Source organism: Aythya ferina (genome assembly GCF_964211825.1).
Source record: "Aythya ferina genome assembly, chromosome: 1".
In the NCBI taxonomy this organism is placed as follows: domain Eukaryota; kingdom Metazoa; phylum Chordata; class Aves; order Anseriformes; family Anatidae; genus Aythya; species Aythya ferina.
Genome location: NC_140296.1, coordinates 18,910,546 through 18,977,422, shown reverse-complemented (window position 1 = coordinate 18,977,422; position 66,877 = coordinate 18,910,546). Strand labels below are relative to the sequence as shown.

General features: G+C 45.5%; 2 protein-coding genes and 1 long non-coding RNA gene across 5 annotated transcripts; 2 read left to right on the top strand and 1 right to left on the bottom strand.

Annotated features, from left to right (window-relative positions):
• Nucleotides 1-23,297: 23,297 nt before the first annotated feature.
• LOC311426866 (gap junction beta-6 protein) lies at nucleotides 23,298-33,532 on the top strand. 3 transcript variants are annotated; one of them, XM_084503632.1, is made up of 3 exons: nucleotides 23,298-23,378; nucleotides 23,661-23,742; nucleotides 31,692-33,532. In XM_084503632.1, the coding sequence occupies exon 3, from the start codon at nucleotides 31,714-31,716 to the stop codon at nucleotides 32,503-32,505; it is 792 nt and encodes a 263-aa protein (XP_084359758.1). In that variant the 5' UTR covers nucleotides 23,298-23,378; nucleotides 23,661-23,742; nucleotides 31,692-31,713; the 3' UTR covers nucleotides 32,506-33,532. The 3 variants fall into 3 exon arrangements, with proteins under 3 accessions (XP_084359758.1, XP_084359757.1, XP_084359759.1); XM_084503631.1 differs by having other exon boundaries at nucleotides 23,307-23,429; XM_084503633.1 differs by lacking the exons at nucleotides 23,298-23,378; nucleotides 23,661-23,742 and adding an exon at nucleotides 23,826-24,048.
• Nucleotides 23,787-29,381, bottom strand: LOC311426886. Its single transcript, XR_014687093.1, has 2 exons — nucleotides 27,497-29,381; nucleotides 23,787-27,464 (listed from the first exon to the last, which is right to left on the bottom strand). It is a non-coding gene; the product is annotated as an uncharacterized lncRNA (long non-coding RNA).
• Nucleotides 33,533-50,273: 16,741 nt separating the features above from the next.
• GJB2 (gap junction protein beta 2) lies at nucleotides 50,274-53,831 on the top strand. The gene is made up of 2 exons (XM_084503664.1): nucleotides 50,274-50,386; nucleotides 52,297-53,831. Exon 2 carries the CDS (start codon nucleotides 52,319-52,321, stop codon nucleotides 52,994-52,996), a length of 678 nt encoding a protein of 225 aa, XP_084359790.1. The 5' UTR covers nucleotides 50,274-50,386; nucleotides 52,297-52,318; the 3' UTR covers nucleotides 52,997-53,831.
• Nucleotides 53,832-66,877: the final 13,046 nt, after the last annotated feature.

Here is a 66,877-nt window from a genome sequence, read left to right as displayed (position 1 = left end):
TCAGGATCCTCCATCCTTGGTCAAAATCCCCTGTTCACATTCCTGGGAAAACCACAGTAGCTGGGTGGAGAAATTATCGTCTCCACAACTAAATTGCAAACTTAATTAAGACAGATTTATTGGGGAGGATTTTATGACAGCACGTTTTCACCTCTGGCAGCAAGCTCACAGGAAGCCCAGCAGATAGTGCAGGGCTGCACACCAGCCAGGAGCATGGCCATGAAATCAGGAGGCTACTCATGGTCATCCTCAGATGTGTGCCAGCATCTCCCTTTACTGGCCAGGAACGGGCAATGGTCCTGGGCCACTCTCGTTGCTTCTGCCATTTATTCTTATTCATCGTGCTTTCTCATAGCTATTTTATCTGTAGCCTTATACAGTTCCTGCCTTTCTACACCATTTTCTTATATATTTTTTTGCTCCAAATCTGTGCCTATTTGGGGGTCCTTTAGAGTTTCCTCTTCCTTTCTGCTGCCCACTCACTGCTCAGCTGCATTTTTTTGCTTTTCCATTCTCCCCACCCAGGTGGAGGCAGGTGGACACCCGGGGCCTCTGCACTTCCCAGGGGCTCTGGGCTAGGTACAGAGGCTGATCCAAGCCCGATACCTTGTCAAAGGTTGTTTTCTCAAGCCACAGTCTCAGCCCTAAGCCTGGCAAGTTAGAAAAGCCTGACGGGGGGCAAACCCCCATCACCCTAAGACAGCGGTAAACCAAGCAGGTTTCTCACCTGCTGCACATAGTTCCTCATATCCCCCTTCTGATGCCCGTAATTTTGGCTGCTCATCCATTTCCCACTAATTTATAACTGCTCTTGTGGTCATGAATGTTGCTCCTACACTCTTGGACTCACTGCTTATAAAATAAGTTAAGGAACATTATTGCAGGTTTTACAAGATTGTACCAAGTTTATCTTAGGTCAAAACAAAAGCATTAAGAGGGTTTGATTCACAGCTTACAATTAAGAAAGAAAAAAAATCTTCCTAAGAGTAAGTTAAGCAACCAAACAAGCTGCTTAGAGCAGTTGCAAAGGTCTTTGAGGTCTTTTAGGGAAGATTAGATACACATCTTTTAGAGATGAAGAAGATATAGTTAGCACAAATCAGAAACCTTTCATCCCTATAAACATACAAATTAAAACCAATTAAAATTTACAACATTGCCTAATGCTTAATATAAGCATACACCCAATGCTCATGCAGCTGGCAATTAGTTCGTCTAACAAAGAGACAAGAGGAAGACCAAGAAAAAGGTGGGGTGACACCTGATCACACAATAACTGAGGGCTGGATCACAGCAAGTAAGTGTTCACTCGAAGAAGGTGGTTTCCAAAGAGCAACTCTGGGAGCACTTCGGGTGGTTCTAAGGAGAAAGGCTTGCTGTAAACCAGAGGAGAAATATTTGAGGAAACCACCCAAGATAGAGTGGGTGTCACAGAAAGGTGTAAGCAAACGTAGTGAATCTGCACAAGCCATAAAATAAAATCGTTACAGAAAAGGTATGAATAAGTCATGGCTGCTGAGACATCACCATTGCACAAAGCAATGAAGAAATCACCAAGAGCGGATACTCATACCTGTTAGAAAGGGGAAGCCATGAAGGAAATGGGAAATAAGGTCAAGATACACGAATGTAGGCCAGTGACAGTAGTCATAAAGGAACACAGATGGTGGACGTGAAGGGAGTGTGAAGAGAACTCAGGTGAAGGACCAGACTGTGCCATCCATCATGATGTGAGCACTGGTGAGTTGAATTAATTGGGAAGCCAGTCGGGAGGGATCAGTGCTAATACTGAGCAGTGACAGAAGTGGGAACAAAAGGGAAGCAGCTCTAGAGGGAGGTGCTGGTCTCTGCTCCCTGGGAACCGATGATGGGACATGCAGGAATGGCACAAAGCTGCACCATGGAGGGTCACCCTAGACATGAGGGGAAATTTCTGTACCGTGAGGGTGGTCAGACACTGGTACAGGCTTCTGAGTGAGGTGGTTGATGCCCCATGTCCATCCATGTTCAAGAAGCGTTTGGATAATGTCCTTAATAACATGCTTTAACTTTTGGTTAGCCTTGAAGCAGTCAGGTAGTTGGACTTGATGATCTTTGTAGATCCTTTCCAACTGAACTGTTCTAATCCAGCTACAAAAGAGCTGCCGTGTGCCATGTGAGAAGGCAGTGAAACAGACCTCCCTGGTTTTTCAGTATGTAGCTGGCTCTAGGGGCAGGTAACTGCTATGAAAGTTGCATCTGGTATCCAGTCACCTCAGCTCTTCATCATGCACAGTCCAGCCCCACGCCAACAGGGTGATGGAGTTGTTTGCCTCACCTCTCAATGGGGCCCACACCACAGTATCCATCTGCCCTTGGCTCTTAGAGGTCTATGGCACATATCAGCAACTCTAGGATGTATGAAATAAATGGGGAGGTTGAGGGTTTTGCCATTTCTGGCATGATGATTGACAGGAGAATCAAATAGAGCAGGGCACGGCTGTACAACTATCAGGAAAAGCCACTGAAACATCAGAAAAGATCTCCAGAGGCAGACAGAGTGAGGGTGATCTCAAGACTTCTTTAGAGACACAATGGGAGTTGGTACTGAAAGCCATGGTGAAAGTAGCTGTCAGTGGGTTCACATCAGTTCAAAGTGACCAAAGACAAGCTGGTCACCTGCAACTGCCGGGGTGGAAGCTGGAGGACAACACGAGCTGGTCATGCTCATTCCTTGCTGGAGGCGTTTGCTCCAGGATGCACTTTGCAGGGCAAGCAGTAAATCATACAGGCACTCAAGTGACAACATTGTCATAAAAAAAAATGCACAGAGGTGATTGCAGCTCTCTAGGAATTGGCAAAACCCAATTAGGCCACTGATTGAAGTCAAGCTAAAGACAGCCAAGGAGGTGTGAAGCTCCCATGATTTTAATAATTTTTCTGAACAAAGCTTTTGCAGGCTGGGAGAGGTATTCCATGGAAGATCTGAATGCTCAGCAATGGGCATTGATTGCTGTAGGTAACCATTGTGTTCAAATTAGTGACAACACTTTCCATCACCCTGAAAACATCAGTTTTGCCATCTTGGTTTTGCATCTGCCTCATCAACTAGGTCTTCATCACAGGAAGAGGGAAAAATGTTGCTGTGCAGCAGCAGGAATTTGCAGAGACCAGGTAAATGCCCTGCATGCAGGAGCTGCTCCATGGGTGATGGCAAATGGAGACATGGCTCAGCTGCAGGTGTTGAATGAGTCCTGGTACTGAAACCATTCTTTGGAACCTTTATGTGGTGTCAAAGTGCAAATGTGTCCGAATCTGTGCACAACAGGTCCCTGGGCATTATTCTGCTGACAGAGGATGGCTGCAGCATGCAGAAGTCTGGGTGCATTAGATTTGTAAGTTTGGAGAAAAAAAAAAACCTGCAGATTAAAAGAATTGGTGGTAAGGCAAATAGAGTAAGTTGTGAGATAAAGGTACATAATGGGCTACGGCTGAGAAGATTATAGAGGTGATATGTAAAGAATGTCCTGAATTAATCACTTCCTTTGTGTAAGTATTTGGGCTTTGCAAATGGTTATCACTTAGCAACATACATTGTGCTTTTTTTTTTTTTTTTTTTTTTTTTTCCTCAAACTTGGACTGCTTCCTAGGGATATTATCTCTGTCTGGCTCAGCAAAATGAAGGCAGTATCTCATTTAACATTGCCCATAAGTAGATGAAAAATAGTTGGCGCCAGATGTGTTATGAATGACGTTTACAAAATTAAAGTGCTTTAGATGACAGAAAGTGGGGCATACTTGGTGTTCAACACTTTCTTATAGAGTAGCGATCCTTGTTTAGCTTCACGGATCTTATCAAGTGCTTGTTCAAGCCAAGTTACAGCTCCTGCCAAGAATACTTAGTGCTGTGTTTCTGGCCACAACGCATGCACCTGGCAGGGACCTGGAAGACCTGTGGCCGCAGGCTCTGCACTGTGGTGTCCCACCAGCAGCAAGCAGTGGAGGGACCGTGGACCCGAGGGTGGAGGGAGACATCATGGTGATGTTGTGTGAGGAGTTGGGAAGATGGAAAAGGAGTCTCCAGCCTCTCCCCATGCTCCACACCTTGTGCATTTTGGAGACGTTCCCTAGTAGCCAGTCAAAACACTCCTTGTTGCAGAAGGACAACTGATTTCTTCATGTCTATGTCTCAGCAGATAATATAAAATGGTCACCTCCTTACGAAAGTTTTATGTGATAGAGGGCTGTTACCATCTTTGTTCCCAGAATTCATCTCTAAATGAGCCAAGTTCTCCCACTTGTTCCTTTTGCTTCCATGAGTTTCCTCTGATTCCTGTGCTCTCTGAATGCTCCTTGCTTTGTCAAGCCATATCCAGACCAGGATCCCCCCACTCCCATTAATTCATTCAGAGATCTCAGTGTGTGTTAAAGTGCATCAAGTCATTGCTCACTCCTGCATTAGAAGAATGATGACAACATTTGTCCTCTCCCAGTCCTTCCCAGATGATTCCCCTGGTGTCCATGATGATCCGGGCTGGACATGGGGGTGTCCCCAGCCAGACCCCAAAAGGCCTGCCTGCACCTTTTGCCCTTGCTCGTGACTGCCATTTCCAGCCCTGTCTAGATGAGCAGAGAGGGAATGGGTGGAGGGCAGGGAGTGGATGATGAGTGGCTTGATCCTTCTCCTCCTCCCTGAAATCTCCTGCCCTGCTCTTGTGGCCAGCACGGAGGGAAGCCTGGGCTGGGCCCTGAGTCACCCCTGCTCCTGCCTCCTCCTCAGCCACACACTTTGCAGGAAAAAGCCCTTCCCTCTCCGCTCACGGCCACCTCCAGTGCACAAACACAGCCCCGCTTGGAGCCACCACCTCTCCCAATTCTTCTGGTCGATGAGACCAGAGATCCTCCGCGGTGCCCCACTGCATGGCCAAAGCATTTGCCTCACTATGAGGGATTTATTGCAACACTAAAACTTGGGCCAAGAGTCTGAAGAAACACAGCAACCATTTCATGACGTTGTAATGGCTGGTGGAGAGCTGAGATAGCACAGGTCTGCTGTGTGGGCATCTGCAAACCTGCAGAAAGCCGCTTTATTTGTCCTGCCTTGATTAATAACGAGGAAAGCTTAAACACGCCGTGTCACTTTACTAACAGCTGCCCTAATGCCAGAGGTAGAGGTGAACAGAGGCATTAAACGCTGGATAATTGTTAAGTGTTAAAAGCGACACGTCTGTGGCCATAGCACTCCTCTGGGAGTTCCCTTTAAGGCCTGAGCCTCCTAAAGCACCACCTAAAAACCCTCTGGTGCACGCAACCCAGCACCACCCCGGGCCTGGCGCTCAGGGCCTTCATAAAACCAGGATTCTGGCATGGAGATCGCACAAGTTCTTAGTGTAGAGTACACTTCTTATTAGCTATTTATATTAGAGCACTTGGTACTTTAAGACAATTTTTCTTTCTTTTTTTTTCCACAACCTGCAGGGCTGTGCGAAGCTGGTTTTGGTTTGGCATCCACCGTTTGGCTGTGTTGTGTGCCAAGGTTTTCGCCTAGCCCAGGTAACCAACAAGGCTGGGTTTTCACAAAGGAAATCCATCACCAGCCATCCTTCACCACCATTTCCAAAATCCCCCAAACTGCCCTCTGATATTCTAAAACAGGAGGCAAATCTCCCATTCACAGGCTCCTGAGCTGGAGAAGAGACCCTGCTTGGCCTCCAGGAGAGCGAGGAGGCTTTTTTCGCCCTGCCCTCGGCTCTGTCAAGAAGTGTCCCCTCTCACCCGTGCACCAGCGAGTCACGAAGCCGCCCTGGTGCTGCCCAGGCCAGTCTGGGGCCATTACTCATCTTCTCGTCCTGATCAGACGTGTTCGACCGCTTTCTGCAACCCCCCCGAAGGGCTGGCGGGTGCCTGCCACCGCACGCTGCCGTGAGCGCGCCGTGATCAGTTTTGAAGGCAAGAAAAGGCAGAGGCAACCTCGATTTGGGTGCCCGAGGAGCCCCAGCATCACTGCTCCCTCCTGGTGAAAAACCCCACTGATGGCTCATAGGGCCAACCTTCTCCTCCCGTTAAACAGGCTGGGGCCTCACCATCAGGGTGGAGGTTGACCAGAAGTTTGTGTGTTGGGGAAGGTGTTGGTGGGCTCAGCACCCTCAGCCCCATCTCAAGCCAACTCTCCTCACTTTTTTTTTTAGCCACCACGAGGGATTTGGGTTTGGTCTAACCCCCTGTGCAGCCAGCAAGCAGGTTCCTATCTTGACTTAACCTACAGGTAGAGCGACTCTGGTCACACAGCCGGCATAGTTCAGGGTTTATGTCCACACCCCTGTGGTGTGTGAGTCCACTGTCCCTCGGGTCGTCTTTCATCATCGGTTATGCTTCAAGCCTCTGCAATCAGATACGGTTATCACAGCAACAGGGAGGAATATTTACCAACATGAAATTCAGGGAAGTAAAAATGGGGAAGAAAGGAAGGTGTAATGAGAAAAGAAATAGAAATGGAAAGTCAACTTTATTGGAAATATGCATTAGTCTTTTTCAGAAAATGATTTAGTTGTGTTTTTAGACATGGGTAGTTCTATATATGAAGACTTATCTCATGAAGCATGTTCTTTGCCTTCTGGTCTGCTTGTAATTTGGTTGATAAGGTACTTGTTTCTTTCTTCTGACATGCGTTTATCTTGAGGAAGACCCCAAGACCTGGGATGCTAGAAGATCAGATCTGGACAATATTTATACATTTTTATTGTTTTTCAGTAAACATCCACTAATTCTTTCCCAGAGTTTCCTCTTATGGGATGTTGTTTTGGCTCTGATCCACAGCAGGTGGCTGAGATCTCGGTACGGATTGCTGAGCAGAGGTTTTACCACACACTGAGGTTCCCCTGTGTGCAGGTGACCAACCCCAAATGCCATTCACCTACAGAAGTCAAAGAACTCCCTTTCCTCAGGACCCTTTAGCCCTTGTATGAGAAAATAAGACCTTGGCAACTCCTGCAGCCATGACTTTTGGCAGAGCATCTCAGTGGCCTTGTTGCCTTCCACCAAACTCTTTGGGGACAGCTGTCCTGTGCTGATAAATGTTTGATGTTATGGCACTCTGGTTACCTTCTCCCTGCTTAAGTGTTCCTCAGCTCTAAAATGGAAATTGCTGCTTCCCCTAGGGTGAACTTGGATGGTTAATCCCCATGGGCTTCTCTGAGCCCTGGAAATGGAAAGTTTCACCAAAACCCAGTGCTGTCCACAGATCTGTGGGATTCAAATGGGATTTCTGGTCTCATTTCTCTGCAAAAGTTGCTCATCTGGCTCTTCTGGACACACCCTGGTTTGTGACTGACATCTCAGTGCTTAATGAAGGGGTTAATGGGCATCTTCTCCTCCTCAGTGAGGTTGCAATTGTAGCCTGGACCCTTCAGTGTGGGAGAGCAAGGACGGGTCTCACCAGGGAAGCAAGGATAGGTCTCATCAGGGATCTCCTTCACAACACTAAAACGTATTCCTGAAATCATGACTTGTGAAGATCTGATGTGGCCTGGGTTACACAGACAGCTTTGTGGATGCAGAAAGTGTTAAAAAGTACCTACTTATTGCATTGCAAAGGGCATGCATTGCAAACTTGGGAAAGTATGCTAGGCAGCATGAATTCTGCCCTTAAGCAATACGTAATACGTGAATTACTTCTTAAAATTAGTATCCCGTGCTTGTTAGGATTTGTGGTTGTTTTGTTTTTCTTTCCATTAAGTCCCTTTGCTACCTCCTCAGAACCAGCCTGTGCACTTCTGCCATTCTTTCAACTACTGCACACTTTCTACCGGGCCCTCAGGGATCTGGGTCCCCAGGTTTTACCCTGGGACGCTGCGATCTGCAGGACCTGAGCTGTCAATGAGCACTGCACGTGCTCTGCAGCAGCCTGAAAGCAGGTAAGTACATGCTCAGCAGTGCCAGCAGCCCCCAGCCAGCTACTGAAAGCATTTCCCTGGCTTTGCAAAGAAGGAAGAGGTTAACTCAAGGTGAGCCGTGGGTAGCTCATGTAATGCTTTCCTTCTTAAGACACCAGCCACATGCCACAGGGCCCCTGGAATGAAAAGCCTTGGGGAACTCTTGTTCTCTGGGGTTAGGCTAGGAAACTGGGTGGGAAAGCAAGTGGATGTCTGATTTCCCAAGAGGGTCTGGGAGACCTTGTACACGTTCATTACAAGGTCAATAGGTAAGAGGACATAAGCGTCATGACAAAACCATGGAAGCATGAAAAATGCAAGGGTCTGATTCCCTCTCCTCCATCAGCATTACTCTATCCTGATGAGATGGCCTTGAAGGCACAGAAAGGGCCTGAGAGCCCTCAGTGATGGGGAAATGGATTGTATCCCCTTCCGAAAGGTGGTTTTCACAGCAAACATTTACAAAAATTAGAAGAAAATAAAAATAAAATAGGCTCCTTTAGGAGCCAGCAGAAATGGGAAGGGAGGTTTTGTTCACTGCTTGGAAAAGTGAGACTCCAGGTAGCAAACCAGCAAGATGAGAAAACTTTTTCTACCCCTACTCAGCTGGTGGCATGGTCCGCAGACCACACAGGCTTTGGAGACCTCAGTTTTGGTCCAGAATAAAACCCTCTGGACATCCTTGCAACTCTTCTTCCTGCTTACATTTGGGATGGGGGTTTAACGAATCAGACTCATTTCTCATAAAGGCAGGGGAAGAGAGTTACTTACCTCTGGTTTATTATCTGCTTTTGTTAATTTACCGTATAATTTAGTTTTACAAGTAGGCACTGACTTTTATTTTCTTGTTGGTGTGGTTATTTTATGGTTGAAGAAAGGGCAGAGATGTGTATGATGTACCAGAAAAGGAAGGAGTCCCCGATTCTGACGGTCCTGGTAAAGGACAACATGCTGGAATAGAGAGTACTCCTCTGCTCTCATAAAACACAGGATGCGGATGCTTCAATTAAAAAAAAAGACTCAGGTTTTCCCTTGAAATTTGGAGTTTACTAGAGTCTCTTAAACATAGAAAAATGCATCCATGGGAAAGGAGTGCCATTAATAACAGGTTTACACTCACATTGGGTGGTAGAAGAGAAAGAAGCAGCAATTTCCCCCAAGGGAAGTGGGATTCTGAAAGTTAAACAGAAACATTTATAATTGAGAAGAGTTAAAAGGCTTCCTAGCCACCCTGGCTTCCCTTTCATATCCTGAACATGCTGGGGTAATGCATTAGCCCTGTGGCACAGTGGGAGCAGCCCATCAAAGGGCTTGCTTTCTGTGGTTTCATCTTCTGCAGGGAAACTGAGGAAACACAGGAATAGGGAGGTGGGTAAGCATGGACAGATCCTGCCCACAGAAACTCCCCATGGGGATTATTCCCTTTTTTTTTTTTTTTTTTTTTTTTTTTTTTTTTTTTTTCCCTCTGTGCAGGAGACCTCTGTTTTTTCAAGATCTGAATCCACCTTCCCTCACTGAAAACAACTGCTGTTATGGGATTTGCTTTGTTAAATTTAAGGCAACACATACAAAAAGGAAGCAGTTTGAGTGAGGTTTGGGTCAACCTTTACACACTGGCTAAATTTCCCTTTCTATTTGGACTGTTCTGTCAAACTTGCATTTTAGACCTTTGTGCAATGTGAATTTTGGCTTGGCACCAAACATAAACAATTATCCTGCTCTAACGCCACCTGTGTTCTCCTACCATTCCTCCCACCAATGTGCCATGCAATCTATGCAGGCATTGATCCCAAATTAAAAGACAGCATCAAAATCTGAGTCACTTCCAAACATTATTAAGTGCCCATTTTGGTTAAGCTGACGATGGTTGCCAATCCCATTTCATACCTGCCCTTCCCTTTTTTCTAGTCTTTCTCTCCTCCTGGCAGAGGACTGTATACATGACCAGAACACAGTCTAATATGTCTTTGGGTCTGCTTTTCACTTGGCTTTCATATGGATTTCATACGGATTTTGGATTATGGATTTCATATGGATTTTGGATTATGGATTTCATATGGATTTTGCTATGTTAATGATTTGACTCAATGATCTTAGAGGTATTTTCCAACTTAAATGATTCTATGGTTCTATTTTACACCATATCTTATGTCAGGGATGTTCCTTTAGCTATATTCAGTCAATCATCTCCCCTCTTGCCCATCTCACCAGCCCTGGCTGAGATGAGTGGCTGACAATCTTGTATGGAGCTGAACTCAGTAGTCCAAAACAAATGTCAGCTCCTTGCTGTTTTTACTGGGTGGAGAAAAATCTACAACCAAAGCAAATCTGGTTTCATGGCTACAAGGCAAATTTTTCCTCCTCCACAGCCATGGGAGATCCTGAAAATGTTGGACAAAAAAGATTTGCTGCATGGGATGCGGGAAGGCAGAGAAGGAAGCAGTTTGCAAAGGGTCAATCTGGTGGCTTTACTCAGCTGGACAGCTAAGCTCTACCACAACTGCTCTCTCATTCCCTCTTCTCAAAGGGAAAGGGGAGAAAATATGATGGAAAGAGTTCAAGGGTTGAGATAAGGACAGGAAGATCACTCAACAATTACCGTCGTGGGCAGAACAGGCTCAGTGTAGGGAGATAAGAGAAATTTATTACCTATTACTAACAAGCTAGAGCAGTGAGAAACTAAAAACAAAACTAACACCACCTTCCTCCTATCCACTCTCTTCCACCTCCTCCCCCTGAGTGGCACAGGGCAATGGGGGCTGCGGTCAGCCCCTGGTGCTTCGTCTCCGCCACTCCCTCAGGGTCCCTCTCTGCCCCTGCTCCCCGTGGGGTCCCTCCCATGGATGCCGTCCTTCCCGAACTGAGCCTGCGGGGGCTGCCCACAGGCTGCAGCTCTTCAGGAACTGCTCCCACACGGCTCCGTCCCACGGGGTCCATCCCCCAGTCCCAAACTGCTCCAGCACGGGTCCCCCACGGGTGGGCGGCAGCTCCCCCCAGACCCCCTGCTCCTGCGTGGGCTCCTCTCCACGGGCTGCAGCTCCGGCCCGGGGCCTGCTCCTGCGGGGGCTCTCCATGGGCCGCAGCCTCCTCCAGGCCACATCCACCTGCTCCCCCAGGGGCTCCTCCACCCATGGGGGGGCTGCAGCGTGGAGATCTGCTCCATGTGGGACCCATGGGCTGCAGGGGGACAGCCTGCTCCACCAGGGGCCTCTCCAGGGGCCGCAGGGGATCTTGTGCTGCCTGCCTGGAGCACCTCCTGCCCTCCTTCTGGTTTTCACTCCTCATTGTCCTGTAGTCCTACAGACAACACTCCCAGCTGCTATTGTGCAGCAGTATTTTTTTTCCCTTTCCTCAATCTGATTTCACAGAGGCACAAACAACATCATTTATTGGCTCAGCTCTGGCCAGCAGCAGGTCACTTTGGAGCCATCTGAAACTGACCCTTATCTAACATGGGGGAGCTGATGGGCTCTGCATGCCCCCACTACCAAAACCTTGCCACATAAACCCAATGCATGAGGTTATATATGCAGTGACACAGGAAGACCTCATGCTGTGAGGACACCCAGGAGGCTGGAGGTTTGCAGCCACAGGAGTTGGTGGCCAGGGCCTGTTATCCCCAGCCATACAAACCGCTGAGTGCTAGAGTCCCAGCGAGGTTAGCTGGCGTGTACTGCCGAGGGGATGAGGTCCCATAGGTGTGATGGGCAGGACAAAATATGCAGGATCCCATCCATCACTGGGCTGGATGGGATAAGTGGGAAGAGTCCTTCCTGGGGAGCCAAACTGGTTGCAGCATGACAAGGAAAGAGGTTCCCCTGTGACCTAAACATGTCTAGCATGGATTCAATGGGGGCCTTTAAGTGCCAGGAGACAACAAGTCTTCCCACAGCCTGAGTCAGCTCTGTAATCCCCACACTGCAGATTACCACACAGACATGCACACAAAGCAGCAGAAAAAAAAAAAAAAAAGGAGATTGCATCCCTCAGGAGCCACAGGTGCTCCACAGGCCTTTCTGCTGCTTTAGAAAATAACATCATTATGCCAGATCGCGAAAAGCAGAGGGTGTGACTGCCCTGCATTGCCCAACCCCTGCCCACTCAGCTTGGCAGGGCTGGTGGAGGAGAGAGACAAGAAGTCTGAGCACCGGGGCAGGGGGACTGTGTCTGTATGTTAGCCCAAGGTTCACTAAGAGCAGCTGTGGCCCAGGGTGGTTTTTGTTGGTGTGGGCTGACCCAGGTAGAAAGGGAGTCCATCCCTTTCTGCTGAGCAGGTATTAGATAAATGGCACTCACTGGCCACTGAAAACCAATAGTGCTGGTTGAATGAAAACTCCTTGATCACAGAGTCACATAATCCTCTAGGTTGGAAGAGACCTCCAAAATCACCTACTCTAACCTCTGACCTAACACTAACCAGTCCTCCACTAAACCATATCACTAAGCTCTACATCTAAACATCTTTTAAAGACCTCCAGGGATGGTGACTCAACCACTTCCCTGGGCAGCCTATTCCAATGCCTAAAATAGTATTAACAGGCCTGACAGAAATGCCAGAAAGATGCTAGTAGTCACTGGCTGATTGCAGCACCCTCTCTCCAAGGCCCACATGCAGTAGGGGACGGAAGACATCCCACAGGATTTCTGTGACGACATCCTGCGGGGTGGGGGTTATGTTCCTTACCTCTTCAGGTAGGACCTCATACAGCTCATGAAGCATGAGGTGTACCTGACCAAGTCAAAGCCAAGCTATGATTTTAACCAGGACGACTCTGATGAGACTGGCTTGACTACCCTGGGTCATCCCGCTTGGGGATCCTTGTGAAGGAGATATTACCTCCGTGGCTTTGATTCACGCAGACTGAGGATCATTGTGGAGGGATGAAAGCTGGGAAGTCCCCTTCCTTCTTTCTCTTCCTGCAGAGCCTGGCAGCCCAGTTTAGTCATTCTCAGATGAGAGGTAGAGGGGACAAGACTTTCAATTAGTCACTGCATCTGCACACCTTAGGTCTTTTTAAAGTTAGGCAAGTGTCGTAGCTGGGGACAATAGTGCTTGAGCTGGAAGTTGATGCTGGCTTTCTGCTCAGCCCGTAGATGTGTTTCAGAGTTCAGGTTACTCAACTTGCATAAGGAGTGTTTCCTTAGAGTGTTTTGCTTTTGAGATGCATCTGTGAGCACACGTTGGGAATGGCTCCTCTTCAAATCCAGTGGCTGATATCACACAATCTTGCACTTGACATAAATTTTTTGCAAATCATGCCTTTGAAGTCAAGATCTGTTTGGAATACCTCACGGAAATCCATTATTATTTGCCACTGTTTTTAAGCTGTTTAGGCAATCAAAATGCTTGCGAGAACAGGCCTTTACTAAGATTGTAAAAGTCATCAAATGCAGTGACATGTCCCAGGTGACAAGCAGCAGGATGTGTGGGAGGAAAGAGGACGTGGGAGGATAAGAGTCATAAGAACCCTGGAACCTCCGTCACACAGACCTCATCGTGGTTCACGGTGACAGATCAGCCTGGTCCAGCTGTGCAGGGAGAGCTGGGAAGCGCCAGGAGAGCCTGTTCCTTCTGATTCTTGGAAGTCTGGAAACAGGCAATAAATTGACGGGTAAAGTTCACTTTAAGTCATGAAGAAAAATGCGAATTACTGGTGGAGTTTCAGCTCTGTGCCAGTAGGGAGCCTTGCTTTTACTCCTTGGCCAAAGATGTTAAGGAACATTTGGCATTTGAGGACAGTGGCAACTTTCTGCATTTCTGTCACATGGGGTTGGGACAGATGCCATTACCTGTTTAGAGCTTGATTATGCAAACATACACATAGGTGAATACCTGTTTATGCAAACCATCCCTTTGATTTTGTGGATGGATAAAAATATCCTTGTCAGATGCTCAGATCTCCAGAGACAGCAGAAAAAACACCCAACTGAAGCTCTAAAGATTGACATCAGCTGTTAAGAACCTCAGTAGTGATATTTCTCAGATATGATCATTTACAAAGTGAAAACGGCAATGTAATAGATGGCATTTGAAGTTATTTTCTTATATTACTATCCATTTAGTGAATATGCAGCTGCAGTTACCAACTGATGGGGCAAAGTCAAAGGCCCATAAATATACTTACATAATAATTCTTTTTGCCAAAGCAAAGCATTGTCTTTCATGGCTGAAACATACATAGAAGCACAAAACATGCATGAAAACAGTGAGACTGTTACTGTGCAGTTTCTGTAAGTAGCCATGGAAGCAGACATGGAAGAAGAGAGAAAAATTCTTGAGGGAGCTTAGTCACTCGGGAACTTTGTGGCTAATTTATTATGGCTTTCTTCGTACTTCATAAGCTCCTGCACTTCATACAGACCCTGCATTGGGTCACTAAGGCTAAATTCTGCAGGCCTGTATCAGCTCACATTTAAGGTTTAATACATGGAGCCTCTGTCCTGCAGAATACTTTGCCGAGCTGCATAAAACAGTTGTAAACATAATAGCAAATAATAATAGAGCAGGAAAAAAGGCAAATCTTCAGAGAGAGACCATTTTTTTTGCAGTACACCTGGATGCTGTGAAACAGAAGCAGCCAAACGAGAGGGGTGTATCTACATATTTACTCTTCCTGACTGAACCAGTAAGGAAGATGGACAGTTTGCGTATTTATATGGCTCTGTATTATTTCCTAAATCTGTGTCTCTTACTGACTGTCAAATAGGAGCAGACACAAGTGGCTAAACTCCTTTGGCCATCTTCTGCTGTTATCTACATCCAGCGTGTGGCTTCTTGGCTTCTGGGCTTTTGAAATCTCACGTGCATGTGTGTGTAAGGAATGTGAGATCAAACTAATTTATCTTTCTGTGACCTACACAGAAACCTGGCCTACCCCCAGAAATGTTGCCTCTAAGAGACCTTCCCAGAGAGTCCCCTCTCGTCCCTTGAAAGCTGGCCCTATTTCAGGTCAGGCCTAACAATACTTTCCAAATCAGGGGTATTACACCACCCCAATCAGTCAAAAAAGATAATTACCAGCATGATTTAACTGGAAAATTTTCAGCTCTTGAATATACTGTGGTGACCTTTGCAGGTGGTATTGTTCATATGCGTTGGGGGAATGGGGCTTTTTGTTAATACGCATACCTAAGGTAAAGGGTATAGGATTTGGCCCTTTTAAGTGGCTGTACTGATGTTAACTAAGGGTTGTCATGTTAGTAGCTGTCCTGTGTTCATTAAGATCTTCTACCATGGACAAGGAAAGATGTAATGATGCTGTGGTGGAAAGGGAAGTTGTGGAAACTGCTGCTGCTGCTGCTAAGGTGCTCCACAGCCCTGGAGACCTGAAGGTGCTGTGCCTGCATGTTTTGGAACATGGCACAAACTTTTCGGGTAACAGGGTGACCTCTTTGAGCTACATAAAACCCAAAGGGAAGAACCATGTCACAAAATGATAGAATCACAGAATATCCTGAGTTGGAGGGGATCCACAAAGATCATCAAGTCCAACTCCTGGACCATCCAAAAATCCAGATATCTGAGAGCGTTGTCCAAATGCCTCTTGAACTCCAGCAGGCTCGGTGCTGTGACCACATCCCTGGGCAGCCTGTCCCAGTGCCCGAGCACCCTCTGGGTGCAGACCCTTTCCCTAACCCCCAGCCTCACCCTCCCCTGTCCCAGCTCCATGCCGTTCCCTCGGGTCCTGTCGCTGTCCCCAGAGAGCAGAGCTCAGCGCCTGCCCCTCCGCTCCCCTCGTGAGGGAGCTGCAGGCCGCCATGAGGCCTCCCCTCAGCCTGCTCTGCCCTGGGCTGAGCAAACCCAGGGACCTCAGCTGCTCCTCATATATCTTCCCCTCTGGACCCTTCACCATCTTTGTAGCCCTATGAATGTCACCAAGCAGCAGGTAACAATTCTTGGATGCAAGTCCTTTGAAATGGTTACATCTGAAATTTATTTTTTTTTTCAGTTTGAGTTAAAACCACTTATACAAATAATCTTGTAGAAGTGTTGTTTTTTGTTGTTGTTGCTGTTGTTTTTTCTCTCTCTCCCCTTCTCTTTATTTAAGCGTATTAACAACAGGGTAATTACATCAATACAGTGATACCAGTGAAAGCCTATAACACTGCAGTGAAACGGCTTGCATGGATTAACTTCATTTGCAATTTCTGAAGAAAGTGTGTAGTGCTTCATATCAGTGTTTTCCCAAACTGCAGATGTCTTTGAAGGGCAGGGTGGGGCTGAAAAAGAGAACAATTTTAGGCTGTCATTAACATTTTGGAGGACAAAATACCTCACACCAAATAAAGGTAAAAGGCCGTAAATACTTTCTTTATGTTACTATCTATGCAGCTGTTGTTCTTGCCACAGGGGTGCTTTGCAAATACAGGTGGAAAAGCTGGCTGTACATTAAAGGGTAGTTGTCCCTGTTTCTGTCTTTCTTAATCTGTGTGCCACTTGAGCAACCATATTTTTAATGTATCAGCTCAGTGATGCGACTACTTTTTAATGGAACCACTATCAGAAAGATGCCTTACCAAATTGCAAGATGTCAAGAAGAGTCTCACATCTACTAATTTTAAAAAGTCTAACTTTAGATCTAATTTTAATGTTATTTTAATTACCATAATGGAGAATGAAATTAAGTGTCTGTGGACCAATCCTATTCTCATAACATTTTTGAGAGGTTTGGCAGCAGCTTTCATGAGAACAGGGCTGGGTGTCATACCTATGTATACTTGTAATGGGAGAGGGATTGCCAGTATCTGCATCTTCTGGAAAGTCATGCAACCTTTGTAAATCTTGCAAACTGTCTGAAGCTCATAACAGGAGGACATGTAAAGATGATTTCAAAGGGGGTCACTTATATAGGGGAGAGAATGGGTGACAGAGCAGCAGGGATATGACCGGGTTACATTAACCAGAATATACAGAAGTTGTGCATCCTGCCCTGCCTACCTTGCTGAGGTCTTCCCTAGAGAGTTGTTATTGTGTGTGTGAACCTGCAAGAAAAAGAGACAAACTGAAGTGAATTTGTAGCTGAAGGAAACAAAGAGATGAACATTTCTGGTGAAAATAACACTTGTGTGGCTGTTTTTCAAAAAGCCAAAGACCCAGCTCTCCCAAGCAGTCATCCAAGGTTCTTGGGTATTCAACATCAGTGTAATCTGGTATCTAATAACCAGAGGCAGAACAAAAATATGATAGGAATACAATGGCTTTGGCATCCAGCAAAGCAATGCAGAGACAGGCTAATTTACTGCAAGTGAAATTGAAGAGCATTAGCCACACAGTGTAGGGTGAGTAAAGATCTCCTGAAGGCCAGAGGGAAGCTTTAGAAGAATGGGCTGGAGAGATGTTTTGGTAGTTTCACCCTGCGGGGCAGCTGAACCTCCAACATTGCTGTTCTCTCACTCTCCCTCCTCAAATCAAAAAAAAAAAAAAAAAAAGGGGGGGGAGGGGGAGAAAATATGATGGAAAGGATTCAAGGATTGAGATAAGGACAGGGAGATCATTCAACAGTTATCATGACAGGCAGAACAGACTCACCATATGGAGATTAATAAAATTTATTACCTATCACTAGCAGACTACAGCAGTGAGAACTGAAAGCAAACCAAAACCACCTACCTCCTCCCCCCAAGCAGCACAGGGGAATGGGAAATGGGGGCTGATTAGATCAGAGAAATTTATTACCTATTACTAACAAGCTAGAGTAGTGAGAAACTAAAAACAAAACTAACACCACCTTCCTCCTATCCACCCTCTTCCACCTCCTCCACCTGAGCGGCGCAGGGCAATGGGGGCTGCGGTCAGCCCCTGGTGCTTCGTCTCCGCCACTCCTTCACAGTCCCTCTCTGCCCCTGCTCCCCGTGGGGTCCCTCCCAGACACTGAGATTCTCTCTGGAAGAAAAAAATGGCACGTTAGTGAAAAAGAGAAAGCCAGAGGAAGGCTGAACAACATACCTCAAATCTGTTCCTGTTGATACAGAAGCCACATCTCTGTTTTGCCACTGAGTGATGGGGATTACTCTGTACAGACAAGGAAGCCTTCCTGGACTCTCTTCCAAGACACTTAACAGAGGAAAAAAGAGAAAACAGGTAAATACAAAGAGTAGGCATGGGCCAGAAAGAGTGATGTGGCCAACAGGGCCTGGGCAATGCAAAGCCAGGAGGGCTGTATGATCATACAAGATGTTGTGCGTACTAGACTGACAGTTCAGGCAGAGCTGACTTTACCTGTATGCATTGAACTGAGGTGGCCAAGGGAAGCCTGGGCTCACCCCAATCATTAACATAAATACAGACTTACAACCGGACACACCTGCCTTGAAAAACGTAACTCTGCTTGCAAATTGCATGTCTACTCCTAGCATCAGATGGGGAGTAGAGCAGGACAGAAGACAAGAAATGCCTACACCTCATTCTTCTGCTGAATGAAGACAGAAGGACATTGCAGAGGAATAAGCCAAGGAGATCTGGGGAGACTGGGGAGATGAACTGGGGCCCAAGAGTGGAGGGTCAGTCAGAACCCTGTGTCATCATCAGAAAAGCATTTTAGGTGAAAATTTTAGAGGTAAGGAGCAACTACAGTGGAAATGGAAATCTCAAAGGAATTGAATGGATCTAAAGCAGAGAAGGAAGAAAGAAGAGCAAAGAGCCTGTGTGGTGCTAGGTAATGGGCACCAAGGGAGAGCCTTCTGGATAATACCTCAACAGAAGAGAAAGCTGGGTACCAGCAACAAGTGGAAGTGAAGGAAAAAGGAAAGCACCAGGCAAGTGCTGCTGCCTGTGTAGGACTGTTAGGCAGAAGAGGATAAAAAATAAACCTACTATAGGAAGTGCAATCTAGGACGCATGAAGCAAGTGAAATGCAAAACCTTTGGGGAAGCTCAGGAGCAGCTTTAGAGGAACCGCAGCGGGGATGGTTACTTTGGGACACAGTGGGAAGAGCTCTGGGAGGAAGCCTGGAGGCAGGCCCAGGGCAGAAGCCAGGGAAAAGCAGAGGAAAAGGATGGGAAGGATTAGAGGATGAGGGAGAAAAGCTCCTTGGGTTGAGGAAGAGCTACAGGAACAAAAAGGAGAAGCAGAAAGGAGCCAAAGGCTACAGCTAGAGATCAGAGAGCAGGTCCCAGGAGAGGACAGGGTTGTTGGAGGGGAGGGGGCTGAGGATGGCAGCCCAGGCTAGGAGCTGTGAGCCGTGCTGGCAGCCAGCAGCAGGAGCTTGCATATTCAGCAAGTCAGGCAGCAATTAATTAAATCTAGCCAGGCAGAAATCGGTCAGTTAAATCGGGTAACAATGACTCAATTAAGTTGAACTGGGGAACAATGAACTTATTACATCAAACCAGAGAACAACGAACTGATTAAATCAGCTGGAAGCCTCCGTGGTACATCTGGAGCCCGGGCTAGCAGCCACAGGAGCAGGGGGATTCTCGCTGCAGCTGCCTGCTTCAGGAGAAACATCACAGCAGCGACCGTGCATCGCTGCTGACAGCCCTCCTAGTCCCCCTTCGCCCAGAGCAGGTAAAGAAAGACACAGCAGACTACAGCTGGTCTGATGAAATATCTGTAATAAACCGAAGGGGTGGGGAGGTGGAAACTGCCAGCTTCCAAATTAGCAATAGCATTGTGAAAATTACGGGGCTGCCTGAGGATGGGGAAGGCCCTCCCTTCCAAATCTGGGTGATGCTGGATATCCGGAGCTGTCAGCTTAAGAAATCACCTGAGAGACGAGTGCCTGCCCTACCTTCGATGCGTGAGAGGTGCACTTTCCAGTGGTGTCCCAGATGAGCATGGCTATTAGGGCACTTGTACTGAAATGTCTGTGTGTGTCTTTTTTGAAGTAAACACTACAAATCACATGGATTGGCATGAGTCAGGCTGCTCACGTCCTAGCAGTACAAGGAACCATTTTCATTCCCTTTCACTGATCTCCCTTATCATTTGATTTTGTGGCGTTGGTCTTTTTCTGTTCCTTCTATCTCCAAAAGCAGAGAACATCACCAAGCTCACTGAGTTACCCTACAAGAAAGCGCTCTGTCCAGGGTGTGTTTGTCTTGGGCTATGCCATGAATATCAGTTAACTGAAAATAAAAGGAAAAGTTTCATTGATGAGGACAACCTGAGCTCAAAAAGATATGGGTCGGAGCCATCTGCCCCATTGTTCAAACAAACTGCAATCCCAATTGTTCTGTGAAAGTACCTGTAAGGTCGCTGCTGGTGGGGAAAAGTAGTCAGGCATTAGTAGCAGTACAAATGCTTCAGGGGCTGCAATGGTTAATGAGCAGCTAAATTACATGGACAACCTTTATAACACCACACGTTTTCATTAAAGTAATTACACTGCAGAGGAAGTGACTCTTTGGGTGTCATTTCTGGATAGATGAGGTCTTGGGATTTCCAAAGAGTATGTAAACCAGGGCTAATACAATCCCCGTAAGAGTGTCTGCCAATAAATTAAACTGAAAATAAATGTCAAAAAGAGCAGATTCCTAGGCAGCATACAAGAGGGATGGTGCTGCATTCAAGGTTTTGTATATAGTATCAGCACCATATGAATGCCTGTTGCATCCAAACAAAAATGTGCCACGAGAGAGCATGGACTTTGAGGCACACCTACACAATACTTTCACACTGAGGCACTGGAGTTAATTTTCTTTTTCCTCCTCTGAATGGCTAAAATAGTCAGAAGGCTACAAGAGTATAAATAGAGATATGAAGGCTTGGAAAGGAACCAGATATCTGCAATAAGGAAAAAACTCCCACTTCTAGTCCTCAGTGCAATTCTTGACCTGTGGTCTGCCATGGGAAAATGGAAAGGAACTTCCTGGTGATTTTTTAATCCTTTTTTCATTCCTTCTGAATTATAAAAATACTGAGGAGTTGGAAAAGTTTTGTGCAAATCTTCAGTCTGATGAACTATATGAAAACGATGTTAAAATTTCAGTTGGAAGTTCCAGCTGTCTCAAGCTCTGGTTTGCTTAGGGTGGTCACAACAAAGACTTGAACTACACAAGCTTTTTTTAAAAGCTGCTAACGATGCGCATGTTCTTGTAGGATAGCCAGCTTTACTTGTGACTATGACCTTCTAGACAATGTTACGCACTGGCAAAGAGACTGGCTTCCCTTTCTTCCCCCTTTTAACTTAAAAATTATGTCAACAAAAAGACTCATTCACATTATAATGCACAGCTGCAGCTCTTACAGGAGGAGGAGTTGTCATAGCTCAAAAGTAATGAATTTACATGTATTTATTTCACAGGTTTATCAAGCAGTACTTCTTCTATGCTGACTAAATTACACATAAGCCATTCCTCATCTGTAAAAAAATAAGTACAATTTAATTCCAATATGTAGACAATTACTAATTATATTTCAGCCTTTCTTCCATAATTAAAGAGAAAATCATAGGATTATAAAACCCTTTTCATGTTCCTTAAATTCCCAGCACTTATATATTTTGTGTTCTCGTATCCCTGGCATCATTACTTATAATTGGAGTCAAACAGCAGGCTGACACTACCAGGTGGGAGAAGTAGCATCTGACACCGTGTGTAAGTATGTAGAAAGGTGAAAAAAAAATGACCTGGCAGAGAAGAGCCTGGCCCCTTGCTCCCCAGTCACACCAAGTCCACTTGCTGCTTCCCACCGTGGTTCCAGCTACAGAACTGCTTTGGAAATTGCCTCCTTTTGGGAACACAGAACATCATGGAAGAGTGTTTTGCTGCCAGAACTATGGGGTTTTGCTCTAGGAGAAAGGCCAGATGTTGGCATCTGACTGCAACACCCTCCCGAAGGCAATGCAGGAAAGACCTGCCTGCAAGGCAGATAGGAGAGGTCTGTGCCATGTCCTGCCCATGGCTCATCTCCTTCAGGTAATTTCACTGTCTTGGCTTCATGCGTTTCTCATAATACTTTTCCTATTGTAAAAAACCTTTTTTTTGGCAGTAAATGTGGACTTACGAAACAGCACAAACTCAAAATCCTCTGCTGCAGATGAATATACACAATCTTTAAAAAAATTTGACCTGGTAATGACAGAGGGGACACATTCTACTTTTTAGAGGTCACTGAATCAAGCTGGAACGTGACTGGAGAAGGAAAGACACATGAGTCCCAGATGTCTCCTCCAAAGTTTTTCTTACACGGAGAGGTGGGCTTCCCTTTCACAAAGTACAGCCACATGGCCAGGTCCTGAGGCACCTCCCTTCCTCGTGCGCACTGTACGCGTGAACCTTGAACATTGTCTGAATGCACAATTTCCACAGAAGGCAGTGAGCGACGGAAGACTCAGGCCTGAGGTATTTATGCCTGTCTAGCTCAGCGCAGCATCATGTATCTTGGGCCTGGTCCTGCAGATGCGGCAGTGACCCGACTCCAGCTGGTGCAAGCACTGAGCCCCTGCAGATACTGAGTAATGGCTGAGTGGTCCGAAGGAATTGCTGATCCTGCTGGGACCAGGAGGTCAGACTAAAGACCTGAGATCCCCTCCAACATGAATTTCCCTGTGGTTCTCTACCATGCAGGTTGTGTGGTGTGAGGGCGAGGATGAAGGATGAGTGCCACAGAGACAGGGGTGATGTTTGAAACACAGCTGATGGCACTTTTCCTTCAAATGTCAGGACTGAGTTACTTGTGCCAGACACTTCTACCTCTTAAACCTGAGCATGTGATCAAATAAACTATTGACTTTTGCAAAAGATTTTCGATTTATTTATTTACTTTATTATTCTAGGAAGTGGAGGTAAAGGACAGAAGGATTCAGCTGGAAGTGGTTTGCCATCTGAACCTTATACCAGTACCCTAACCAAGTGCAAACACATATCCAAACCCTGAGGAAACGTACTACTGTGCTGTATGTTTTCTGCAGAAATTTAGGTGGAGGACTAGAAACCATTCATCTAGTTTGATGTGCGTGCATGCAAGATGGAGAACTCCCAGTTTCAGGCAGGGATTTTTGAACCCAAAGGTTAAGAAACTGAAGTGTTTCCTCAGCAACTGTATTCCTTGGAAACAGAAAACTCTGCAAAGTAGGTCTTGGAGTGACACAGATCTGCAGCCCGCTGGAAGCCTGCAAGCCTGTGGGGTGCTGCTGTAGCATTTCAATCACCTTTTAGGACAAACTTCGGAAAGCCAGCGGCTCTGGGTTTTTCCGGCTGCCGTTTGCCAGTCATTTTGTAATGATTTTCATAAGTAAAGGCCTGGGTTTGACGAGGCAGAGCACGGGGGGGGACGGAGCGGGGCAGGGGCAGGGGCACGGGAGAGCCCCCTCAGAGCCGGGCCCCGCCGCGGGGCCGGGCGCCCCCATGCCCAGGCCCCGGCCCCGGCCCCGCTCCCCGGCCCGGCCCCGGCGGGCGGAGGCGGGCTCGGGGCGGGTTAAAAGCGGCGGCAGGTGAGCGGGGAGGGACCTCAGAGCCGCGGGGCGGCGAGCCGGGCACTGGCCGCTCCGCTGACACCGCCGGACCCGCAGCCGAGCCCAGAACGGGGTAGGGGGCTCCCGGGGCGCTCCTCTCCCTCTGCGGGCACCCCCGGGACAGGTGAGGGGCGAGGGGGGGAGCTGGGGCCGGCCGCCGGGGGGGCGGCTCCGCGGTGCCCTCCGTGAGGCGAGGGCCGGGGCCGCCCGGTGAGGGGCCGGGAGCCGCCTCAGCCCGGCCCCGAGCCCTGAGGCGCTGCCCGCGCTCCCCTCAGCTTCTTCCCTTCCTCAGTTTCAGCGTGCTCCTGAGTGCCTCAAACCTCTTTTTTTCTCTCTTTTCCCCCCGAATTCGCAGTCAGCAGCTCTCGGCGAGCACGTTATGTGAAGCACCCGGCCGGCTCCAACCCCGAGCGAGCTAAAGGCTTCCGCAATTACAGGTAATTCGCGACACACCTATACCTGCCGAGAGCTGCACCGAGACAAACAGCTTGCATCAGGGCAGCCGGCAGAGCACCTGGGCACACACGGCAAGCATTCCTCAGAATCACAGCGGGGTGCGAAATGAGAGGCGTGAGTCAGAAATAAACCCATCTCTGGGTGTCGGGGTGGACGGGATCGCGCGAGGACTGAGTGCTCAAGTGCTGTTTCCATAAAGCTCAAGAGACGTGTTGGAGTAAGAGCAGGAGTGCTTACTCTTCACGCTGAAGCGGATGGCGCTCGGCTGCTTTTGGGTGGTATTCAGGGTACGTCTGTTTTTCCTGTCAATGGGCTTTCCTAGGTGTTACTCCTCCCATCTCTTGTGTTGAAGAATCCCTTTCTTCATTTATTTACTTCTTATTCCCCCACCACCACCACAAATGGATGTATTTTTGCCTTGCGCTCTATTACATTTTACCAGACAACACGGAAATATTTTAAGAGAGCAGGCAGAGGGTTGAAAGAAGGAAGTTGCCTTTTGTCTTCAGTGTACGCTTTTTAAACCCTGTCTCTGACTTCGATCACTAACAAGCTTGCTGCTGAGTGTGGCTTGTTTGCAGTGGTATATGGGTTTTGGTCTGGTTTGTATGTGTGTTTACCACAACATATGTATGTGTGCTGAGCTAACAGTAGAACAAAATACAGTATCATTCCTGTTTGTCTTAGTGAAGTTAATGTAGTTTCTAGTTTCCCTTGGTCTCTGGTGATCAGCCTGGAAACCCCGCTTGCTGAGAGGCTTGACCTGAAGTAAGGTAGGAAAAGCAGCAGGCAGGAAGGTGTGCAGACATATGTAAAGACAGACAGCTGAGTAGTGGTGGCTCAAGCCTCAACTTTCTGCACTAAGGTTGGAGGAGACACCTCTGTATGCCAGCTGGGGTTTACAGTGTATCTTTCTAGGTGAGATTTACAGTATGCTTACAAAGCCATGGGATTGTTCCTTTTAGAGCACATCCATCACAACTTCAGTCCCCAGAACTGTCAGTCTCTTCATTGGTAGGACTACATATCAGAGATTAAAACTGAATTATAAAAAGTTATGAATTGAGATACATCTCAGGAAATATTAATTTCTTTCCTGATGGGGCTAGTTCTCTCAGATTTCTGAAGCTTGGGCCTCTGCCCATGTTGTTGTTTTGCATCACTTGAAGTCTAACCCGGACAGATTATTTGGGAGGCCTCATTTAATTTTTACGAAAAGTAAGTATACAGTGAAAAATACAGTTGGTAAACTAGCAGCAGTTTGAGGTTTAAGTTATTCTAAAAAGCATTTCATTCATTCAGTTGACTTTGTCAGTATAAAGGACACTTTATAAGTTGGGTTTTTCTTCTTGGTGTTCCTGTGAACAGTTTCAGTGAAAGAAGTGGTTTGAGAAGCTTCAGCAAACAGGAGCATGGATTGATTTTTTGTTTTTCTTCTGCTGTTTTTCCTTCTGTTTGTCACTGCTTTTAATTGCTGTGATGACTGATAACTTATCTAAAAGGAGAACTGAGTCTTGCCTGACTAAACAGTCTTTTGCGTAAAGAAAAGTCTGAAGTGATGATACATGAGGAAAGATAAAGTGCTGTCAAAACAAAAGGAGTGGGGAGAAAAAAAAACACAAACATATCTATTAATAGCTAAAAGAAAGTTGAAAACTGATTCTATTCCTGATCTCATGCATGGTTCTTCCTGTAATAGATATTTTTAAAGGAAAAGCTTGATTTCTATCTCTGCTTTTGTTAAAGGAGATGCTAACAAAATACCCGTTCAAAGAAAAACTAGTCTGCCATATAAAATCATCACATATATAAACTTATTCTGTATTTCTGAAAGGGTGCAAGCTTTGTGTGTGACAGACAGTAACTTGCCAATGCATGGTGAATTTGTAGAGGGGATTATTGGATGTTTGCCTCGGGTGGGGAAGAAGGAATAAGAAATAACTAGTTTAAAAAAAAAAAATTCTGCAAATAATGCTGCTATTTTCATGACTGGGAGCAAGGCACAGTGCACCAAAGATGTTTTTTAAAAGTGGGGAAATAGGATGCCAACATCAGTAAAGAAATGATTCTCAGGAATTTGAGTTCTTCTTGAAGCAAGAAGTTTTAAGCTGTCTTTCCCTGCCAACCTTTCCTTCAGAAATGGCTGACGGGCCAAATTCCAGTTGGAATTCTTCTGCCGTGCTATGCCTTCAGGCATGACTGGTTTTTCTGATGCTCATTTTTTCCACAAGCGGAGTGAATCTTGTGCAGAGATGCTTTGGAGGATGCTAATTCTCAATTTAATTTGCAGTAGTGGGCTGGAGGAGGAGCTACATGTGTTTCTGAATGTGCTTGGGAAATGGCTTAAAGTCTGTAAGGGCATGAACATGAGACAGGCTTAATGTGGCAATCGGTGTGGAGCAGAACCCTTCAATGTTGATAATTACTTAGCAATGTTTTTAACACTTAACTGCATGCGTGTGGGGTCATAATCTGTCATGTTAAAGGCTATTTCTGGGTTTTACACGAGGCTTAGAGCAAAAAATGCATCCTGTTGCCATAAACTTGAGTAGAAGAAATATACAATGCTTGCTGTGTTCAGACCTGCAGCTGTCAGAGGTTTCCTGTTCCTGATTAGTCCTTGCCTGTTCCTGTGTCAAATCAGATAAACTGTAACTCCTATCTGTCCTGGCTCTTCTGTTGCTCTCCAGTTTCCACTGTGATCTGCAGATAGGTATTCAGAAGAAAGTTTAGGAGCTACTAGAGAAAACTTCACAGGCTTTTGTGACTGTTAGGCTGTTCTTTTGATACTTACTCAACTTCTTAGTGTCAACAGCTCTACTTTTTTACTTAAGGAGCATGCAGCTGGAACATTCTGAATACCCTGCTGTAAAATTAAAATAGCTGGAAGTTTAATAGTGAAATGAGAGGATTTGGGTTTGACAGTCTCTAGATTAGAGCTGCATCTTACAGTGTGTACTCTACATTGAAGCTGTAGCAATGTGGGGAGCTGTGTTCTTCAGCAGTGGGAACATGCTGAATGGATTTAAGCTCTGTGCTTCAACTTGAAGTTGGTTACTTATCTGTTACTTGTTTATCTCAGTGCACTGATAATGAAGTATGAATCTGTGCAGCCCAAATTGTAGTGGGGCACGGCAGACCAACCCTGTGAGATAGTGAGGCTGTTATCCCACTTAGTGTCTGGGAAACTGAGGCATGGCACAGGCTTAAAGGTAAGTAGGTGGTCTGGGAGTTGGCAGCTAAGGGCTGTGGCCTCTGTGCCAGCCTTTCGTGGTGAGATAAAAGGCTGCTGCCTCTGGAAGAAGATAAATATCTTCTTATTAAGAGCTTCCTGGGATCTGTCCTGGTAATACTTTGTGTTTTATTTGTTTTCAGTACAGCACCAGAACTAACTCAACAACGTAATAATCTTCACACTTGCACTCTTGCTTACAAATAACTTTACTCTGCCAACATGGAGCCTAGTTTATGCTGATAACAAGCTGCTGAAATCCAGATTTGGCTGTTCTCAGATTTGGATAGGAGACAGCTCTAAGGCACTTTGGTGCTGGTGGCAGCCCCTCTGCTGGCTGGTGCTTCCAACCTAACTGTCTAGATCAAGACCTGAAGGGAAGATTGTATCAGCAGAGCTGTTAAACAGGTGCTGTACCTCAACAAACAGTCATATTTCTTGTGTGAACATGGGCCATAAAATAGCTTTTACCTTGTGTCTGTGGGCCATAAAATAGCTTTTACCTTTTATCTGAAGCAGATCAGATGTTCCAAAGCTTTCTTCTTGGATGAAATTATGTGCTGGAACTGCCAGTCTCAGGCATCTGAGTTACCTCTCTGTCCACAGCTCTGGCCAGGACCAGTGAGTGTTTTTTTGCTTAAAGTTTATCTCAGCTAATGCATTCCTACATTGAATAAAGTGACATTTCTTTGTAGACTACTGATTTTATATCCGTATCTGGAGGCACTATGGAAAGTGGCAGTGTCACACCAAACTGGTGACTCTTGGTACTCTTAATAATGTATTTTACGTTGTTTTCACCTTTGCTGCACTTTTAACTGTATGTGCTGAAGCCGTGGCTTTAACCATTGACTAATGATTTCTCAGTGCAACAGTTCTTAAGAGAGTGGGGGGAAAAAAAGAAAGCATCTGCTAACTAGCTGTATTCCTAAGTGCTGGTGCTCAAAGGCATCTGTCCTTGGTCTTGTGAATTGTAGGGATTTCAGTGGGTGTATGCAGAATGCTGTGATTGCAGTTTCCTGTAGACTTACAGGAACTATTTTAAGTAGTAACCTGTCTAGTCCTGGCAGCACGGAGCTCAAGACCTGCCCAGAAGTTGGGGAAATAGTTAAAGCTTTTTTTCCTCCTAACAAGCTTGGGTCCAGTTATAGGCTAGACAGCAGCAAGATGAGAGCTACAGTTCATGTGCCTCTCCATGGGTTGTGTGATCATCTAGAACTACTTCCTTCGTTGCTAGCTCTTTGATGGAGCATGGTGATCTAAGAGTGATCATTAGAGATACCATTAAACTCCTACTGAAACAGCCAGCTGTACTATCCTGCTCCTCTGATTTCTCAGATGGAGGAACAGAAGGTTCAGCTGACAACAGGGGAGCGATTTATGCTGAGAGCTGGAAAGGCTTATCTTTGCCTTTTTTTTTTCTTTTTAAGAAAATGTAACAATTTTGTCTCGTGTAAAGGTGCATTCTAAATGCTTAGCTCCTCAGCTTCACTGGCTTATCTTCTGTTCTTCCCATCTTCCTCTCATTTTTATTCCCAATCCATACTCCCACTCTACTCTATTTTTGTCCCAATTTCACCCAAGTTTGTGTGTTTAATTCTTATACCATGCTTTACTTCTGGGATGAGCAAAGCAGGTAAGTCACTGACTGCAACCTGTAATTTCTGTATGTTTAGGTGGATTGGCTTATATGTAAATAATATCTGGAGTGACTCTGAAAATAAGAGTTAGCCTCTGTTAAGGGGAAATACCTTTCCTGCTTTCTTCTCCTTTGGTCAGCCAGACAGTTAATATTTTACTTCCTAGTAACATGTTCTTGAAAGCAAGTATTTGGAAGAAAGATAACCTCTGATCATGAGTCAACACCCTAGCTTTTGAGTAAGTTAGGAGTAAATGAGCCATCGCATCACTACAGATAGCCCAAGCTGGAGCCATCTGCATCAATGGGTTAATAGTGTGAAGGGCCATTCTGAGTTACCTTAAATTCTTCTTTCGTCACTGTTTCTTTATTGGAGAAAATGGTGGGCACTGTGAGCAGTTTCTGAATTGCCTCTATTACATTCTCTAAACTACATTGTTGAGAGGTGTTTGAAGTAGGAAGCACTGATTCCAGAGTACTTCATTGGAATTCAGGCTGCCTGACTATGGCCCTACAATCTCAACTGTGTTGCTCTTCAGGAGTTTTACTGGTTGCAGTATCTGATGATCAGTGCTTCTATCGATCTCTCGAATGTCTCAGGAGTCACATGCCTCCCCACTGGCATAAAATTGAGTCAAAGGCAAGGAGGGGCAAAGGTTGGTGACTAGCTCTGCAAGCAGCAGGAAGAACGTGACAGTGGCAGGAGGAGTAGGGGAGATAGTTGGAGGACTTGGAAAGGGGTGGGAATGGTGAAGGGGAAGGTTTGGGCAGATGTGAAAGGCAAAGACTTTTTTTTTTTTTTTTTTTTGGGGGGGGGAAGGAGAGGAAGTGGCTCAATGAGCCTGAGGCTTGTTTTACTTGCCAATCAGGTCAGATAAAGAAAGACTGCCTCTAAGTGTAGTGGCTTTTTCTGCCTACATCCAGGTACAAACATCCTTTTACTAGGATTGAAGCACAACATACTCCCAAAGGAGATGGAACAAGTCCAGTGGATGATGTAGTTTCATAATATATTGTCCTCAGCAGTGATGCTTCCTCAACCACTCTTCTCCACTGACTGCTCAGTCTACCCCATGCATTGCAATGTGCAGCTTCTGTCAGCAAGGCAGCAGTTTTGGTGCATGTTGATAAAGGAAAGCACATGAAATATGAGGAGGGAGTACACATGTTCTGCTTCTTAGCCTTTCATGTTGTAAGGAGGTGGTCATTGTGCACTCTTCTGACAGCTGAGACAAGAAATGCAAGGAGTCTGGTAGACTTAAATGGTGGGGTTTTGATGTGTGTGATGCCACAGTTGACATGGTGCCCATTTTGTGCAGGACTTATATTCCAGTGTGCATAAGCATGTAAAAACACCCTTGTACTCATGTCATGGTTAAATTTCCTCAATTTGCCTGAGCTATCATATTCTTTGCTTTGTATTACATGTGATTTACAGGGTGTATGTAATTCAGCTGGAAGGCAGTAAGGCTTTTGCCATTGTTCAGAATTGGAGTGCAATGCAGAAGATAGTTCCAGAGAGATATCTTCATTTTATTCCTTGTGCAATACCTAGCTCAGAGTTAGTAAAAATCTTAACTACATCACATGATAACTGCAGTGGCCTTTGCACCAGTGGCTACTGACCTTTCTCCAAAAACCTGGAAGATGTGTTGCTTTTTTTTTTTTCTTATTGGTGCCTTGTGCTGTAAATTCCAAAGGAAGATGACCTCTGGAAGGTGATGGAATTCATAAAGTTGAGAAATGTCTTGATAAGGTAGCTCAGAACAGAGGTCAATGAGTCCTTTAAAGTGCCTGCCTGATGGGCACAAGAAATGTTGGTTTCTTAATTTCAGAGTAACGTGCAAACTACCTCTCTGTAAATCTGTCTGGAGGGGGGTGGAGGTGTGGAATGCCTCTTAACGCTTTCTGTGAATGGTTGGCTGGATTTGCTTGGCTTCCACAAACAATTGCAGTGTTCCTGGGGAGGCATGGGGGAGGCAAAGGTGAAAGGTGCCCTAGGTGATCCTGCTTGGCAGGGGGGTTGGACTAGATGATCTTCAGAAGTCCCTTCCAACCTCAGCCATTCTGTGATCCTGTGATTCTCTAACTCATCACATTGCTCAGAAATGCTGTTTGTGTTGAGTCTCTGAGCTACTGCTGGCTTGTTTGAACTTCTCAAATGTTGACTTCAGCTTTCTCCCAGCCTCTTAGATGTCTCCCCTATTCCAGTCAGTGTTACAAGGGAAAGTGACCTGCACAGGCATGGAGAATGAAGTTCTGCTTCTGACTGGTTACCCAAGGCTATGTTTTGTAGTTAGTGGAGAGAAACATGATTTGGGGATAAATATCATAATATTGATTTTTAACACCCACCTCAAGATAAGATGGATTATGACCAAGATTTCCCTCAAGATATTGTGGAATTTACTTCAACTAACAGTGCGGAGTGCTCCACAGCCACATCCTTAAAAATTTGGCATGCAGGTTATCGAGACCTTCTCATGTAAGGTAGAAGCAGCTCCTCAAGGTCCTTCTCTTATGATAATGGATCATACAGGTTTTGTTTTCCAGTTTCTTCAGTTTTCTGTAACTTTAATAGAGCTTCCCCACCACACCCTGAAAATTCCAGAGGCTCTAGTAGTTTCTCATACTGCTTACACTTCAGCATAACATCTACCTTACTTTTGACTGATGTTGTCTTTTTATTCTTTATTACTGCTATCAAAAAAAACTCACTGTTGTAGCTTTTAAGGCCTTTTTCATCAATTTTCCCTGCCTGATTTTTCCTCATTGATGTAACTAATGGATATTTTCAGTTGCTGAATACACGTTGAAATAAGATGAAGTTGATTCCATCTGTGTAATCAAGTAATGAATTACAGCTGGCTGAAATGTGGTTATGGTGTCACTTTGCTTATAGGTAAGACCACTCTATCAACAAGATGTTACCACAGCCCATTAATGCACTGCAATTGTACAACACTGCTTTTATTTTATACATGTAATGTATGCTTGATAGTGTTTGTTTCCCATCCTGATTAATCTTTATTTTGTTTGTTTTTTTTGTCTTGTCTTAGGTTATACGATTAAAACAAGAAGATGGATTGGGGATCACTGCACACCATTTTGGGAGGTGTAAACAAACACTCCACCAGCATCGGGAAGATATGGCTCACAGTTCTGTTCATCTTCCGCATCATGATTCTGGTTGTGGCTGCAGAGAGAGTCTGGGGAGATGAGCAAGATGACTTTGTCTGCAACACTCTGCAACCTGGTTGCAAAAATGTTTGCTATGACCACTTTTTCCCTATCTCTCACATCAGACTCTGGGCCCTGCAGCTGATCTTTGTCTCCACGCCTGCGCTGCTGGTGGCCATGCACGTAGCTTACAGGAGGCACGAGAAGAAACGGCAGTTCAGAAAGGGGGACAAGAAATGCGAGTACAAGGACATTGAAGAAATCAGGAGCCAGAGGTTTCGTATTGAGGGTTCCCTGTGGTGGACATACACTAGCAGCATCTTCTTCAGACTGATCTTTGAAGCTGTCTTCATGTATGCATTTTATTTCATGTATGATGGGTTCCGAATGCCTCGCTTAATGAAATGTAATGCTTGGCCCTGCCCCAACACGGTAGACTGCTTTGTTTCTCGACCTACTGAAAAGACAGTGTTTACTATTTTCATGATTGCAGTGTCCAGCATTTGCATTCTTTTAAATGTGGCTGAATTATGTTACTTACTGACAAAATTTTTTCTCAGGAGATCTAAAAAAGCTGTAAATGCAAAACATCACCCCAACCATGAGAATAAAGAAGAAACCAAGCAAAATGAAATGAACGAGCTAATATCTGATAGCTGTCAGAACACAGTTATAGGATTTACAAGTAGCTAAGGTAGTGTCAGTGCTGGTACTTACTCTTTTTGGAGTAAATATTCTTTGTCTAAAGGCTGCAAATGAAATTCATTACACTAAACAACTTACATCAGGTGTGATTTTTTGCTATGTAGTAGCATGTGTCAATTATGCACTTCTTTGGAGAGGAAAGAAAAGCCAGGGCAGCCTAAACATGTGAAATTTATGAGGGTTAAATAGAGAAGTGTATCTTCCTATGAACATCCTTACAAGCTAGCTGACAACCAGGAAACTGCCTAATACCTTCACGCTGATACAGTTTCTGTAAAGTATCTGCAACAGCAATAAGAACAAAATTCTTTCCAAGATAGACATTCTAATGTTACAAGATATTTTGTTATAGTGATAGTTTTTACTTGCAAACTGACGATTAAAATATTTTTGTAAAGATTCCATGTTACTTAAGGTGTTACAGTAAGTAATTGACTCTGTTTTGACTAGCAGGCTTATGCAAGTAAACCCTGCAATACCATATTCACAGAGAGGAGATGGTGCTAGGCCACATCCTTACAGCTTTGCAAGCACTGCTTGAGTCTGGACAGGTAACTTGAGGCACCTGCATAGCCCCTGCTATGGGGGAAGCTGTGTGAAAACCCACCACAGGTAGTGGATAATTAGGGTAGCTAGGTTCTGAGTGCAAAGTCATGCAGAAAAACAGCAAGGCAATACTAGATGCAGTCTGAGTAGACCCACTTCAAGCATCTAGCAGACAAGATACACGTATTCTTATTAATCCCTTCATTGCATACTGCCAGTTTTATAGGAACATACATAATTTTATGTAAATATTCCACTTACACATGTTTTTCTGTAATGTTTTAGCTGTATTTAATTCTTTATGCTATATCACATCATGGAACTTTTTTGTGTTTTTTTTTTGTGTGTTAGACTGGTGCTGTTATGAAATGAGGGCCTCTTTGGTTGGAAAGACATGGAAAAATATCTTAAACACTGGAAATGGAGAAAGTCTTAATAAAAAGCAAACACTTTAAACTTTGGCAATGAAGTGAGAGTCGATATGTGACTGATAGTGCTACATGTGACTGCTAGTGAAATCTTGAGCAGTTTATGAAAGGTTCTGTTTTTAAGCAAGGACTTTACATACAAAGTGCACATGGGCATGCACTGCTCCTTCCAAGCCTGAGCTGATATCCAGATTCTGTTGTACCTCCACTACAATGGGGAAATGTATAACTCCTGTCTGCACAGTGGTAGGTGGTTTTGAGAGGGATGTGCTGTTGAAAGTAAAGGATACTGGAAGGTCAAAGAGGTGACTGTAGTAATACTCTAGCTATGGTGCTTTCTCTCCTATTTTTGGTTGCCTCTCTTCATAGTAAGTCATGAATCAACAGTCCTTGTAGTTGCCCTGTTTCATACTAGAGCAAAGGGGTTAGCATTGTGCTTCTTGTACCCTGAAGCAACTTCTTCAAAGGGCCAGTGCAGGTATCCCTAGGAGCAGCAATTGCACCAGGTGCATAAATCACCTTCAGTTTTAAATTTCTGTTCTGTTTTTCTGCTGCATCTCACTTTCTTACTTTGTGTCTGTGTTCTAAGAGCTTTGGGTTTGTTTTTCTTCATGTAGGATCCTAATAGGGTGCAGGCACAAGCAGCAGTGAGAGAAGATGCCTAACATCAGCTCTGTCCCCAGATGAGACCCTAAATTCATGGCTATCTATTCTCTTCTACTGGCAAACTCCTGATCTTCCCTGCATTTTCACTTTCTTTCATTAATCACTGTACTGAAAAGAAATTATTGATAGCTTTCTGAACGCATCTGCACACAAGCTTGAGGGGGAAAAATGAGTAAGTACAAAACTGTAGATCTGTATGCTTGGATCGTTCTCTCTGCTGACTGAAAATCCAAGCATAAAGGAAGCAATACAAGAGTTTGCCCTTGTAGGCATTGTTGCTGATGGCCTTGCAGCTGCTCCCAGTAGTACAGGCTACATGGACTGCTCTGACAATGATATAAACCTAATTACTGTTCTGGAGCTGCTCCTTTACAATGGGTAAGGTCAGTGCTTGGGCAGCACCTCACCATCCCTGCCCAGCAAATTGCTTCCCCCCCATTTTGTCAAAGAACAAACACAGATTTCAGGCTTTATGCAGTGCTGAGCTGGAGGTGTGAAGAGACAGCTATTTTCAATCCAGAGCTCTATTTCAGAGCTGTGGACTTTCATCTGGGCATGCTGTGAATTGTGCACTGCACAGGGAGGTTGGTTAATTATTATGCCTGATCATGCCTCATCACTTGAGGTGATCAAACTGAAATAGCCTCATGCTGAACGTCAATAAATCCTGAAAACACCTTAAGGTAAATTACATCATTCTCAGATGGGGCATAAGTATTTTTGCTTGGTTTATCACAAAGGCTGGCATGCCAGCTAAACCCCAAATGGGAACGTAGCAGTAGCTCTTTATACGGTATTTTCATTTCCCACACATATTTTCAAACAATTGTTTTATTCTAGGATTTTTATTATTATTATTATTATTTTTTCTCCAGAATATCATGTCTGTTAGTTTAAGCCTGGATAAGTGGGCAAAGCTTAAGTGAAGAAATCGGGTGTATGTGAACCTTTGTGCGTCAGCACAGCTGTACATATGGCGGTGCTGTAAGTGGGTTTGGGTTGGCTGGTTCATGTGTGATGAGTAGGATCTGATAAAGTGCCAACAGAAACAATCCTTCTCCACTGCTGGAGTGTCCCGGCAGCCAGTTGGACCAGAAACAAATGTGCCAGTCCCTGTCTAATCTACACCACGAACAGGAGCTAGAGCTTGTCCAAGGCTACGCTAGCGTGAATTTATTGACTCAACAGGGAGGACCAGTTGTGACTGCGATGTGTTTAGCTGTGATGTTTCCTGTTGCACTACTGTGCAACCCTAACCACAGGCACTCCATCTGAAACATCATCTGGCTTTTGTTACGGCCAAGGAAAAGTCCCTTAAATTTTCAGTGCCCTCTGAGCTATATTCCCAATTTCTCATTGCATTAAGGTAAAGTACATAGGATCATGAGGAAATTGCAGCTTGCAGTATTTGGCACAGTTGGCAAAAGCAGGCGCTTGTTCTGGTTTCTCCAAGTCACTTTCCTACTGCCTGCCACATCCCACGGCCTCATGAGGTGTTATGGGGTCTCTGACCCACTGGTGACTGGCAATTTGTGTAGTGCTGACACCACCACCTCATGGCAGTTCAGTGAGTTTCTTTGCTGGAGATGTCTTAATTCTCCCTGCCCGTCCCTGGCATTGTACCCCACCCTGTGACTTTCCCCTTTGTTATGCCTGGGGCAGAGATTGCTTAAATCGGTTGTGGTGCCAAATGATTAATCAGAGCCGCTGGAAAAGCTCTCCTACAAATCCCCCCTCCCCTGCTTTCCTATCAAACAGGCAGGAGCTCTGAGTGGCTCTTAGAATCACAGACTGTCCTGAGCTGGAAGGGACACACAAGGATCACTGAGTCCAACTCCTGGCTCCACAATGACCAGCCAAAAAACAAACCATGTGTCTGAGAGCACTGTCCAAATGCTTCTTGAACTCCAGCAGGCTCGGTGCCATGTTCACTGCGCTGGGCAGCCTGTCCCAGTGCCCGAGCACCCTCTGGGTGCAGACCCTTTCCCTAACCCCTAGCCTGACCCTCCCCTGTCCCAGCTCCATGCCGTTCCCTCGGGTCCTGTCGCTGTCCCCAGAGAGCAGAGCTCAGCGCCTGCCCCTCCGCTCCCCTCATGAGGGAGCTGCAGGCCGCCATGAGGCCTCCCCTCAGCCTGCTCTGCTCAGGGCTGAGCAAACCCAGGGACCTCAGCTGCTCCTCATATATCTTCCCCTCTGGACCCTTCATCATCTTCGTAGCCCTTTTTATGGACACTCTCTATTAGTTTTATGTCCTGATATTGTGGCACCCCAAACTTCACACAGTACTGGAGGTGAGGCCACACTGGCACAGAGCAGTGCCAGAGCCTTGTGCCTGCTGGGCTCTGCTCCTGTTACACAGAGCAGCCATTGAATCCAGCCCCACTGCGTGCTCTCCTCTGTCCCTCATTCTTCTCAGCCCAACCCTCTGCAACCCTGGTTTTGTTCATCTCTTGACCTAACCCCTTCCCAGCAACCCCAGATGACAAAACCACAAACCAGACCAGTGGCGGGACACTCTGAAACCCCTCTCAACCTCCTGTGTCGCTAACCTTCCTACCCCAGCCCAGTGCCACTGCTGTGAGCACCTTGCTGTGTGGATCCACACCAGATCAGAGTGTAGGTGCTCCAAGCAGGGGCCTGGGGTTGCGTACCACAGTGCCCCACCATGTCACCTACCATCACGCTGCCCCAGCATGCCAGAAAGCATTGCCACCACCAACCTGAGGCAGACCTCTGCTCCCAATTGCTTGGTGTGCTTTCCTAAATACCACTCTTACCTTTATACCCCTCACTAAACCAAAGCTTTATTGCTGTGCTTCTGAAATAAACCTATTTCTATCCTTCATAAAGTAGCACTCCCTGCCTTGCTGCCTCTTCCCTTTGCCACTTGCGATGACCATGGCATGGCAAGCCTGGAAAGGCTGTGCCCAACAGCCTGCCCACGAGGAGTCCCTTCTGTGTGGATCTTGGTAATGCTCACTCATAACTCAGATTAAGATTTGTAAAATTTTATTGATTTGCAAAGGGAGCAGCTGTGGACCTTGGCTAAGAGCAATTGCCCTGTTTCTTTTCTTCGTTACCTGATGCTGTTCTTACCACGGAGGGCAGGCAGATGGGCATGCATTTAAGAGTTCCCCATGCCCTTTCTGATGTAACCTGTGTCTGAAGTTGCTTGGTGTGCAATCACCACAGAAAAAACTCTGCTCTGCTCTCAGAGAGCACAGCCTCTGCAGCCACTGCTGGATCTGAGATCCTACAGCTGCTGTCCCACAGGGAGGCCCGTGGGCAGAGGCCATCCCCACCCCAGCAAACACCCTGATGGGGAATCCACACCCCTGTTGTGAGCTTATGGAGCACAGCTGCCTCCTCAGCGTGCAGGGCTCAGGTGGGTTTCTCCTCTCCCAAGGCCTTGTCTGACACAGAGCAACAGGCAGGTGGGTCTGTGGGAGGAACAGACAGGGAGAGGCTCTGGCAGGGGCTTGACTCAGCCTTCAAGCCCTAGCAAGGGCCACGGCCAGCACCCTGCCTCATCCGTGCCAAGAGGCACAGGGACAGCAGCACCGCTCCCTGTGCCTTGTCCCCACCCGGGTACCTCCATGCCACCCGCCCACGCCAGAGCTTCTGCTCCAGCCTCCTCCTGCAAAAGCCACATCAGCACTTTCTGAGTGTTTGCAGAAGTTTCAGGGCTTGATCCATGGTTCCTCGCTGCCACTCAGAAAATCCCTGTTGATCTCCCCGGGGCTTGGGCCTTGCCTGTGGGAAGGGTGTGACTCCTTAAAAACTCAGTGATGCCACCCTGCCTCTTTCTGCACAGCCCTTTTTGCAACACCAGAGCCCACGGCACACCGCAGCAGTGACCTCCTCACAGCACTTCTGCCACCTGGGTGAGCGGTCCTCCTGGCCACCAAGGCCACCCACTGCAAGCAGCACTGGCTGAGCACAACATGGGCCAGCATGCCCATGCTGACGTGTAGTCAAGCTCACAAAGCCACAAAAACACAACAACAACATCACGTAAAACATGACGACAACCTCCAGGAAGAACCAGACCGTGTCCTTTGGTGCCACCGATGAGCCGTGGGAAGGCTGGAAAGGAAAGCAGCTGGTGAAACCCTTGTTCCAGGTAAAGCACCGTCCCCAGCACTAAAGTCCACAACGGGAACACCTGGAATGACTCTCACAGTGTTTTGCTAGACCTGGGTGACACCAGAGGGAGAGTTTACTGCTGTTAATAGGGTGCGTGATTGGGGTTTAATCAAACTATCTCCCAGGTAGGCGTGCAGGACAAGTTCAGTCAGTGATAATAAAAAGCAGTTTAAAAGCATCCTCCAGAGCTTTAATAGACAGTCTGAAAAAACAGTCACGGTTACTCAGTATCCGGTTTCTTATCTAGTCAAAATTTAACTAGTTCCAGTAAAGTTTCCTAGCACAGATAAGGTTGGAGCAGGGAGCAGGAGCGCTCACACCTCACACACTGCAGCCGTCTGGGAGGCTTTGAGCTCCCCAGGAACCCCTGGCCCAGGGGGGCCATGCAGCCAGGTACTCAGCCCCACCAAGGACACCAGAACCCCAGTGGGTGTTGGTACCAGACATCACTTCCCCACTCCTCAATGAAATATAAACCTGCACATCCCTCTTCTCACTCAAACTGCAAGGAAGCAGGGCTGTCCTGTGTCCTCACATGCATTTTTGTTGAAGCTTTCTCTATATGAAGTGATTTATATATATATATAGGCATTTATGCAGGTGCACAAATATGACACATGGTTAATATTTTGTACTAAAACAGAATAAATTAGCACTCCCTGCAAACACTTAAAACACTGGGTTGAAGGTTCAATTCTATTTTGGCATCCCTGGTTATTAATCTTGTGAAAGCAGTATTTAAAGAGGATAAGAGAAGACAAAATCATCAAGCTACAAGAGTGAATTAGTCAAGATCAGAGAAGAACTGAGGATCCTTGGTGAAAGATCATTTTAGCAGCTACATAAGGGTAGGAGATCAATGGAAGTTAAAATGCACTTCTAGGAAAAATCTGAACTCCCCATCCAAGGCCCTGATTTCCCATGAACTGAACTGAGTCAGGGGTGAGAGCTGGCCTGCCTGCCTCTGCTCTGTGCCTAGTGATGACAGAGAGAAATCAAATTATTCAGAGGTATAAATGAGAAAATTAATAATGCAATTGATAATTATGTCATCCAATCATGCTGGCATGGAGGGGGGCAGATGATGATACCCACAGAGGGTCAGATGCTGGAACTACACTGACTATATTGAATTTCATGGGGGCTCAGGAGTTATGGATCAAAGGGGAATACCATACTACTCAGGTTTCCTTCCTTGAAGCCTGATCACATGATAATTTTTGTGTTTATTCACTGCTTATTGCAAAATTCAGTGTCACGGCTGAGGCTGCTTGCAGCTTGCAGCATGCGAAGGGAGAGCCCGACCTGCCCACACTTTCTCCCACTGGCTCGTGGCATCTCCCCTCTTCTCCTGCCAGCACTGCTCTCCATCCCAGGGAAAGCAGGTACTTCCATCTGAAATCCCTTGTGCTAATTAGGAGCTAAAAAGATTTCTCGCTTGTGGGCAGGTGTTCAGTCACAGCGTGATGGGTGATTCACACCCCAAAATCCACGGCTGCCTGTGAAGGGGCAGCCAGGCCCTGGCACCACCAGGAGATGCGGGGAAGCAGAGCTCTGGGTGCCCGGGGACTCGCAGCTCACACTGGAAGGTGCTGGGTGAATTTAATACCTGGAGGGTTGGGTGGCAGCTGAATGGGGGTTTTCTTCATTGCAGCTCTAAACGTAGGTGTCTGATATTTATTTAAATCCCGAGCACCTGAAGAGTCTCTTGGATCTCATCCCAAACCTGTCTAATGCCTTTATCACCGTGCAGGAAAGCCTGGAGCAGCAGTGGAAGGTTTGGGCAGTGGAAGGCATCCCACCAGCTGCTCACAAACCTCCGAAGACCCCTGAAGAGCCACCCTCTGCCCTGAGGCCTCCTCTCTGCAGGACTCAGCCAAAGGAGGACACAGCCTGGCCTCCCCTGGGCCTGGGGACGTGCAGCATTGCCTGGTGCATGCATGATTCACCAGCTTAACTCACTGCTCAGCAAGCTAGCGCTCGCTGCTGGCTTTTTTAACAGTCCTGGTTTTACACAGCCTCGTTCACCGAAGAGCTGGAAGGCATTATCCAGTTAACCATTGAAAAATTAATCATTGGAGAATAACCGTGTATTAAATGTCATTACAAAACCAGCAGCAAGTGCATCTTTTCCTAACGGAACTGTTGGGAAAATACACTACTTTTTTTTTTTTTTTTTTTTTTTTTTTTTTTCCACACATTTTTTTTCAAGCAAAAATGAAAGCAAATACCAGAAATGAGAGGGCCAAGAGACTTCAAGAAGTCGCATGGCCAGTCTGCAAGTCTGAAGCAGGATTTGGCTGACATGGCAGGCACTGAGAGATAAGGTCTATCTGTTTTTTCTTGAGCTATGTCTAAAGCAGAAAAGCTGATCAGATTAACTAAACATTATATTTATCTCAATAAATTTCTGTGAAACTGTGATAGATATGCTTCAGTTCGTCTAAAGCTTATATATGTTACTTTAGCTTCATTTGTTGATACTAAACCAGTTTGAACATTGAGTAAATTCAGTGCTTTTTCCCCTTTCCCAGATGAGTCCCCAGTCCTTAAGGAATCATCTCCCACAAGTTGTCTCACTCCCTCCCCTGTCCTTTTGTCCTTCTGACTTGTTCCCCTCTGCCCATCTGAATAAATCCTGCAGGAAGGGTGGAGAGCAACACCACCATGGGCTACCTGCAGGCTGGTGGCTATGGCATTTTGCTGGGAGTATGAGGTAAAGGTTTGAGTCCTCTCAGGTCAAGCAAATCAAACTCTCTGAATCCTGAGAAAAGCTAAGGGTGTCTCTACACCCTTTTCACCAGGGGTGGGAACACAGTGCTGAAGTGAATATCCTGATTATCTTCACCCCATTATTTTGGATTGCTCTGTCTAGTCAGAATCACAGAACCAGCCAGGTTGGAAAAGACCTTCAAGATCATCAAGTCCAACCACCAACCTGACCTACCAAATCCCATCACTACACCAGCTCCCTTAATATCACGTCCACACATATTTTTTTAAATGCTTCCAGGGATGGTGATGCCACCACGTCCCTGGGCAGCCCATTGCAATGCTTGACCACCCTCTCCATGAGGAAATTCTTTCAAATATCCAATCTAAACCTCCCCTGGTGCATATTGAGACTGTTTCCTTGCATCCTATCGCTTGTGACCTGAGAAAAGAGACCAACACCCTTTCACTCCAACCTCCTTTCGGGTAGTTGTAGACAGTCATGTAGTGCAGTAGCCAAAATCTGTTCTATAAATGAGACAGGTGTCTCTTTTCTCAAAAGAGAAGATCCGTGGTTTGGGATTCTGCTGCGGAGACAGTTTATGCATTTAGCATGAAATCATCAGCACCAGCAGCTGCTCTTAGGAGAAAGCAAGGTGCTAAGCCTTTGGTGGGAACGGGTGTGGCAGTCACTTTCATGCCAGAGGAGGTCTTCTCTGTATCTAAAGGGACATTGGTGCTGTTGAACCTCAGAGAGGTGAGAGCACAGCTCCCAGAGCCATGGCTCACAAGCCTTAGCTATCTTAGGAAATGGTATAGAAATGTCACGTTCACCAAAAAGTGCTGGATATCAAAAATCTTGCCTGTAGCATACTGGAGAAAGTTTAGACAACTCTCCCCAAATCTTGCTTTGCCTTCCTGAATTTCAATGGGAGCACATGTTGTTGTATTCTTGAAGCCAGACTGTGGTCCCAGCTCTGTCATATCATAATTCAAATGAGCTAAAGGAAAAAAGACAAACCTATGTGGCTGTTTTTATCGATCTTGCTGTGATTTTCACATCAGCAGGCAGTATGACTATGCTAGTGGGTAGTGCTGGAAGTGTGCTGAGTGCCATAGAAAAGAAAAAGATATGCAAATCCAATTAAGTATGCAAACCGGAGCTATGCATAGCTAAAAGGGCAAGAACAATCTTGTTCTATGCCAACATTTCATGTCCCTGGAGCTATAGGCATGCATGTGTATTTTGCTGATTTATAGGCAAAATTCCTGTTCCCAGCATGTACAATAAGCTTCACTACAATGCAACGTGTCTTGACACAAGGAAGAATGTACTCACCTGTGATTGCGGGCTGCAGTTTGGAAATAAAATGTTTCTACAGCAGTCCCTGGTGGGAACGGGAAACTGCACATACTAATCCCACCTCAAATTTCCTTGTAGCTTCACGGAAATGTTGTCTGTCGGGCACTTTCCAGTAGATTCTATCTCCTTAGAAATTATAGAAACTGCTGCGATTGATTTACGAGCACCCTTACACTGACACTCTACACATAACAATTAAACACCTAGCAGTAACACCTCTTCATCAGTTTAGTCCTGATTCATTTCACATTTTTTTCCACGAGCCAAGCGTGCAAGGAGCTGCTGTAAAGTTGGTGGCTGGGGGCTGAGACAAGAGGAGCTCTGGCAAGGAAGGTCCAGCTCACACAAGGCTGCAATCGTTTAATGTATGTGGTTTTGGCATTTCCCTTTCAGGGTTCCCAAAATCCAGCCTATCTTTCAAAATGTTTTACATGGTCAGATACCAAAAGAATAGATCTGTTTTTCCATAGTCAATTTATTCTGCCAGCATTTACTCGTAAGAAAGTAAGGTTGTACGGGAACATTTAGGCATTGTGAAAGAATTTTGAGTAAGAGTGAGGAGTAACCTGTCAGAAACATATTTCTTAACAAAAGAAATGATCTACTGGCCCGTAAAAATACCCCAGCAAGTCATCAAGTACCTGCTTAGCTGGAGCCTTCAAGTGCTTAGAGTACCTGGGTAATGCAAACATTGCAAAAGACAATGGCTTTCTTGGATGTCCACCTTTCCCTGCCCTTCATGCTGTATTTAAATAAAGTGAAGGACAGACACAGAAACATTCCTGGCCCGAGGAGTTTATTATTTCATTTTCTTGGGGTATTAGTTGAAAGGGATATGTCCTGTGTCCGTCTGGCTATTTTGTGAGCCTGAATGCATACATTGCTCGGGAACAATCTCGGTAGCACATCTGAAGAGATGCTGTGTGGCTCTTTGGCACTGCTTGGCATGGTGGCTCTGTTGCTGCTGTGTCTCCACGATCCCTGCCCACGGATCTCTGCAATGGGCTCTGCTGGGACTTCTGCAATCAACAGAAGAGACCTTGGTGCCTGCAACATTGACCTTCCCTGGGGCTCCATCATCCCCAGGGGAGGGAGGCTCCTGCCCTAAATGAATTTAGCAGAAATTACTGCTCCATTCCTTAATGATCTGGTCCCTTCAGCTTGGTCCAAGTCCAACTGCTTTAGTCTATGAGTAGGGAACCTCCTGAGCTCTTTCCCCCGGCTCTGTGCAGCTCCAACACACCTGCATTTCCACAGAAATCCTGGAGAGACATTCCAGGGAAGATCCTAGCAGTTTGCAGCTTATCTTTTTGAATACAACTGTTTCCCCAAAGAGCTTGGGAGTCCCTTCCCGCAGCCTGAGCCAGGCCCAGGGAACAGCCGTTCTTCTCCCTGGTGCATTCTGCACACTGGGGACTCCTTGGTCCTCCCCAAAAGGAAATGCAGAACTGAGACAAGTTCTTAGTTTTTGCATCCTGTGGCAGCTGCTGACCAAAAGATCGGGGAGAGTGACAGGGCTGAGAAGGCACTGCCCTTCTGGCAAGGAAATGGGACCCTTAGGAAAGCCAGAATTGGAAGTGCTATTGTGAAGTGTATAAAGATGTCAAGGAGAGGCTGAAACAGCAGCCAGACAGTTCATGCTACAGAGGAGGGGTCCAGGGACTTCTTCACCAGCAGCCCTTGTACCGCAGGGATACTGCCATCCTCAGTCTTCTCCACCTCTTGTTGCCCAAAGCCAGGGAAGAGCCAACATCCTTACTCCTTTTCAACCTGTTACAGCCAAGGACTATAAAAATTATATGAATACAAAGCAACAACCACTTCACACTTCCCGAGGCTGTTCACAATGATATAAGCTGCCATTAATTACTGACTGTTTCTACAACAGCTCATGCAGTCTGGTTATTGTCTTCTATTGTAGACCAAAGTTATCAGAGTGTGGGTCTTAAATCATAAGCATCGGTCGTTATCAACCAGTCCCTCAAATATTGAAAGTCCACCTGCTTATACTTAGCATCCATTTATCACCTGAAGAAATGTAGCAAAGAAATGTAGCCCAAACAAAAATATGGGCACAGAAAGGGTTGCACTTACTGGCCTCAGGACATTTTAGTCAACTGCAGAAAAATTATTTCATTAAAATATATTTATTTATTAATTTAACTTGTGTTACCTGAGTATCTAATACTTCCTCTGGATTTATTCTTGTGTTTACTTATCAGCTTTTACATCTCAAATGCACTGTCTGCGACTCGTGTTACCAGTCTGGGATTTGTATGTGCCATGAACCCAGAGGAGTCCTTCCGAGCAGCAACACCACGCCATAGTCCAGCCCCACCTGCCCCAAGAGAAGCAGACCCTGCCTCCCTCTGACAAAGAGAGCTGCCCTCAGCTCAGCAGCATTTTCATGTCCTTTGCTGTTGGATTTTGTCTCTGGTTGTTCCAGCTCAGCAGAATCGTTCCTGCAAGCTGCCTTCGCTCCCCACTCTGCTGCTATGAGGTGGTGTACAGATCATCGCTGCTATCTTTTCAAGTCTGCGGAACATCAATGAGCACACGCTGTTTGAACCCTTCCTGAATGCTGTCTGGTGTCCAGCGTAGACATTGATGAACCACAGCGTTCACTCAAAACAGCCTACTCCCAAAGAGGAGGGGCAGATTTGGGCAGACACTACCGCCTCACCTACTTTGTGTTCTTTAAGGTGCTCATGGCTTTTACTTCCCCACTGCAGCCTCTGTTATTTCATGGGGTAAGCTTCCAATTGCCTTCTCAGCATATGCATAATCTGGTAATATACCCTTTTTTTCATCATATACTCAATGGCTTTTGGTCAAACAGCTCTTCCTGAAGCCTACTGCTTCAGTTTCCTTTATAACTTCCTGTACAAACCGGAGTCTCACAGTCTTGCATAATTTCAGTTGACTTTCCAGCTCCAAATTGTTGCCCATTGACTAACAGCAGTCAAGCTTCAGCATGCAGCTGCCTGCTTGGTTTTGACATCACGGGCGCCCTCCTGGTGTTGTTTCTGCATAGGAGGACCAGTGCCAGCTTTGCACGTAGCTTTGCATGCTTCGGTGCCCAAATGCTCTCCAGGCACTGAAGATTTTCTCCCACCACCATCAGTATGTGACCCGGTCATGCTATGCTCTCCTTGAATCTGCTCCACTGAGTACAGATGGCCACCAAAAATCAGCAGGTTTTAAACATTCTCCAACTTATGCACATGACCACCTTGCAGAGTCCTAAATTATTTTCACCCCTCAGTGGCGATGGAGACCTTCTTCTTGAATAAAGAAAGAACTTTTGGCCTTGAGTTGTGAAGGAGCCATCTGATGGGATGAGTGACAAGTAGCAGAAATGCAAGTGAAAAAAAGTCTAAAATCGGGGAATGCAGAAAAAAATGAGGAATCGAAAAATAAATAGTGTGTCTGAGAAGATGACCTGTCCTTATTTCATCTCCTATGCCCATATGCATCTCCTATGGCTTCACATGTCCCATTGCTCCAGGGAGAAGCACTGTGCTTGGAGATGACACACAAAGGGTCCTGAGGTTGCAGCTGACCCTGAGAGCCACGCAAACAGATGTGATCTCAGACCACAGCAGTCACTCAGCATAGATCTGTGCGTGGCACATTTTGGCGTGTAGCTTCTGCCTGGAAACCTCTTTGTAAAAGTAACTTTTTTTTTTTTTTTTTTTTTTTTTTTTTTTTTTTTTTTGCTATTTTTTAAGAGCCCGAGGTTTTATCTGTATGCCTTTAGTTCCTCATGACTCTTCCTTCCCAAACCCAGTTCAATTACTTTGTCCTCGAATAGGTGAGCAAGAGGAAGTGTTTCCCACCATATATTTGCGCTCAATAAATGACTGGGCTAATATGATGCATACATAGGTGCAACCAAGTCGTTACTGAATCATGCTGTCCTTGTTTTTAATCTGATTCAGGACTTGCACTTGAGACCTCAGCAAACTGCTGGATTAGTCACGTAAGTCAGTGATTTGAATATTGACAAAAGGAACCAGAGAAGGCACTTTTCTCAGATTGAATTGAAACAATGCAAAACATGAATCCAGCCCACTTTCCACGGTGGAATCATCCATCGTTTCTGGATGCTGCCTGCTCTCCCCACCCTTTCGCTTGAGCTCCTGTCACTGAGTCCACTGATTTACAGCAGAAGCTTTATTTTGAAAGCTCTCCTCCCACATCCCCCTCTTCCCTCTGTAGGGGTGTACAGAATGGGCCCTTCTCCCACTGCTGGCATCCAGCCTGTCCTTCAGAGCCACTGCCCACCCTCTGTCCTTTACAGCTTTCATTTTGCTCAATCACCCTTGCCCTTAGCAATTTCTCTCCCCAGTCTTCAGTGCTTGCCACCGATTTCTCTCACTGGCTTCTTCTTATTCTTATCTCTGAATAAGCAAATTAATGTGGGCTTCTTCTAAGCTCTGTGTGCTCCAGGAGACATGGAAGAACAAAAGGTCCTCAGATAAGCATCAAAGATTGACGCGTTCTTGGCAAACCTGTTAAAACTCTAATAGCCTAAACTCTAATAGTTCATTTGCAGGTATGCAATTTGCATAACAAATGACAGGAATTAGCCAAAAGTTAGGTCTGCCACTAGTTCTGGCCTGTACCCTGCGCCCGCTCTCCCCTGAGGGGAGATGATTTCTGAGGGACAGATGAAAGCACAGCCCTAGAAGCAGAGAACATCACGGTCATCCCTCACAAACCTTCCTCCGTTTGGGCCTGTAGAACACTGCAAGATGGAGCTAGGGGTGAGACGGGACCCCTCTGTGGGAAGGGACCATCCCACCTCTGACAAGAGACCTGCAACCCTCTCCCAAAACATTTTTAGAGCAACAGATAGGAAATATAGGTTCTATCCACCAACTCTGTTTTATTTGTGAAAGTGTTTGAGCTTTTGTGCACAAGCATGCCAGCAGCTCATGTGAGATGTGGCCAGGGGAAGGTGGGCCTGTGGACACCCCACAAGCTGCAAGGTCTGGCCAGGAAGGTGTCCTCCAGAGCTGCATGGCTTGGGTGAAGGACCTGGGATGGTGAGGCAGCCATACAAACCTGTCTGAATTAAGGAGAAAAGGCAAACAGACACTACAAAACTGAATCCTTCTGGATGCAAGAAGGAGGTGAAACAAGGGCACAGGCTGCCACTGACACTTCAGAAGTATCACTGTAAAGTGTCACATTTTTTTTTTTTTTTTTTTTTTTTTTTTACAGCTGAATTAAATTGGTCTAAATTCTCTGTTATTCTACACATCCAACAGATCAGAAGGTGCCCAAGCTGTTTCATGTAACAACTTTGCAGAGTAATTGTAAGGAGTGATCTGGTAAAGACGGGTCTAACTCATGGAGGAAAGTTAGGCACTGTGACCCTCTCTAGGAACCTACTGAGCTTGAGCTGGTCAGTGAGCATAAGGAAGGGTTGATGTCTACTGCACTGGCTTCTTTTTTTCAGTGGTCTATGTGGTGCATTTTAAGAATCCAGTGCCATACATCAGACTTGGAGAGCAGGGCTTTACAGACTCCAGCTCCTATGACCAGGTATTTGCGTTAGCCTGACTTTGTCAACAATACTTCAGGCACTGTTGCATTAAATGCGAAGGCTCATTTGTGTAAACGCTGGGATGGCAATTTATGTGAACATGAAAATAATGTTTGGACGCGTGTTTCAGACACTAATGTGTGTGCAAAGATATCGAAGTAGACCAAACAGATAGCTCAAAGACTATCAAACTGTGGTGGTTTTGGTCTTAGCATGACTAAAACGAGTGTTTGAAGAATTAATGTGGAGACAAACCGGTTACACATGCTGAGTTGAACTGGGAAGGTGCTTTTATTGCTGATGTTGGTGAAAAATGTCAGGTGTAACATATTTAGCTCAGCCTTGAAGAAATGAAAACTATTTCCAAAATACAATCTGACTCTATAGCTATATTTCCAGTTGGTCAAAAATAATTCTGCGTGACAAGTAGCAAGGAAGCTGCTAGGTGTTGAAAGAGCCTTGCTTTAACAGGAGTGATGAGTAAGGAGGTTGCTACAGATATGACTTAGGAAAAATCAAAATACTTGTGAATAGCACATTAAAAACCTGATGCTTCATCATAATCAAAACCAAACCTGGCCATGAGGGATGGCAGAAGATCTTTTCCATAGTGGATAGTTCTCTTATCCATAGTGGATAATAAAATGGCAAATGAACCTCAGTGTCAGCTAGTGTAAACTAATACACAATGTGGAAAATCAATCTGAACTATACCTGTTCAAGTAGATGTATGTACCACAGTAGGTACCAGCTCTAGCTGCTAGAAGTCTTAGGAAAAAAATTTGGAGTGACCATGGGAAAGTCAACTCCTTGCTCTGAGATGCCTGAAAAGTGGAAACAAGTAAATAAGGATTATGAGAAAATGATGGAGAATGCAGCAGAAAACATTGTTTTGTACATATATAAACTGTGCATACTGCAGGTACTTGGACCATCCTCATTAAAAGGCATAAAAATTTGTAATGATGATGATAAAAGTACACAGCAGCTCCTGCATGACATGGATGCCAGAAATAAGGCTTTCCAGTGCAAAATACAAAGGATGGAGAGAGGATATGACAAAAATTTCTGCATTCATGAATGCAGAGAGGAGTTGAACAGGGAAAGACAACTGGCTAGCTATTACTCCTAGTGGTGAGGAATCAGGAGTGTCCCATGAAATTATATAAAAACAGGTCTTAAATATTTTTCTTGTTGTTTCACAATACATAGTTAAGTTTTTGAGATAATTCCTCCATGATTTTGTAGATTTTGTGATACATATGGGATAAATGTGAAATATTTTTATAATCCAGATGCAGGCAGCATCAAAACATTATACAAAGCAATGCCAGAAAGTGAACCAAATATTATAAGTATTCACCCAGACAGAGCCTCTGGAGGTGACTATGGGCCGTGAAATGAAGAGATGGAGACACAACCTTTGGAAATCTCTAAGGCAGATTACTGGAAGATGATGACAAGAATTCTGCAATCTGGAAATAAGCTAATAACTGTTTATGCATTGAGAAAACTACAACAGTATTTTCCAGTTTTTATGAAATGCTTTCATTTCTGCATTATCTTACAACCCACAACATAAGCAGAGGATTACTTTCGAGCATTACAGTTACTGTCCTCAGATTTTTCAAACTTTGGTATTATTTTATAAAATATAGCTGGTTCTTTCTGACATTTATTCTTTTTCCTCTTCTTCTTCTTCAAGACCTTACATATCTGACTTTATTTTCTACACCTCCCAGTGCAGAAGCAAAGTCACTTGGTCATTTTTGCAGACACACACACACAAGTGCTAGTTTTCTGTAATTGTTATCTATACAAATTACCAGATCAAGCTTAAATTACATTTGAATCACTGCTGATGAAAGCGTTCCTACTTCCAGGCACGCCTCATAAACCCCAGCTCCGTGTTTAGCACAATACGCGGGACAGATAACACACACAAATAAAATAAAATAAACACAACCATTCCCAGCGGCGCTTTAATGTTCTCGGAGAAGTTTTTATTATCTCACAGGCGATGGGCACGGCACTTCCCCATCTCCCAGCCTTTTCACACCCCCTCTGCAGCAGAAACAGAGCGCTCTTTTCTGACAGGATTTTGGGCCATAGAAAAACAAAATCAGGAAACCAAAACTGGGCTGTGAACGATGGTGTGGAGAAGACTGCGAAGGGGCAGCAGTGGGGGTGAAGGAAGAGTGAAAAGGGGCTGGTGCCTCGGGTTTTGGGTGTGTGTGGGGGGGGGCGGCCTTGCCTAGCCCCGGCCTGGCTGAGGCCCAGCCCCGGCCCCGGGCCCCGGCCCGGCCCCGGCGGGCGGAGGCGGGCTCGGGGCGGGTTAAAAGCGGCGGCAGGTGAGCGGGGAGGGACCTCAGAGCCGCGGGGCGGCGAGCCGGGCACCGGCCGCTCCGCTGACACCGCCGGACCCGGACCTGAAGCCGAGCCGAGCCGTGCCAGGTGAGGCTCCGCAGCGGCTCCTGCCCGCCCGCGGGGTCGGGTTTGGGGTTAGGGGGTGCCTGCTGGGGACCCGGGTCGAAGGGAAGGGGCGCTTTGGGAAGGGGCAGCTGAGCAGGGGGGTGTCTTGTAGCTGTCCTGTAGTGTTATTTTTATCGTTTTTTTCCCTAAATTTTCCAGCTCTGGTTCAAAACTGTGGTGTGAGCCTGCTCTTAGAGCCTGGGTTGTTCATCCCGATAGGGTGTGCACTCAGATAACCTTCCTTCGGTCCCGGTTAGCCCCCCTTAAATACTTCACTAATATACATGTGTGTATATATATATATATATATATATATATGTATTTTTTTCCTTATTTATTTATTTTTTTCATATTTATTTTAACGATTACACACAAATAAGAGGAAATCTTAACCCAAAGATGCCGGTATCTGATCGCGGCCATGGGTTCAGGTCATCATCAAAAGCTGCATAAAACCCTGCCGGTCTCGGCAGTGTGAGATCGCCAACAGTGGGAGGGATCGCAGGCACCTTCTCAAGGCTTTTTTATTTCCTTTTACCCAATTTAACCTTTCTTCGTGTGACCTGCTCCTCATGCCTCGAGGCCTGTCTGTACAAGCGAGGCCCTCTTACCAAGGGTATGTGTTGGGGCACGCTGGGCCCTCGGTCATACCCTAACGGCAGCAGCGTGAAGAAGTTGTATTTATTTATTTTTATTTTTCCTGTTATATGAGAACTAGAGGATTTGGAGACTTCACCAGCCGGGTGTTGCAAGGTACCGTGCTCACCCTAAAGCATGTGCACTGCCCCGGGGCAGAAGGGGCTCTGTGGCTCCCATGCAAGGCTGGAGCCCGAACCTCACGGAGCAGCTGTGTGAGCTCCCAGCTAAGGATTTCGTGTGTTGCCCAGTTCAGGGAGAGTTTCCAAATGGCTGCTGACCAGTGAAAGATGAGGCTGGACTCTGATTTCTGCAGAACTTAAGCTTCTTTTTTCACAAGGTATAGATTTTCTTCAGGAGTATGAGGAAGGGAGGAAAGCTGAAATAGGACTTAGTTGACATTCAGTCTCCTGTGTATTTTACTGGTGTGTGATAGCATCTAGAAAATCAACATAAACTCTTTAGCTAAGGGCTTTGTCTCTCAACTCTTTGGCTCTGCGTGTCTCCTTTTCTGATGAGATAGGGATGAATGTGGCAGGGCAGGCTCTGCAGTGCCTTCCTGTGCCTGCCGGTTAGTGCTATCTATGCACATGGCCCCAACAGAGCTGGCTTGAGGTTTCTCGGCACCACTGACATAATCAAACGCTGTACTTACAGTGATGAAGGCCCTGCCGAGGAAAGGATGCGTCTGAGCTGCAGCAGACAGCCTTGGGGGCCTGCTGGAGGTGTCTGGGAAGAGTGAGGGCTTATGACAGAGATGGCCAAGTGTTACTTACTTGGGAGGCAAAGCAAGTACAGCCCAGCCTTCTAGGGCTGTGGCGTTGGCAAAGAAATTCTATAAAAATCACCTGTTTTGTCCAGATGTGGCGTTAACTTATGCAGTGGTATAACTTTCTATTGCTTTGGGAAACACAGTGGCAAGGCAAAGCAACAAGAGCCAACCACAGGGAGAAATATCTCAAAGGGAAGGATGGCACAAGAGGATGCAGGGAGGAAATATATTTGAAGGTGTGACTTATTGCCTACCAAAAGCCTTGTTAGGAAATAGGGACAAGCACACCTTAATATTTGTAAATATATGGAAGGAGAGAGTCTAATAGGCTGTTTGAATCCATGAGATGGTATTAATGAAGGTGGCTTGCATTTCACTACGATTCTCAAGTGAGTGCTAGGAAGTCCTCTTGTTGATAGGAGATCTGGAAATGATTCTTTGCCCCTTGAAAAGTGACTATTTGGTGTTTTATGTCATCTTACAGGTAGAAGGACACAGAAGAGAAGATGGATTGGGGATCTCTGCAGGCCATTTTGGGAGGCGTAAACAAACACTCCACCAGCATCGGGAAGATATGGCTCACGGTCCTGTTCATCTTCCGCATCATGATCCTGGTTGTGGCTGCAGAGAGAGTCTGGGGAGATGAACAGCAAGATTTTGTCTGCAATACCCTTCAACCTGGGTGTAGAAATGTTTGCTATGATCACTTTTTCCCCATCTCTCACATCAGACTCTGGGCCCTGCAGCTGATCTTTGTCTCCACGCCTGCGCTGCTGGTGGCCATGCACGTAGCTTACACCAGGCATGAGAAGAAACGGCGCTTCAGAAACGGTGAGAAAATTGATATAGAAGAGCTGAAGAACGAAAAGATTCACATTCGAGGTCCCCTGTGGTGGACGTACACCAGCAGCATCTTCTTCAGGATCATCTTTGAAGCGGTCTTCATGTACGTGTTCTACTACATGTACGATGGGTACCAGATGCCTCGCCTGGTGAAGTGTGATGCGTGGCCCTGCCCCAATGTAGTGGACTGCTTCGTGTCTCGGCCCACCGAGAAAACCACCTTTACTATTTTCATGCTTGCTGTGTCCGGAATCTGCATGACATTGAATCTGGCTGAGTTGTGTTACCTAGTGGCAAAAATCTGCATGAAACACTCCAGGAAAACAGCAGCTTTAAAATAATCTCCCAGTTCCAGGATGTCCTAGCTCCCCATTTCCCTCAAATCTTCTTAGGTGTCAGAAAACAATCTGCAATATTTTCACACTCAAAGAAAAGGACAAAAATAAAAGGACATTTTTATAATGATAGCCTGCTTGGGAAGCTGACACTGAGGCAAGTTTCAAGGTTATGAGCTAATTCAGTATTCTTGCATCCACAAATAGAGAGAAAAGTCTTTTGGCAGCAGCTTTTCCAAGTTTGCCTCCTGCTGTAATGGTCACTTCTCAAAAAGGGGGAGTGGAAAAGCCCAGAGAAGGCTCTGGTGCCCACAAAAGAGCAGGGAATCACAAACACAGTGTCAGCTTCAGAGGCAGGCCAAAAACAAAGGGTTTTGGTCAAAAGTGGGAGGAAGGGTTTTTTTGGGAGGAACTTCCAGATCCTGGAGAAGACAGACAGGATCATTATAGCATGTGTCCTATTCTCTCTAAGCATTCTGGAGAGACATGAATTTCTTAGCAAATGCTATCAGCTTTGCTGGGGACCAGCACTTTTTTTTTTTTTATTATTTTTTGTTTTTTTCCTGCACTGTGGAGCCACTGGTATGTGGCTGGGGGTGGCCAGACTCAACTGCTTGTGGTCAGTGCTCCTCCCTCCACTCCCAGGGGCTGCAGCAGTCGGAGGAATTAAGTTTATTTTTCCTTCTTTTGGTCAGGTGAAAGAAAAGGGCTGTTGCCTCCCCAACATTTTGTGGAGAATCTCAGTACGGTAGATTTTATTTGATAACACTTTATCACCTGACCAGGCCTCCTTCAGCTGTGTACCTTGAACATTTTTTTCAGTAAAGATCAAGAAAAATTGCCTCATTGTTTCATTCTGTTTGTTTTCCAGAAGTGCTTCAACACTTATAGCATGATACCCAGTAGAGTGCACCTATTGGTGCTCCTTCCATCAGTTTTTGTTTTTTGTTTTTTTTGTTTTTTTTTTTTTTTTTTTTTTATCTTCCCTTTATTACTCATACATCCTGTGTAACTTTTCTTCATGAAACCTTCTCCCACTCTGAGGTACCTTTGGAGCGAGTGCACCAAACCACTCCCAGTCTCTGACATTCCACATTGTGAGACTGAAACACCCTTCCTCTTCTTGCCATATGTTCAGCAAGAATTACAGACAATTTGCAGAGCTGAAATAGCAAAGTGCCCCAATCAGAAATGAGGAGGATCTTGAGAATTTGGTGTTTTTCTTAAAGTTCACATTGCTGAGCTGTGAATTGTACCTTACTGACTTGATCTGTGTGAGTCAGTCTTTTCTCCAGAGAAGTCTTGAAACGTGTTCTGCTTTTATGCCTGTCCTAGGCAGCTACACCAGCACATGGAGCAGTGCAGCGAACCTCCCAAGTGCCTGCCCGTTGAACTCACTTCTAGAAAGCTGCCTGTTTCTCCTTAGCTTTGATAATTAGCTTTCCTCCCAAAAGAATGAGCGTTATCTTAGGTTCTCTTTTTTTGCATCTGTCTCCTCAAATACTTTTAAGTTTATCACTGTTGGATAAACAAAGCTGCCTTAATTAAGACTCGTGACCCCTAACTGTGCCCTGGATGTGGAGCACAAGCAGGCTCCCCTTGCTGTTGTGCTGCATCCAGTGTTGCAGCTTGACTGCAGATGGAAATCTTTCCTCTAACAGGGGAGCAGGGAAAAAAAAAATAGGAACAACATCCTTGGAAGCATGAACAAAATGATGGAAAGTCAATAATGAGAAACTGGAAACCTGGTCTCTGAAAACATCCTTAATTCAACTATAAAGAACAAAGTTTGGCACATACAAGGTTTGTGCTTGGTAAAGTTCCTGCATTGTTCTATGTATGAGCACAAAGAACAAGCTATCTACATTCCCGGTGCTCTAGTATTACATTTCTTTTGTAACAACAAGATTTTTATTTTCTGCCAAAAGCATGATTAAAGCACTTTTGTGGTGTCTGTTTTCTGTATTACTTCTATGTGCCATGTATTGCCTAATGTGTCTAAGGAAAATCTGTTTACTGCAATAGAAAATGTATGCACCAATAATACATTTAATAGCCACGAGCTACTGTAAGCATTTTATCCTTCTGCCACAGCTTGTTTTCAACCACTTACACTGCCTTTGCTACCAGCTACATCCTGCTGACTTCTTGAGCCCTTAGTGGAAGGCCACATGTGTGATCAGTGCTAAAAATCAAATATGTTGTAAATCCTTCCTGTACTAGCAGTATGCAGCTGGAAAAGGCTCATATCAACCTAACCACTCCACTGGGTGGAGAATTTCTTTTCCCAGTGTGCCTTTAACTGGAACTTCAAATGAGCTGCACCACAACTGATAACACCAGCAAGATGAGGTTAAGTATCTTCAGCTAGCAGTTTAGCAACCAGGTTTCATATAAGGGAAAAAAAAGATAGAAATTGGGAAAGTGGCTGGAAGTGGGCAAGAGAGAAGTTCAGTTTGGAACTGCAATATCAGAGGGTAATAGCTCTAGCAGGAGGTGTTTATTGTCTCTGAGATTTCTGTTTATGTTTTTATTTTTCTAAAAAGCTGCTTTGTAGGAAAAAAAAAATGTTCAGATAATAGAAACTAAACACTTTGCACCTATTTCTGTGTGCTACATTACATGGTTGACCTACAAATAGATTTGATACCGATTAAAATACAATGCTGTTTTGGAATTGTGTGTGTTCTTTCCTGAAATACACAGTGTTTACACCTTTGGCATGTGGCTCCTAGACTTTGCAGAATGAAGGTCACGAGTGCTGAAGACTTCAGGCAGCAAATCTGAAGTCCTGACTGTAAAGAAGGCTGACTCCTTACTGCCTGGAGTACAGCACAGCAAGGATGTAAAGTGTCAAATAATGTGGTGTCCAAACTGGGAAGTGTAGGAGTGGGACAGGCTAGAATTATACCTTGACTGAAATCACCAGAGGTTTTCCATTGGCTTTGACAAGGCTAAACTTTCACCCCAAAACCTTAAAACCAAGCCTACAACTATGCTTGTCAGAAGGGCAGCAAAGCAAACTTCACTATTAGCTCATTGACCCATCTAGAGAAAACAAAACAAAACAAAGAAATATTCCCCTGGGTGAAAGACTACATTAAAAGGAAGCCAGAAGTCCACATTCTGACTCCTGGGTATAAAAATACCTAATACAGTGTTGTGATAATACCGTATTATTTCCTATCCAACAGCAAGAATATAAAAGACAAATGACGGGGTCCATACAGAGATGAGCACTGCTGTACCATGGAGGTTCAGTTCAAAACAGCAGCATTGTTGGAAGTTGCTTTTTTTTGGTAAAAAGTAAATATACAACAGCAAATGCACAACACCAGGAGCACATTACTAAAAACAGCCCTATGGAGGTTAATTTCTCATTTTCCCTAGTTACAATTCCTTCCCCTACAACCTAGGCTAACGTGGCTTACGGGCAACAAAATCATAACGAATTTCACTGTATTTTGTGGTTACCTGTCCTGATAACCAGGGCAGTCACTAATCTGGGTGTTAATTCCAGTTTTCCGTAGATTTTCACCATCATAGGATGTACACAGTCATTTAAACCTGTTTGTAGCTAAGGCAATAGCAAAAGTAATGGTAACTATCCAAGACTTAATTAGCTAAGACGAATGGTAATGATCTTCAAAGTACTTCAGGAGCTACATGTACTTTCTTCCCTGTAAAATCACTGGCGGTAACTCAGTGATTATTTTTACACCCACCTGCTCTATGCCCACAGCAATCCATCTAATAAAATAAAATCCTCTCCAAGCATCCTGTCAGGCAGCCAGATGCTTGCATCAGCCTTTCTGGTAAAGGAGTGCTACCACACCAACACGACTTAGCATTTAAGGGAATGTGTTTAGAGTGAACGGGTAGGGAACTTACACAGCCGAGCTATGAATCACTGCAGGTTTTGGATGGATTACTGTGCTTAAATGATGTTTTCTATTTGCTTTTTCATTGTGTCTTTGAAGCTGTTCACATAAAGCCTTGCTCTCAGGCTTTCCAACAGCAGTGTGCATTCTGTGCACTCCTAAAACCAAACAGCATTTCAACATGTCACTCATAGTGCCCCGCCTGATAAATGCTGCAGCCACGCCGGTCCGAAGCAGGCAGCATTTTTCAGTGGGCAAGCTGTGCTGGGCACACTTACTGGCTTAGGCAGCGTATATCTTTGCTGTCCTCCTGGCAATTACGGTAATACAGGCTTGTCAGATGTGAAAGAAAATAGCAGTTTTAAAACTGTTTAAGCCAGAATTGTGAAATTTTATTAAAAACACTTTGCAGATAATTTTCGACTGAGATTCAATCCCTAAGAGAATACAAAAATTACTCCTCCAAGAGATCCGCCCATTAGCAAGACTGCAGCACCTTCTTTTGATAGGGAGACTGTAAAATTTTCTGTCTGGTATCCAACATTGCTCTTGTCCTAAGACTCCTCTCACTTGATCTGAAAGTATTATAGCAGTCCTAGTACAGACTTAGCCCCTATGCCCCTTGTTCCTGAGTTTTCCCAACTAAAAGATAAAGACGATAACTATGTCATGTTTATGGGGAGCAGGGATGGTTAATCAGGCATTATTTGTTAAGATCATTGCAATGACAGGTGCCAGAAAAAGTATTTTATAATCACTGTGTGGTAAAGATTTCAAACCTATTGTGTGTTGCATCATTCTCGTAATACCTGCTTATGGTTAGTCATGTCCCTGCCATGGATGTTGCGTCCTGTCCAAGGACTGAGCATTTAATATATGGTGTAAGGAGCTGCCACAACCTCTCCAGCACAAATTAACAAAACCAAACAGATCCATGCACATGTGCACCCAGACACCGAGGAACAACCTGACTGAATCATTATCTAACTGTTATCTGATAGAAGACATTGCAACATGGATTTGTCAGGAATGATTTCTGCCTAGGCCATGATAAAAGCTTTTGTATATAGCAGTAAAATAGTTGTTAATGATTCATTGTCAAAGTGTGAGTTTATCCCAAGTGGGATAAACTATGCAGCTGGGAGGAACTGCAGGTGCTTGGGAAGACAGGCCTGGAATTCGATGAGATCCTTATCACCGGGAGAAATGGTATAAGCAACGCAGTTTGAGAAGTTGGGAAGGACTAAAGGCTATCGTTGTGAAACACTAAGCACTTGCAAAATTGTAGGATGGAGAACTGTTCTGAAGCAATGAACAATTTTTGAAGGGAAGAGCTGGAGATTGTAGTAGACCATCAATGGAACATGAGTCAATAATGTTATTGACTCGGAAAAATATCATACCAGTATGTATGAAAGGTTTGCCAAAAATATGATGTCTGAAATGCTTTCAGTATTCTTAGCACCTTCAAGTCCTTATCTGGATCCTATTTTGGGGCACCTTCTGTTACAAAAGCCCGTGTATCAACTGGAGTTGGGAATAATAGACAACCAAATATCTAAAACACAGAATTTGTGAGGAAAGCTTGAAAGAAATGGGCCAGCCTGGAAACATCTGAAGGAAGGTCCACAGAACTCCCCAAATATGCAAAAGATTGTGGCAAGGAAGATGAGGATGCTGTTCTTTATATCTGCTGGCAACTGGGCAAGAAGTAAAAGGCTGATGTTGGAATGAGAGGAGGGCCACTCACTGCAGAAAGCATGCTGTGAAGAGGGCTGAGCACTGGGTTAGAGTTAGGCCCCAACTGAAGAGTCAAGTTGTACAGGCTCTTTTTGCTGAGCCAAAGCTCAGCTACTAAATAAAAATCTTTTTCATATGAATTCAAATCTACGTGTCAGTGTACAGGTCTGTCCAGTGTGATCTCTATCAGCAGGGTTTCTTTCTGGTTTTAGTCATTCCAATAACACATTCTTGCACCGTAATAAATTCCACTTGACAAAAGCATACAAGGTGGCATACATGTACAACTTTATCCAAGTAAAATTGCAATTCATATAAGTGAAGTTGGTGATAATTTTTTTTTTTTTTTTTTTTTCTCTCCTCAGCAGAGTGGGTAAAAAGCTCTTTCTGCCTCAGTTTTATATCTCACAACGCAGGCATTCCTCAAGGAGGAAGACCAAAACCCAGACCAATTTTCAGCTCTGCTGCCCCATTGACTATCCATAGGTGGAGTTCCCTGCAGCCTGGTCTGCATCCAGCAGTTTCAGAGTGCTAGCAAGCCATTTTGTGTTACCAGTTTCTTTCAGTTCAAACCAGACCATCGCATTGTGCAGCAGCTTGAACTCTGCAGAGACAGTTTCCCATACATGAGCTCTGCTTGTTTTTCCGCTCCTTTTGCTGTTCCTTTGGAAGGTATCCGGCGTTTGAGGCCTTGACAAAGTCATGATGTATGTCAATAAGGTATTCCTGGTAAATACATTTTATTTGTTCTTACCCTGAGTACAATGCAAAAGAACATCAGGCGGGCAGTTTCCTTGTGCAGAAGCTTTGGTTGTGGTTTGGCATTACAAAGCATCCACTGGTAGCACTTGTTTAGGATATTAACGTTGATGTCAGTGCTTCCTACTCACCCCTAACCCCATCCATGTCTCTCCCTCCCCATCCAACACAGCGCCTCTGCTCCAGGACCTTTACCATGCCAGCACGGTTGTTTGCACAGCTGCACTTGGCACCGCATTTGATGACTCTTTTAGCCGATACAAAAACAAGTGTTTTGCTTTGGTGCATTGATTTTTAGCTGGACCAATTCCTTGATATGGCTTACAGGGAGGGCACATGAACTAATGCTTCTGCTGACGTGACTGTGGGGCAGTAGGCCATGGTGTTGGGCAAGAAGAGCTGCAGGGAGTGAGCGGAAGGGGTGGAGGGAATGGCAATATGTTAAGTTGTATTTGCTGCTATGCACAATGCTATTCCAAATCACAGCCTCTGGCTGTATTTTCACAGGTGGCTGCTACTAGAAAGGCAAAAGTCTTCCTGCCTTTTACCTCTTTTGCTGCTGTACCTTCCCTGCTCTCTACTGGCCCTGCTTCTCACCTACTGCCCTCTTGTCCCTTACTTCATCACAATCCCCCCTCAGCCCTTGTAGGTGTTGTTTTAACTCACTAGCTCAACAGAGAACTGCCTGAACTCTGCCTTTTGTTCTGTTTTCAGCTCAATTTGCTTCCTGACGGGCTCATGGCAGGCATTAATATATTTCAAATATCAATATTTGTCTCTTATTTCCTCACTTTTCTGTCAGTAGTTTGGAAAACAAACAGAAACTTCTTGCCATGACCAAGTGACAAAAAGTGACATTTATTTTAAGATTATGCACATCCTGTATCTCTTTTTGATTCTTCCTCTGTACAAATACCTGGCTTGAACAGTTGTAATTTTTCCTCTTCTTCATCACATGGAGCTTTTGCTCTCAGAAGGATGACCAGAAAGCATCTGTTCCTACGAACTAGAAATCACAATAACTCTTATTACAAATATAAAGTAATTTTTATAATACAAAATAATCACAATAACTTTTCCTGTCATCAGCTCTTATTTGTTAATATGTTCTCTAATGTGCTTCTCAGTAGTGTCTAACAGAACACTAATTACTCATTGGTACAATAATAATAGTAACTATCATATGAGATTAAGCCAGAACTCCAATGTTTTTATTACCAATTTATTTAATAGCTAATAGGTTCCAAAGTGTTTTGATTCATCCGTGTAGAAAACAACTAGAGAAGAAGACTTCACTTCTTGCTTGAAACTGTGCCCCCTGAGGGGACAGCAGTCTTTCTCAGCATTTAAGTATCTTTGGTGCCATCTTCTGTAGCACAGTGGCATGTCAAGCAAAGTTCTTTTTATTGGCATATCATGCAGGGTGCCACAACGAGCAGAAATGAAGGCATTCATAGCTCTTTTTAAGGCTGTGTGGATACAAGTAGTATCAGCACTGCTGATAGCGAAGTACCACCTTGAATCCCACTTTTTCTGCTAAAGGAACCAGGGTTGTCACCTGTGTGGAGGCCTGGATGGAAGAGGAAAATGATGTAAATATGCATTTTAATGTAACAAAATAAATATGGACTTAAGTTTTATGCTGCTATCTAGTGTTAATGCAGAGAGGCCTTTGAACATAAAAAGGACTTAGGGATTTGGCATGCACTGAAGCCTCTGGCAGTGCTCTAAACCTTTAAAGACAAGTGCTGATGAGGAAGTTGGCAGGACGGCCCCTTCATGGCAATCCTACTATCAGAGTGTCCAGGGGAAGAGACACTTCTTAACACCTACTTTTACACCCAAGCATATCTTTCTCCTGAACAAATTCCTCATGGATACAAGTCCTATTTTTTCTCTTTCCCTCCTAATTTGGCTTCAGATCCTCACATTCTGGTAAATGACTAAAAAATAACCCCTCATGCCTCCTCAACATGCTTTCATACTTGTGTATTCACCACTACATAATTAGTCCTTTATTTTTAAAGCTGCTCCTTTCAGGTTTCCCCTGGGGATTTGGCCTTCTTGCCTGTGAATTTTCTACAGCTGTCCCATAGAGGTTTGTTGACAGCCCAAAACTCTTCTTGTAAGAACACAGAAGGGAATTCCTGGAAAGGAAATTGTTCATGGATAGGTAGTCCCATGGTTGGCAGCCACAGCATCAAATTATCCCCATTTGAAGATGTATTGAATTCTATCTTAAAAATCCTTGGTGGTGGTACTGAAAAGCTTCTCTAGAACCTCACTGCTCTCCTGATCAAGAATATTTTTCTAACAAAAGAGTGTTAAGGCCAGTTTATACAGCGGGTGGGAAATACCACTTCGCACCTGCAAGATACTGAAAAAGCAATCATGGAAACATGAAGCACTTCATAGTATTAAACCTTTTGGGCAGATGGTTGGAAGTGAGATCTCTCTCTTCTTCTTCCTAAAATCAAACCTTTCAGCTCAGGGGCTTCACTGCATGAAGGAAGCTGTAATGTCAGGAGCTACAGGGGCTGCTGGGATTCCCTCCCTTGCCACCATGCCCCACTGCTTCAGGACCCACACTGTGATACTACAACACTGACAATCATGGCAGCACCATGTTTTGGATGTATCACCCATCTCTGGTGATAATCATTTGCCCAAGTGCCACCACTAGTGCTTAGGTCAACGTATATCATCCTCCTTGGTATTTTCAGCTGAAAGATTTAAGAGGTAGCAACCAGGCGTTGTAAGGATACAAGCACATGTGGATCCTCTGGTTCAGTTTGTCACTGGTCCTGTGCTACACTCAGCTCTTCAAAGTGTTTCAAAATTTTTCATGAATGTTATTTTTACTGAATAGAGCAACAGACAGTCTCGAAAACAACCTGCTGTGGTCAAGTTTACATCTCTCTGTAAACATCTGTAGAGTACAGAGCTGTAGAGTTACAACTGTAGAGTAGCTATGAACAGAAACTTATATGCTATTGCTGAAGAGTCATTGTGCTAGAATAAATCATTCTGTCCAATGTTTTCTCTTCTCAGGGTAACAGTCAAGAACACACAAAAGACTGATCAAAATGTAGGGGACAGCAAAATATTTGAGTGCTGAAAAATATTAAGAGCTGCCTTTAAGTCATCATCTGGACAGAGTTGCAATAAATTAGGTACTTTAAATGGGCTGCACACAATGGTGTGACAGCTGTCCTTGACTGAGGAGAGTATTTGAAAAAATGCATTTTAAAAAATATTGCCCATAATGCCTTCTTTTCCTAGCATAGGCTTAATCACAGGTATAGGTGCTCAAACCCTGAAGAGCCAGCCTTGCCATTTGTAAAACTTGAGGAGCATCTAGTAATCCTGCAAGGCGCTGATGCAATGTCACTTCCATTGTGTCAATGAAAGGATCCAGCCTGACACAGGGGCCATAACTGCAGCCTGTGAAGCACCCCAGCTTGTGGGGCTGGGAGCTCTTTGTACAGGGCACACAAGCAGCGGGAAGGCTTACTCCATCATAAAATCATAGAATGGCTTAGGTTGGAAGGGACTTCAAACATCATCTAACTCCAATCCCCCTGTCATAGGCAGAGAAGCCACCCACTAGATCAGGTTGCTCAGGGCCTCATCTAACCTGGTCTTGAACACCTCCAGGGATGGGGCATCCACAGCCTCTCTGGGCAACCTGTTCCAGTGCCTCACCACCATCATTCTCTGACTGAAGAATTTCCTCTTAACCTCTAATCTAAATCTCCCCTCTTTTAGTTTGTGTCTCGTTCTGTTATTATCTGATTGAGCAAAGAGTCACTCTCCATCTTTTTAATAGTCCTCTTCAAGTTTGAAAGGGTACAATGATGTCACCCCGGACCCTTCTCTTCTCCAGGCTGAACAGCCCCAGCTCTCTCAGCCTTTTTTCACAAGAGAGGTGCTCCAGCCTCTTGATCAACTTCATGGCTCTCCTCTGGGCTGGCTCTAAGAGCTCCACATCCTTCTTGTGCTGGGGGCCTTAGCCCTGGCTGCAGCACTCCAGGTGGGGCCTCACCAGGGCAGAGCAGAGGGGCACAATCCCCTCCTTCCACCTGCTGCCCACCCCTCTGTTGGTGCAGCCCAGGACGCAGTTGGCCTTCTGGGCTGCAGGCACACACTGCTGGCTCGTGTTGATCTTTTTACACAGCAGAACCCCCAAGTCCTTCCCTGCAGGGCTGCTCACAATGAGTTCTTCTCCCAGTCTGTGCTCTTGTCTGGGATTGTCCCAGCCCAGGTGCAGCACCTTGCACTTGGACTTGCTGAACCTCATTAGGTTCATGTGGGCCCAACTCCCAAGCTTACCCAGGTCCCCTTGGATGGCATCCCTTCCTTCTTTGGTATCAACTGCACCACTCAGCTTGGTGTCATCTGCAAACTTGCTGAGGATGCACTCAATCCCAGTGTCTATGTCATAGACAAAGGTATTAAACAGTGCCAGTCCCAGGACAGACCCCTGAGGGACACCACTCATCATCAGCCTCCACTTGGACATAGAGCTATTGACCACCACTCTCTTTGTGTACAACCTTCAGTCCAACTCCTTATCCACAGAATGGTCCACCCATCAAATCCATATGTCTCCAATTTGGAGATCAGGATATCATGTGGGACCATGTCAGAGGCCTTAGAGAAGTCCAGGTAGATGACATTGGTTGGTCTTCCCTAGCCAACTGATGCAGTCACTCCATTGTAGAAGGCCACCAGGTTGGTCAGGCGTGATTTGCCCTTGGTGAAGCCATGCTGGCTGTCCCAGATCACCTCCTTGTCCTGCATGTGCCTCGACATTGCTTCCAGGAGGATCTTCTCCATGACCTTCCCAGGCACAGAGGCAAGGCTCACCTGTCTGTAGTTCCCCAGGTCCTCTTTTCTACCCTTTTCAAAAATGGAAGTGCTGTTTTCCTTTTTCCAGTCACCATGGACTTTTTCTGACTGCCAGGGCTTTTCAGACCTGATGGAGAGAGGCTTGGCAGCTCCATCAGCCAGTTCCCTCAGGACCGTGGGATGCACGGCATTAGGTCCCATAGACTTGTGTGTGTTTGGTTCCATCAGGTGGTCTCAAACCTGCTCTTCGTTTACAGCGGGACGCACTTTGCTCCCTGAGCCTCCATCTATGGGTTCGGACTTGGTCTGAGGGAAACAAAACAAACTCCTTTTGTGTGAATAACTTTTATTTCGGATACACCTAACGCAGCATTGCGGGCGGGCTGGGGTACACCACCGTGAGGCGCTGCTGCGCCCCGCGACATGGCGGCGGTCGCTCCCCCTCACGGCCCGGCGCCCTGCCTGCTTCCACCTCTGCCCGGGAGCCGTGGCCGCCGGCGGCATCGCTGTACCGACCACAGCCACGGAGCGGCCCCGGGACGAGGACGGGGCCTCCGGAGCCAGGCTGGGGAGGGAGGCGGGCGAGGGGAGGGGGAAGAGGGAGGGACGGGGACCCGCTGCTGCCGCGGGGGCTCCGCCGCGGGCGGGCGGCTGAGGGCACGGCCAGGCAGCAGGTAGGGAGAGGCGCCCCCCCTGCTTTCTTCCACAGCCCGAGCTAAAATTTGGGGGCTTACTGTGCCCCCCGGTTAAACGAGCAATGATCGGATGCTGTCCGGGCTCCTCCGAAGGAGTTGGGCTTTGGCTGATTAAAACAGCCTCGCGTAAGTAGGGCGGGGGGGGGGGGGGTCCCGGGCTGAGCCGCCGAGGGAGTGGGCTGGGGACTGGTAACGGGGAGAAGTGTCCAGAGCTCACAAAATACCTCTGGAAACGCAGGGGAGAGGGGGGAGACGGATCTCTGTGTGTGTCAGGGATTGTCACGGCTGTTGCCGGGCAAGGGTGTGTGTGTAGGGGATGTTGTTTCTTCCCTAAGGGTTCCCGCTAACTTCTGAGCATCAGTGTGCATTGCAAGCCAGTTTTACACCAGGAGAGCAATGAAATCCAAGATGTACCGTGGAGACAGACTTACTTCGACCCTTGTACCACACAGAATGATAAAGTTAACAAACATAACCTAAGATGCTTCTGGCATTTCATGTGCTCAGCTCTGATTTACCTGACCGATCAAGGGTTTCACCCGTACGGGCCACACAGAGACCAGGCTTTTGCCTCACTCTGGTCACATCTGTGGCCTGAGAATTAACCAAAAACATGCCAGTTGCTCACTTGTTCACTTGGGACTCTAAAGGGACACAAAGTATTTTAAATGCATAAATGCTCTTTAAAACTCTTTGGAAGATATTTATAGCTTGATTAGGCAAAAGTTGGCCCGTGTTAGCAGGAAGGAAAGTTGTGTCATTTTTTTTTCCCCCATAGGCAAAAAGAGTATCAGAGGTATTTTGGGTTCATCCCTGACTTGCTGAAGAAATCACATAAGCCTGGGGTGTTATTAGGAATCCTGAGTGTGTATTAGTTGTGTAAGAGCCTGACATAGGTGAAGAAGGAATTGAACTGAATAGCCAGAGCAACTAGAGTTTCCCTTTAAAGGGAAAATCCCACCAGAGCACTTCAGAATCAAACTAGAAGAAAAATTAATTAGTTTCCATAAGACAAAAATGCACTTGAAGAAGTTTGAACAGGCTATCTGGCACTGTCTGCCTTGCAGTTTCTGTAACGTGCCTGAAGTCCCATCATACCTCAACCTGTCCTCTGGGTGCCTGCTTCTCTGCGGTGAAAAAGGGTCTTGAATCTTTGAACCACCAGAAAAGCTCATCTTTCCTCTGTACATCTGGGGCAGGGGGTGGGACGCTCCTTACTGTGCAGTTTTTAGATCCATGTGGCTGCTCGTATGTGGACACCTGACAGATCTGTCTCATTCATGCTTCACTCACTCGGGATGTAGGGACTGTCCCCCTCACGCTCGACGGCTATTCTGTAGTGCCCACTCTTCCGTAGCTTCACACTCTTCTCACCTTTCAGAGTGTTTTATTGGTAAGTCACTGTCTTTTAATTCCAAAGTAGAGCTCTTAGATGGCATTTCAGTATTCTGGGGAAGAAAAGGTGTTACTTTCTGTTCCAGTCTTTTTTCCTCTGAGCAGTGAATCTCAGCAAAGGTTTGCTATGCCAGGGAACAGAGGAGTGTAGCAGGTGGAGTGTAGCTCTCCTCCTGGGCTCCTTGCAGTTTTGCTTTACTCAGGACAAACTTTCACTGAAGTCAAGAAGTTTTGACTAGAATTTAAGGAAGGGGCTCCACAGTAGCAGTGAGTTTAAGACAGGCGATTCTTTTCTCACAAGTGTTTAAAATGTAATGAAAGTGATAATAGAAGCCTCTGAAACTGTTACACTGTGAGCATAAGAAAGATATCTTTCAAGCCCTCATTCAAAATAAGTTTATAAAACAAATTATGAAACTTCAGCTGTTGTGTATCATATATGTACGTGACCAGATACCATTAGATTTTCACTGGGAATTATAGTAGCTCATTCTGTCCCACCAGATCTTCCAGTTTGTCTGGAATGACACAGCCCACTGCAAATTTTGTGCAAAGTGACTACTACT

Coding starts and splice junctions, on each gene's coding strand:
- LOC311426866 (XM_084503632.1), top strand. CDS start 31,714: ATGGATTGGGGATCACTGCACACCATTTTGGGAGGTGTAAACAAACAC.
- GJB2 (XM_084503664.1), top strand. CDS start 52,319: ATGGATTGGGGATCTCTGCAGGCCATTTTGGGAGGCGTAAACAAACAC.